Consider the following 72,089-nt stretch of genomic DNA (forward strand, 5'->3'; position numbering starts at 1 on the left):
TCGGTGGAATAACGTAACTGGTGAATATACTGAAAAATCACTGATTGACTTTATGTTAACAACTAACAAGAAACTTTTCAAAGATGTCAAGAGCATACCATCGGTTTCCTTTGACTCGGATCATCGTTTATTTCTTGCGCAACTAAACATTAGGAAGCCAAAGCCAATGAAAAAACTTGTCAGAGAAAGAATTAAATTAGAGAATCTAAAAGAACCAGAAAAGGCAAGATTATATAAGGAAAAGATTTCAGATGTTTATCTGAGCGAGCCGGAAGAAACCAGAGACATTGAAGAAGAATGGATAGGCATGAAGGATAAAATTACAAAAATAGCAAAAGAGGTCCTGGAGACCAAGAAAATAAGTGGTGGGAGAAAAAAGAAAACTATATGGTGGACGGATGAAGTCCGGGATGTTGTTAAAAAGAAGAGTCAGTGTTTTAGAAGATGGATGAGAAGACGGACCCCAGAAAATAGATTGGAATACGAAACAGCAAGAAACGAAGCAGAGACAGTAAAAGCAAGAGCCAAGAGAGATTCTTGGAAGAAATTGGGAAAAGAGCTTGAAGAGGATCTGCTGGGAACTAGGAAGCTCATATATAGTTTGGCAAAGAGTTATAAAAGGGGCGAAGAAACAGTAGTAAATACAATTAAGAATAAAGACGGAGTGTTACTAACAGATGAGAACGAAGTAGATGAAAGGTGGAGAGAATATTTCTCAGAATTATTGAATCCTCAGGAATTGGACGATGAGTGTGAAAACACCAGCCTGAGACTAAACTACTGCCACGAAATATCTATCGAAGAAACTAGAGTTGCCATCAGTAAAATGAAAAATGGAAAAAGTCCTGGATGCGATGGCATACCTGTAGAGCTGCTAAAAGGAAATGAAAACACAGTCACGTGGCTAACGAGAATTTTCAATGTAGCTTGGTGTGAAGGTAGAGTACCAGAGGATTGGGGGAAAGCCATTATATGTAAAGTACCAAAGAAAGGCGACAAGTCAGAATGCAAAAATTGGAGAGGAATATCCTTATTATCACATGTGGAGAAGATATATGAAAGAATACTTGAAAGAAGGTTAAGAGCGACGGTAGAAGAAAAATTAGAGGAGGGACAGTTTGGATTTAGACCTGAGAGAGGTACAACAGATGCAATTTTCCCCTTGAAAATGCTGATGGAGAAGAGATGGGAATGGGATCAACCAGTGTGTATAGCTTAAATGTACCAGCGCTGTAAGAACACAAACTCGCGAGGATAACTGGTTTGATGTAAATTCTGGAGTAAGACAAAGTGGGGTTATATCCCCATTGCTTTTTGTATTTTTTATGGAAAATGTATGAAAAATTTGAGATCTGGAGAGGAAGTTATTACATTGGCATACGCAGATGATGTTGCACTGGTTGCAAACAACCCCATTGAACTTCAAAATGCATTAACTGCTTGGAACAGTGCATTGAAAAGAGTGAAAATGAAAATAAACACAAATAAAACAGAAGTAATGATGGTCGCAAGGCAAAAAGAAGAGATAGAAATATGGTTGGGAGGCGAAAAACTGAAATTAGTTGAGGAATTTAAATACCTAGGAGTAAAGATAGATGAAAGGTGTCAAATGGAAAAAGAAATATTAAATAGAATACAGTGCCATACAAATAATTTAAGAACGCTATATCCATTGATGCGAGAAAAACTTATACCCAAGCAGGTTAAGTTAACAATTTACAAAAACATTTTAAGACCAGTTCTAACATATGGGTCAGAAACATGGACATTGGCAGAAAGACTGAAAAGTAAGATACAAGCAGCAGAGATGAGAGTACTGCGAATAATAAAAGGTGTAACAAGGTGTGACAGAATAAGAAATGAAGAAATAAGAAGAGAGCTGGAAATAGAGCCAATATTAGAATATGTAGAGAAAAGCCAGTTAAGATGGTTTGGCCACGTCATGAGGATGAATGAGCATCAGTACCCATTAAAATACTACCAGTGGCAGCCACAAGGAAAGCGTCCAACAGGAAGACCCAGGAAGAGATGGAGAGACAGTATCAGACAAGCCATAGAGTCAAGAGGAAGAACTATGGAAGAGGTGGAGAGTGTGCAGCTGTATGCTGATAGGAACTTGTGGAGGGACTTCGTGAGGCATCATCGCTGACAGGGCATCGCCCTACCTGGTGTATGGTGAGAAAGGTGAGAAAGAAATACAAAAACTACAAAATACAAAAATACAAAAAAAATATATAAAAAATATAAACATACGAAAGTTACAAAACAAATACAAATACAAATACAAATACAAATACAAATACAAATACAAATACAAATACAAATACAAATACAAATACAAATACAAATACAAATTTATAAGCTATTAATAATAACTTTAATGTGTTCTGAAAATGAAAAGTTTAGAATATACCAATAATAAGAAGTTTAGAATAAGCTAATATTGACAATTTTAAATGTACTTTTAATGATAACTTTAATGTGAACTAGTAATGTGTACTACACAGGTTAAAGGTACTATTGATAGTATCTTTAAAGTGAACTAGTAATTACGGGTAGGTACTATTAATGATAACTTTAATGTTTACCAATAATGAGATGTTTAGAATATACTAAAAATGACAATTTTATACGGAACTATTTATGATAACCTTTAAGTTTAGTAATGATGACAAGTATACTAATAATGAAAGTTTAGAAAGTACTATTAATGATAACTGAAGAGTTTATAATATACAAATAATAAAAAATTTAGAATAGAAAATAATAAGTTTAGAAGAAACTAATATTGACATTTGAATAATTCGCTAGTGGACAGCGACATCAATCATACAATCCATGACCGTCGCGCAGAGGATTCAAACCACCGCCTATAGACTCAAGAGAGTCCACAGCACCCGCCTTTAACCACTCGACCACAGACGATCTGTGGTCGAGTGGTTAAAGGCGGGTGCTGTGGACTCTCTTGAGTCTATAGGCGGTGGTTCGAATCCTCTGCGCGACGGTCATGGATTGTATAATATTGACATGTTTAAAATATAGTAATAGTGATATGTTTAAAAGATCCTATTAAATGGTAACTTTAATGTGTACTAATAATGGCACGTAATAATAAGAAGTTTAGAAGTTACTCTTAATGAAAGTTTATAATATTCTAGTTAAGACAAGTTTAGAATATACAAATAATAACAAGTTGACAAGTTACTATTATTGTTAACTATTATAATGACAAGTTTAGAATTTAGAATATACTAATAATGATAAGATTAGAAGGTACTCTTAATGATAAATTTAATGTGTACTAATAATGGCAAATTTGGAATATACTAATAATAAAGATTAGAATATACTATTAACTTTAATGTTTGGAAAGAATGACAAGTGTGGAATATACTAATAACGATAAGTTTAGAAGATTCTACTAACGATAACTATTCTGTACTAATAATGACAAGTTTAGCATATAAGTTTACAAGGTACTGTTAATAATAACCTTAATTTGTATTAATGAATACAACATTAAGGTGTGCTAATCCAATAATGACTAGTTTAGAATATAATAATAATGAGTTTAGAATATACTAATAATAATAAGTTTAGAATATACTAATAATGAAAGTTTAGAATATCCGAAGAATGACAAGTTTATAATATTAATTATAACTTTAATGTGTACTAATAATCACAAGTTAACAGTATTTTAATAATGACATGTTATATTAATGATGACGTTAATATGTAGTAATAATGACAAGTTTGAAATTTATCAATAATGCAAAGTTTAGAAAATACTAGTATTAGCAAATTAGAAGTTGCTATTAATGACAAGTATGATATAATTTTTCAATATACTAACAATCACATGTTTAAAAGACACTACAAATGATATCTTTAATGTGTACTAATACTCATAAGTTTAGAATATAATAATAATGATAAGTATAGAAGTTCCTAGTAATGATCATTTTAATGTATATTAATAAAGTTTAGAATAACAAGAAAGATATGTTTAGTATTTACTAATAATGATATGTTTCGAATTTACGAGCAGTGACAACTTTAGAAAGTATTGTTAATGGTAACTAATGTGTACCAATAATGACAAATCTAGAATATGCTCATAATGTCATGATTAGAATACACTAATAATAACAAATTTAGAAGGTATTATTAATGGTAATTTTAGTATGTACTAATAATAACGAGCTTAGAATATACTAAGAATGACAAGATTAGAATAATGACATGTTTAGAGTATACTAATGATATGCTTATATGATATTTATAACTTTAATGTTTAGAATATATTAATAATGACAAATTTATAAATTACTAAAATGACAACTTTAGAAAGTTCTATATATGATAACTATAATTTGTACTAATAATGACAAGTTTAGAACATACTAATAGGACAAATTTAGAATGTACTTTAAATAAAAACTTTAATGTCTTCATATAATTAATGTTTGGAATATACTAATAATGACAAGTTTAAATGCACTATTAATGATAACTTTAATATGTACTAATAATCACAAGTTTACAATATTGTAATGAAGAAGTACTCTATGAAGCCCTCCAGAATGTTAAGAACTACTTACCATACGCCGAAAATGTAGTTATCATGGGTTATCTGAATGGACACATTGAAAAAGATCGCAAAGGATTTGGTATGGGTAGAAAAGCATACAGCAAAAATACACCGACAAGCCCATAAATCACATAAGATTTTTCAGAGATGTAAAAAAACATAATATTGATGTCATGCAGTTCAGACCACAGGCTGTTTGTGGGCAAACTGGAACATGCCAAATCAAAACCTCTGAAGAGTATAGGCATAAAACGATTTTTGAACAAATATATTCCAATGCAGATTGAAAGAAAATAGAACCGAAGATGCTGGAAGAGAAGGTTTGGTTGGTCGCCTTCCATTCGGCGATTACAAGACTTGCCAAAGAAGTTATGCAATACTTATACAGTTGAAAGAAAAAATGAACACTCTAGTGCAGCGTTTCTCAACCTTTTTACCCTTGCGTAACCTTTAGAATAAATTACAACAAAAAAACAACAACTATCTTTCTCATTATAATATCATCGTAATAATAGGTTAGATAGAATGATGTATACATTACATTATTACAATAACCAAGAATATATCGTGCGTGTTTAATTATATTACGCATATGAAATTGAATAAAAAATCAAAAGTGCATTAGCTTATCTAACGTGTCATTATTAGTACACCTTAAAGTTATCATTAATAGGCACTTTTAAACTTATCATTATTGCTATATTTTAAACATGTCAATATTAGTTTCTTCTAAACTTGTCATTATTTTTTATTCTAAACCTGTCATTATTAGTACACATTAAAGTTATCATTAATAGGACCTTTTAAGCACATCACTATTGCTAAATATATATGTCAATGTTAGTTTCTTCTAAACTTGTCATTATTTATTTATTTTAATTTTTTTATTATTTGTATATCATAAACTTCTCAGTATTAGTACATTGTAAATTTATCATTAATAGCACTTTCTAAACTTGTCATTATTAGTATATTCTAAACTTGTCATTATAACTAAGCTATCATTAGTTATCATTGATAGTTCCTTCTAATATTGTCATTTTTAGTATATTCTAAACATCTCATTCTTGGTACACATAAAAGTTATCATTAATAGTACCTTCCCGACCTTTATTTGTAAATCCTGAACTTATTATTAGTAATTATTAGTCCATTTTAAAGATACTATTATTAGTACCTTTTACCTGACATTACTAATACACATTAAAGTTATCATTAGAAGTACATTCTAAAATTGTCATTATTAGCTTATTCTAAACTTCTTATTATTAGTATATTCTAAACTTTTCATTTTGAGAACACATTAAAGTTACTATCATTAATAATATTTTCCAAACTTTTCAATATTAGTACATTCTAAACTTGTCAATAATAGTACCTTCTAAATTTCTCATTACTATATTCTAAACATGTCACTATTAGTACACATTAAAGATATTAATAGTACCTTCTAAACTTATCATTACCATATTCTAAACTTTTTATTATTAGTACATATTAAATTTATCAGTAAGAGTGCATTCTAAACTTGTCTTTATTAATATATTACAAACTTGCTTATTATTAGTACAAATTAAAGTTATCTTGAACAGTACATTTTAAATGTTTAATTATTGGTATATTCTAATCTTTCCATTACTAGTACACATACATGTACCTTCTAATTCTCTCATTATTAGTATATTGTAAAATTATGTACACATTAAAGTTATTATTAATAATACTTTCTATACTTGTCAAAGTTTCATGCATTATTAATTTACCTTTTAAAATTTTCATTATTAGTATATTACAAACTTACCATTATTAGTATATTTTACATTTTTCATTATTAGTACACATTAAAGTCATTGTTAGTACACATGAAAGTTATCAATTACTGTACCTTTCAAAGTTTATGTTAATATATTTTTTTAAACTTGACATTATTCTTAACTTGCCATTATTAGCATATTCTAAATTTGTCATTATTAGTGCAAATTAAATCGATAATGAATTCCTTCTAATCTTCTCATTTTTTGTGTTAGTACACATTAAATATTTTAGTAATAGTACCTGCTAAACGTTATACGTTTTTTCTAAACTTCCCATTTGTATTATAAATCAAAATTTTCATTAATATGTAAACTTCGTCATATTCTAAACTTTTCATTATTATTTCACATAGAATTTATCTTTAATAGTGTCTTCCAAACTTGTCATTATTAGTATATTCTAAACTTCTCATTGACAGTATATATTAAACTTATCACTATTAATAGACATTAAAGTTACCATTAATAGTACCTTCTAAACTTGTCATTATTAGCTTGTCGTTATTAAGCTAAGCTTGTCATTATTAGTACAAATTAACGTTATCAATTATAGTACCCTCTAAACTTACCCTTATATATATATACTTTGTGTATATTAGTACACATTAAAGTCATCGTTAACGGTACCTTATAAAAGTTGTCATTAAGGTACCTTCTGAACTTATCTTTATCTGTACATTACAAAAATGCTATTATTATCATTTTAGTTTATATTAAACTAGTCATTAGTAGTATATTGGAAACTCGTGGGTATTTCTATATTCTCAACTTCTCATTATTAGTATACCTAAACGTTTCATTATTAGTAGATATTAAAATTAGCATTAATGATACCTTCTAAATTTGTCATTATTACTATATTTTGAACTTGTCATTATTAGTATATTCTAAACTTGTCATTCTTAATATATTCTAAAATTCTAATTAACAGACAAGTCTAGAATATACAAATAATGACAAGTTTAGGATGTATTATTGATAACTTTAATGAGTACTTATAATAACAAGTCTAGGATATACATACAATGACAACTTTAATATATACAAATAATGAAAAGTTCATAAGTAACCATTAATGATAAATGTGTATCAATAAACAAGTTCTTAATGTCATAAATGTAACAAATTTAGAACCTAATAATTAGAACATGTATATTAGGTACTATCAATGACAATTTTAATGTGTACTAATAACGAAAATTTAGAAATATACTATTATTGACAAGTTTAGAAGGTAGTATTAATAATGATATTAATGTTTAATAATAATGAGAAGTTTAGATATACTAATAATGATCATTTTAGAACATCCTAATAACAAGTTTAAAATATACAAAAAATAACAAAATTACAATAAGTTAATAATTACAAATTCAGAATATACTAAACAATGATATGTACTAGTACAAATAATGACAAGTTTAGAATATACTAATAATGTCAAGCTTAGAAACTATTAATGATATTTTTGACGAAATAGTTAAAAAACTCTATTAAATAACTATTAACTTTTAATTTGTATACTAATATTGACAAGTTTAGAATATTTCTTTGTCGCGGCTCGTGCCGCTTAAATTCTTCTTATCGGCTTAAGAAACCTGCACAGCGAAGCTATAGCGATAATCCCATACCACACTCCTGGTCATATGGCCATTTCCCGAAGGTTGAGTGTGGTTTGAATTTTCCGCCAAAATCATCGGAAATTTAAAATTCCCGGCTCTGTGCAGGCATGCGCATTGTCGACCCCACCTCCCCCTCCCTATTCCCTCCCTTCTTACCCGGCTAGCTCGAGCCGGACGTCGCGTCACTTCAATGAGAAATGAAGGCTTCGCCTGTGGGAGGAGGGAGGGACCCTAAATCTGTGCAGGTTTCTTAAGCCGATAAGAAGAATTTAAGCGGCACGAGCCGCGACAAAGAAATATTATCGGCTGAAAGAAACCTGCACAGCGAAGCTATGCATGAGACGAGGACAGGTGGGAGGAGAGGTGAAGCCTGAATCAAACCGTTATTACGTGTGTCTTTCCTATGGGAGACTTATTCATTTTATCACTCAGTAGAGGGGAGACAGAAACGTCAAGTACCCACGCCGAAGAATGTGACATGCACAACATTGCACTGTTCACACAATGCGTAAATTATACGAAATTTGTATCCTGTTCAACGGTTCCTGGCCCCTCCCCACTCCTCGGTCGCCCTTTGCCCCCTCCACTTTTTTGAGATGAGAGGGGTGGAGCCGTTTCCATGGCGACACATGGGACAGGGGCGACTGAGTGGTAGAGACACCGTGTCCCCAAGGGAGTCGTCGATGTCCAGTCCCTAGGTCCCGCACCCGCTCCACAGAGTGGGTGCGGAGAAACTCCAGCGACCGGCGTAGGGCCCCCGACCGAAGCCAGGGACGCAACAACCTGTGGAGTGCTGAGGGTATCGGCCCGGGCAGGTCACGCGGGAGAAGCAGTATGCTCCTGTCGACCTCCCGTACCAGCCGTCGGCGCCCCAAGCGGCTCAGTGGAAGGGCCGGGGTCGCGAAGTTGAGGCCCCCCCCCCCCCGCCACCGAAGGAGGGAGGACGTGTGAGAGAAGCACGCTCTTTTGGCGCAGGGGAGCACCCGAAGGACGCTGACTGTGTCCCACTCAATCCCGAGCCAATAAAGTCTGTGTGGGAGCAAGGGCAGACCCGTCCCAGTCCACCCCGAACTCCACGTCCGCCAACACACTCAGAGCCATTGAGATGTCGGCCGATGCACCCTCCCCGGTGGGCAAATGCATCCACTAGCCGTCTAGGAACATGAGTGTGGAGACGCTTGCTTCCGTCCAACGTACGCCTACCACTCTCACTAGTTTCGTGAAGATCCTCGGGGTAAGCGAGAAACCGAAAGGGAGTATGCGAGGCCAAGTTCGTTTCCGAGCGACCTCGTCCGTGGGCGTTAGTCAAGAGGCTTCGTCCTGGGTGAAGACGTTCCCTGAGCGTCTCCCACGAAGACGGGCCTGGACCCTCGGTATGTATCCAACTCACCCCAAGTCTTCCCGCGGGAAGTTCTCGAAGCCCGTGGCGAGCGTCTTCATCCAATAGTGTGCTATGGCAATTTGTGACGTCTCGTCACCCACAAGCGGACTTCTATATGTTTAATACCTAGTGACATCATGTGATTGTACTGTGACGTCACCGGATTGATCATGGCGCCATAGGATCGTCTCGTGACGTCACAGGGACACAAATTGACGTCATAGGACTACATGGTGACGTCAATTTATCACAATGACGTCATCATACCGTGACATCACTGAGTCACAGTGAGCGTTGAAATAAATTTTGACATGGTAAAATTCTGGACCATCATGACTGTAGATTAAATTAAGTTGAATAGGAAAAGTCATGTTCATTTCGACCTAAGTCACAGTGAGCGTCGAAATTAATTTTAACATGGTAAAATTCTCGACCATCATGACTGTAGATTAAATTAAGTTGAATAGGAAAAGTCATGTTCATGTTGACCTGAGTCACAGTGGGCGTTGAATTAGTTTAACATGGTAAAATTCTTGACCATCATGACTACAGATTAGCTTAAGTTGAATAGGAAAAGTCATGGTCATTTCGACCTAAGTCACAGTGAGCGTCGAAATTAATTTTAACATGGTAAAATTCTCGACCATCATGACTGTAGATTAAATTAAGTTGAATAGGAAAAGTCATGTTCATGTTGACCTGAGTCACAGTGGGCGTTGAATTAGTTTAACATGGTAAAATTCTTGACCATCATGACTACAGATTAGCTTAAGTTGAATAGGAAAAGTCATGGTCATTTCGACCTAAGTCACAGTGAGCGTCGAAATTAATTTTAACATGGTAAAATTCTCGACCATCATGACTGTAGATTAAATTAAGTTGAATAGAAAAAGTCATGTTCATGTCGACCTGAGTCACAGTGGGCGTTGAATTAGTTTAACATGGTAAAATTCTTGACCATCATGACTACAGATTAGCTTAAGTTGAATAGGAAAAGTCATGGTCATTTCGACCTAAGTCACAGTGAGCGTCGAAATTAATTTTAACATGGTAAAATTCTCGACCATCATGACTGTAGATTAAATTAAGTTGAATAGGAAAAGTCATGTTCATGTCGACCTGAGTCACAGTGGGCGTTGAATTAGTTTAACATGGTAAAATTCTTGACCATCATGACTACAGATTAGCTTAAGTTGAATAGGAAAAGTCATGGTCATTTCGACCTAAGTCACAGTGAGCGTCGAAATCAATTTTAACATGGTAAAATTCTCGACCATCATGACTGTAGATTAGCTCAAGTTGAATAGGAAAAGTCATGTCCATTTCCACCTGAGTCACGGTGAGCGTCGAAATTAATTTCAACATGGTAAAATTCTCGACCATCATGACTGTAGATTAGCTCAAGTTGAATAGGAAAAGTCATGGTCATTTCGACCTGAGTCACAGTGAGCGTTGAAATTAATTTCAACATGGTAAAGTTCTTGACCATCATGACTATAGATTAGTTTAAGTTGAATAGGAGAAGTCATTTCCATTTCGACCTTTTTTTTTTTTTTTTTTTACTTATATCGATATCAATATCAATATATATATATATTCATATATTCATTTATTTTTTATAAGTAATATTGTACAATTCACATAGTGCATAAATTCTATGTAGAATATTGTATCTTGCTCAGCGGTTCCTGGGCCTTCCCCTACCCCTCGGTCGCCCTTTGCCCCCCCTTCTTTTGCGAAGAGGGGTGGAGCCGTTCCCATGGCGACACATGGGACAGGGGTGATCGAGTGGTAGAGATACCGTGTCCTGAAGGAAGTTGCTGATGCCCAGCCCCCGAGGTCCTGCACCCGTTCCACAGAGTGGGTGCGGAGAAACGCCAGCGATGCCGCGAGGCCTCTGATGTTGTGGGCGTGGGGGGCATGGCCCGGGTCGGCCTTCCGGTGCCCTGTTGGTGGTGTCAGCTAGCCAAGACAGGAAGTCCAGAACTGTGCTAGCGGAGATGGTCACTATCGCGTGTCTCCGAAGGAAGTCCTGGAATCTCCGGTTGGGAGGGTTGTTGGATCTGGATGACGGTCGGGACCGTAGCGAAGACGCGGTCTGTCGCTTCCTGGTCGAACAGACCACGGGAAAGGGGAGCTGCTCTCACCACGCCCCGGCGAGCTATCTCCGTGGCCGACCGCGCTGCAGACTGACGAGCTGCCAGACGAGCCGCGGTGAAGGCCCTCGCTGCTGGGGGTAGGGCTGATGACGCCATGTTGGCTGTACCCTCTGCCACGGTAGAGAGTGCCGCCAGGGTGTCTCTGCATACAGAAAACACGCGAATCAAATTAGTAGGGCGAGAAGGATCCCGATCCCCGGAGGGTGTAATAAAGTCACATCGCTCAATTGTAGAACGTATAACATATGCGAAGCCGAGGTCGTTTCCGAACGACCTCGTCCTCGGGCGCTAGTCAAGAGGCTCCGTCCTGGGTGAAGACGCTACCCGAGCGTCTCTCGCCAGGACAGGTCTGGACCCTCTATAGATTGAAATATCCCACTCACCTCAATTCTTCCCGCGGGAAGTCCTCAAAGCTCGTGGCGAGCGTCGTCAGCCAGTTCCTCATCATCGCCATTGCCGTGACGGTCGAGATGGTAGAGGCAAGGTCTTGTCTGGTCGAGGCCTCCGTCGTCAGCAACTTAGCCTCCGGTTCACTAAGTTGCTGGGGGAGGGCGGGGTCCCTGCCCGAGTGCCACAAGCAATCGCGCAGGCCCTCCGGCGCGAAGGGTGGTGGCAGGACGACGGGGAATGATGAAGGGATATGCCGTCGAGGAGGAACCGTCTTGGGTTGGTCTTGGGCCCGCTCGAGAGCAGGGATGTCTAAGGCTTTCTCCCCTTTCTCCTGCGGGAACCAGGCGTTTGGGGAGAGTGCTACCGCCGGTGAGTCCCCCGACCTGTCGACAAACATATGCCCATCAGGGTTTAAACGAGGGTTCTCCAGGAGAGCACCTAATGCGTCCAGAGTGTTAGAGGTGGAAATCCTGGAGGGCGTGGAGGCCGGGGCGGAGAGGGGTCGAATCTTATATAGAACCTTAGCCCCCTCCGCGTCGTTGGCCCACTTTAGGATAACGTCATCTCTCCTCCTCCAGCCCTCCAGTAGCGAGTAGTCGGGAGACCAGGCCACTAGCTTGTGATCTTCTCCAAACGAGTACTCCCAGGACCGGGGAAGGTCACACCATGAGAAGGGGTGAACTCAAGAGTCCGTCATGGTAGGAGGATAAGGAAAAGAAGAACTGTAGTGGTCCTCCACCCCGTCCAACCCGACGGACGTCTGATTGGGGGGTTCCTCCTGAGAGGGGCCTTCTAGTCCTATACCTGTCGCCGGCACGGAGGGGCGGAGGGAAGGACCAGGAGGGAGAGTGGGAGGGGGGGCTAGAGCCGTAGGTTCAATAGGAGGTTGCTCTGGAGAGGGGTGCGTTATGATTTGCGCGGTCTGAAAGGCCGGATAATGTGATAGGGCCGATTCAAGGACGGGGCCTATCAGGGACGGAAGGAGGGCAGCCACTTGGGCAGCCAGAGTTCCCTCTCCCCTCGTTTCGTCCCCCGGCTCCCTGCCCTTGTGGGATTTACGGCGAGGAAAAGGAGAGCGAGGAAGGGAGGGTGAGTTGGGGGGAGAGGCTGTGGAGGGTGGGGACAAGCTGAGCGTCCTGGACCTCGGTGAGGCAGACCTCTTTTTCGAGCGAGATTTCCTGCCGGGTTCACGTGAGTGAACTAGGGAGGAAGACGAGTTCGTGGGGGTGCTTGACAAAGCAAGCCGTAAGGGTTTTAAGGACCCTTGATGGTCGGATGTATGGGGCTGCCGAGAGGCCTGAGGACGCTCGGGGACACCATACTCCGTAACATCAGACTCGTCCCCTTGTACTCCGAGAGGCCCAGGTTGTCCACCAACGGAAGTCTCGGAGACATAGGGAGACGGATGGCGAGGGCGAACGAGGCCCAATTCCACGCCTAACGCCGGATCCGCCCACACCAGGGGGGGGGGGTCGTCAGCGGATTTCAATTTCCGAGCTCTGCGCCATGCCTCCCGAAGAAGTTCGAGGGCGGCTAGCTTGGAACGGGTTTTGGGAGGAGCAGCACGAATCTCCTCAACCCGCGCTTTGCACACAACGCAGGCTAGGGGGTTAAAGCCAGCTTGTGAGAAACAAGGGGCATGGCGGGAGCAGAGGTCGTGGTGGCCGTCTGACGAGATCCTGGCTGTGCAGCCGGATTCCACACACAAGCGTTTGGTCTGAAAATAGAATAATGATAATCATAGAAGGGGTGTCCCAAAGGTGTCTGGACACAACACCGAAGGGGAAAAACTGCAGGAGAACAGGTAGGGCTCCCTACGAGAACACACGAGCACGAGCAGGAACCAGACTTACCGGCATGAAAAGAAGGTGGGTTGTGGAGTGACCGACTCGTCTGGTTCCGCGATGCTAAGTGACGCGACGTCCGGCTCGAGCTAGCCGGGTAAGAAGGGAGGGAATAGGGAGGGGGAGGTGGGGTCGACAATGCGCATGCCTGCACAGAGCCGGGAATTTTAAATTTCCGATGATTTTGGCGGAAAATTCAAACCACACTCAACCTTCGGGAAATGGCCATATGACCAGGAGTGTGGTATGGGATTATCGCTATAGCTTCGCTGTGCAGGTTTCTTTCAGCCGATAAGGTTCTATTAGATAAATTGTGTACTAGTAATGACAAATTTAGAATAATGACACTTTCAGAATATGCAAATAACGATAATTTTGGAAGGTATTAGACACTATAACTTTAATGTATACTAAAAATGACAAGCTAAGAATACACTAATAATGACACTAATAATGACAACATGAAAATGCTCTAATAATAAAACTTTACAAGGTAATGTTATTGATATACTGAGAATGAAAAGTCTAAATTATCCTAATAATGAAAAATTTAGTAACTTTAATGTGTACTTATAATGACAAGTTTATATTAATGACATACATAGACATTTAGACATATACAAGTTTAGATTAGTGACATATATAGAAGGTACTATTAAGATAACTTTAATGTGGCTGATAATGACAAGTTTAAAATATACTACAGTAATAATAACTTTAATGTGTGCTTATAATGATATGTTTAGAATATAATAATGATGACAAGTTTAGTAGGAAATATTTATGATAACTTTAATAATAAAATGAATATACGAACGAATATAGTAATAACGGCAGCTTTATAATATAGTAATAATGACAAGTTTAGAAGGTACTATTAATGATAAATCTAATGTGTTCTAAAAATGACAAGCTTAGATACTAATACATAGGTTCAGAAGGCACTGTTAATGAGTGCTAATAATGAGAATTTTAGAATATACCAATAATGATAAGTTTAGAAGGTACTAATAACAAAAACTTTAATTTGTATTATTAATTAAAAGTTTATCATATAATATAATTATATGATAAACTTTTTATTAATAATACATATTAAAGTTTTTAACTTTTTAATAATGAAAGTTTCCTGTCTACTAATTATAATAAGTTTAGAATATACAAATAGTAACAAGTATAGAAGGAACTATTACTGATAGCCATAAGGTGTTCTAAAAATGTCAAGTTTATAATATACTAATAATGACATGTTTAGAATATACTAACATAGAGAAGTTTAGAAGGTACTATTAATGAAAACTTTAATGTGAAATAATAATGAAAAGTTTAGGAATGGCAAGTGCTATCAGATATAACTAATTTGAACTAATAAGGACAAGTTTAGAACATACTAATAATGACCGTTCTATGAATAAATAATACTAATAATGCCATTTTTAGAAGTTACTATTAACGATGACTTTAATGTACACTAATAACATGTTTAGAATATACTAATAATGAAAAGTTTAGAAGGTACGATCAAATACAATTTTAAGGAGAAGTTTAGAATATACTAAGAATGACAGGCTTAGGCGGATCGATTAATGAAATATTTAATTTGTTCTAATAATCACAAATTCAAAAAATACAATTGGTGACAAAGTTAGAATATTTTAAGAACGATAATTTTAATGTGTTCTAATAAGGAGATGTTCATAATAGCCAAATAATGAAAAGTTAGGAAGATACCTTAAATGAAAGTTTAGTATATACTATCAATGAGAAGTTTAGAATATACTAATAATGACAAATTTGGAAGGCACTATTAAAGATAAATTCTATGCGAAATGATAATGAAAAGTTTAGAATATGACAACTTTACATATTAATGAAAATTTTAATTTATAATATAATTGGGAAGTTTAGAAAAAAAACGTATAACGTTTAGCAGGTACTATTAGTAAAATCTTTAATGTGTACTAATAATTACTTTAATGAGTACTAATAATGAACAATTTACAAAATATTAGTAATGACACATTTAAAATATACTTTTAATGATAGCTAATAAATTGAATGTGTACTATCCAATAATGACAAATTTAGAAAACACCAATAATGAAAAGTTTAAATTATACTAAAAATGAGATGTTTAGAAGGTACTATTAATGATAACTTATATGGCAAATGGCAAATGATAAGCTTAGAATATACTAATAAAAAGTTAAGAAATTACTATTAATGATAACTTCAATGTGTACTAATAATATCAAGATTATGATATGCTAATAATCACAATAAAATAAATTAATGTGTACTAATGTTGAAAAGTTTAGAATAAATAAAAATGGCATGTTTAGAAGAAAACTTTAGAAGATAAGTTTAGAATGTACTGATAATGACAAATTTAATATAACAATAATAATAAAGATTTTAGAAGGTTAAAATTGTCATTATTAAAACACATTAAAGTTGTTATAGATATCATTTTCCAAAGTTTGATTATTAGTACACATTGTATATATAATTAATAGTACTATCGACAATATTCATTATTAATATTTTCTAAACTTCTGATATAGTCAATAGTTCCGACTGAACATGTTATTCTTAGTATATTCTAAACTTGTTACTATTAGTGCATATGAATATTAAAGTTATTATTAAATGTATATTCTAAACATGTCATTACTAGTATTTTGTAAAATTTTCACTATTAGTAGTCATTAAAGTAATTATTAATACACATTAAAGATTTTACTAGTAATACCTGCTAAACGCTATGCGTGTTTTGTAAATTTTCCATTTCATTGTAAATTAAATTTTTCATTAACATGTAAACTTGTCATATTCTAAACTTTTCATTATCATTTCGCATAGATTTTATTTTTAATAGTGCTTTCCAAACTTGTCATTATTAGTATATTCTAAACTTCTCATTAATAATATATAAACTTATCACTATTAGTATATAAATCTACACTTATATCAATTTAAATCTTATCACTTATCACTATTAGTATATAAACTTATCACTAATAATAGACATTAAAGATATCTTTAATAGTATCTTCTAAAGTTGTCATTATTAGTATATTCCAAGCTTGTCGTCATTAGTACAAGTTAACGTTATCAGTTATAGTACCTTCTAAACTTACCCGTATTAGTATATAGTACCTTGTTTATATTAGAACACATTAAAGTTATCATTCATAGTACCTTCTAAAAGTTGTCATTAAGGTACCCCTAAACTTATCTTTACTTGTATATTACAAAAATGCTACTTTAGCATATTCTAAACTTGTCATTATCACCTCATTAGCACATATTAGAACCTTCTAAAATCGTCATTATTATTATTATATTAAACTTGTCATTATCAGTATATTCTAAACTTATCTTCTAAAGTTTTCTTCTAAACATGCCATTTTTATATATTCTCAACTTTTCAACATTAGTACACATTAGTTTATTTTATTGTGATTTAGCATATCATAATCTTGACAGTATTAGTACACATTGAAGTTATCATTAATAGTAGTTTCTTAACTTTTTATTAGTATATTCTACACTTGTCATTTTATTAGTATATTCTACACTTGTCATTATTAGTTTTCTAAATATGTCATTATTGGATTACATTAAAGTTTACAGTAAAAGTACTTTCTGAACTTGTCATTATTACTGTATATTAGCACCTTCTAAAATCTTCATTATTATCATGATATTAAACTTGTCAATATCAGTACTTATATGTCAGGTTTAGAATATACTTGTAATGGCAAGTTTAGATTACACTAATATTTACAAAGTTAGAAGGTATTATTAATGATGTGTACTAATAATAGCGATTTTAGAATATACTAGGAATGACAAATTTAGAATAATGACATGTTTAGAATATACTAATGATAAACTGAGACGATAATTATTATGATAACTTCACTGTGTACAAGTTTAGTATATATTAATCATAAGTTTAGAAATGACTAATAATGACAACTTTAGTAGGTACTATATATTATGAATATTATAATATAATACAATATTTGTACTAAAAATGACGTTTAATATGATAAAGTAAAATATGATATAAATGAAAACTTCCATGTCTTCTAATGATTAATGTTTGGGATATACTAATAATGATAAGGTACTGTTAATGATCATTTTAATGTGTACTAATAACAAGCTTGGAATATATGAATATTGACATCACTAGAAAATATTGATGATATCTTTAATGTGCACTAATAATGACATTTATAATATACTATTAATGATAACTTTAACGTGTACTAATAAAGAGAAACTTTTAATGGTAACTTAAATATGTATTGATAATAACAAGTCTATAATATACAAAAAATGACAAGTGTAGAGGGTACTATTGATAATAAATTGAATGTGTACTAAAATGACAAATTTAGAAAGGTACTATTAATGATAACTTTAATGTCTAGTTACAAAGACAAGTTTATAAGGTACTATCAATGATAATTTTAATGTGTAGTAATAATGAGAAGTAATACAGTAATAATAACAAGTTCAGAAAGTACTATTACTGTAAACTTTAATGTAATCCAATAATGACAAATTTAGAAAACACCAATAATGAGAAGTTTAAATTATACTAAAAATGAGATGTTTAGAAGATACCATTAATGATAACTTATATGGCAAATGGCAAATGATGACAAGCTTAGAATATACTAATAAAAAGTTAAGAAACTACTATTAACTACTATTAAACTACTATTCAAAGTGTACTAATAGTGTCAAGATTATGATATGCTAATAATCACAATAAAATAGATTAATGTGTACTAATGTTGAAAAGTTTAGAATATATCAAAATGGCATGTTAGAAGATAAGTTTAGAATATACTGATAATGACAAGTTTAATATAATAATAATAATGACGATTTTAGAAGGTGCTAATATGTGCTAATGTGGTAATACAATAAGTTCAGAAGGTACCTTAATGACAACTTTTAGAAGGTACTATTAATGATAACTTTAATGTGTACTAATATAAACAAGGTAGTATATACTAATAAGGGTAAGTTTAGAAGGTACTATAACTGATAACTTTAACTTGTACTAATAACGACAAGCTTGGAATATACTAATAATGACAAGTTTAGAAGATACTATTAAAGATATCTTTAATGTCTATTATTAGTGATAAGTTTATATACTAATAGTGATAAGTGATAAGATTTAAATTGATATAAGTGTAGATTTATATACTAATAGTGATAAGTTTATATATTATTAATGAGAAGTTTAGAATATACTAATAATAACAAGTTTGGAAAGCACTATTAAAAATAAAATCTATGCGAAATGATAATGAAAAGTTTAGAATATGACAAGTTAATGAAAAATTTATAATGAAAAATTTAATTTACAATGAAATGGAAAATTTACCAAACACGTATAGCGTTCAGCAGGTACTATTAGTAAAATCTTTAATGTGTATTAATAATTACTTTAATGACTACTATTAACTACTATTAAACTACTATTCAAAGTGTACTAATACTGTCAAGATTATGATATGCTAATAATCACAATGAAATAGATTAATGTGTACTAATGTTGAAAAGTTTAGAATATATAAAAATGGCATGTTAGAACATAAGTTTAAAATATACTGATAATGACAAGTTTAATATAATAATAATAATGACGATTTTAGAAGGTGCTAATATGTGCTAATGTGGTAATACACTAAAATAGCATTTTTGCAATATACAAGTAAAGATAAGTTCAGAAGGTACCTTGATGACAACTTTTAGAAGGTACTATTAATGATAACTTTAATGTGTACTAATATAAACAAGGTAGTATATACTAATAAGGGTAAGTTTAGAAGGTACTATAACTGATAACTTTAACTTGTACTGATAACGACAAGCTTGGAATATACTAATAATGACAAGTTTAGAAGATACTACTAAAGATATCTTTAGTGTCTATTAATAGTGATAAGTTTAGTATATACTATTAATGAGAAGTTTAGAATATACTAATAATGACAAGTTTGGAAAGCACTATTAATGATAAAATCTATGCGAAATGATTATGAAAAGCTTAGAATATGACAAGTGTACATGTTAATGAAAATTTTTATTTACAATAAAATAGGAAATTTAGGAAAAACGTATAACGTTTAGCAGGCACTATTAGTAATATCTTTAATGTGTATCAATAATTACTATAATGTGTACTAATAGTGAAAATTTTACAAAATACTAGTAATGACATGTTTAGAATATACATTTAATACTTTAATACTTTAATTTACACATTTAATACTTAAATTTATACATTTAATACTTTAATACTTTAATACTCGTATCCACTAACAGTAACAAGTTTAAAATATACTAAGAATATTATGTTCAGTCGGAACTATTGATGATAACTTTAATATCAGAAGTTTAGAAAATATAAATAATGAATATTCTCGATAGTACTATTAATGATATATACTATGTGTACTAATATTCAAACTTTAGAAAATTATATTTATGATAACTTTAATATGTTTTAATAATGACAATTTTAGAAGGTTCTATTAAATAACTTTGATATGTACTAATATTGAATGATTTGATTTGTACTAATAATGAACATTTTATAATATACCAACAATGACAACTATAGAATATTATTTATAATAACTTTAATATGTTTTAATAATGACAATTTTAGAAGGTTCTATTAAATAACTTTGATATGTGATTTGATGTGTACTAATAACACATTAAAGTTTACAATATACATATAATGCAAGATACAGTTAATGATAATTTTTATGGAAAGACGAATATACCAACAATGACTTTAATATGTACTAATAGTGAAATTTTTAAGATATGCTATTAACGGTAAGTTTGTAATATACTAATAAGGACTAAGTTTAAAACATATATTAATAATGCATTTAATTTTGACAAGTTTAATGTGTACTAATTATCAGAAGTTTGCAATATACTAATAAAAAGAGGTTTAGAAGGCACAGGTATGTGTACTAATAATGGAAAGATTAGAATATACCAATAATTACAAGTACTGTTCAGGATGACTTTAATTTGTACTAATGATAAGCAAGTTTGTAATATACTAATAAAGACAAGTTTAGAATGCACTCTAACTAATAAATTTAATGTGTACTAATAATAAAAAAGTTTAGAATATGGTAATGATAAGTTTAGAATGTACTATATAGATCTTTAATGACAATTTTAGAATATAGTAATAATGAGAAGCTTAGACATTGAAAAGATTAGAATGTACTTATAATGTACTTATAATGTACTTATAATGAAAAATTTGAAAATATTTTCAACGTTAATGTTATACTAATAAATACAAACAAATACAAAAACTACAAAATACAAAAATACAAAAAAATATAAAAAATACAAACATACGAAAATTACAAAACAAATACAAATACAAATACAAATACAAATACAAATACAAATACAAATACAAATACAAATACAAATACAAATACAAATACAAATACAAATACAAATACAAATACAAATACAAATTTATAAGCTATTAATGATAACTTTAATGTGTTCTGAAAATGAAAAGTTTAGAATATACCAATAAGAAGAAGTTTAGAATAAGCTAATATTGACAATTTTAGAATGTACTTTTAATGATAACTTTAATGTGAACTAGTAATGTGTACTACACAGGTTAAAGGTACAATTGATAGTATCTTTAAAGTGAACTAGTAATTACGGGTAGGTGCTATTAATGATAACTTTAATGTTTACCAATAATGAGATGTTTAGAATATACTAAAAATGACAATTTTATACGGAACTATTTATGATAACCTTTAAGTTTAGTAATAATGATAAGTATACTAAAAATGAAAGTTTAGAAAGTACTATTAATGATAACTGAAGTTTATAATATACAAATAATAGAAAATTTAGAATAGAAAATAATGACAAGTTTAGAAGAAACTAATATTGACATGTTTAAAATATAGTAATAGTGGTATGTTTAATGGCACGTAATAATAATGGCACGTAATAATAAGAAGTTTAGAAGTTACTGTTAATGAAAGTTTATAATATCCTAGTTAAGACAAGTTTAGAATATACAAATAATAACAAGTTGACAAGTTACTATAATTGTTAACTATTATAATGACAAGTTTAGAATTTAGAATATACTAATAATGATAAGATTAGAAGGTACTCTTAATGATAAATTTAATGTGTACTAATAATGGCAAATTTGGAATATACTAATAATAAAGATTAGAATATACTATTAATGATAAGTTGACTAATAATGACGAGTTTTGAATATACTAATAATGATGTATATACTAGCTTGAATTATAATAATAATGACAAGGTATAACTTTAATGTGTACTAATATACAAAGATAAAAAAAAGTTTAGAAAGTTTAGAAGATATTGTTAAAGGTAACTTTAATGTTTGGAAAGAATGGCAAGTGTGGAATATACTAATACGATAAGTTTAGAAGATTCTACTAACGATAACTATTTTGTACTAATAATGACAAGTTTAGCATATAAGTTTACAAGGTACTGTTAATAATAACTTTAATTTGCATTAATGTATGCAACATTAAGGTGTACTAATTCAATAATGACAAGTTTAGAATATAATAATAATGAGTTTAGAATATACTAATAATAATAAGTTTAGAATATACTAATAATGAAAGTTTAGAATATCCGAAGAATGACAAGTTTATAATATTAATCATAACGTTAATGTGTACTAATCACAAGTTTACAGTATTTCAATAATGACATGTTATATTAATGATGACGTTAATATGTAGTAATAATGACAAGTTTGAAATTTATCAATAATGCAAAGTTTAGAAAATACTAGTATTAGCAAATTAGAAGTTGCTATTAATGACAAGTATGATATAAGTTTTCAATATAATAACAATGACATGTTTAGAAGACACTACAAATGATAACTTTAATGTGTACTATACTCATAAGTTTAGTTTAGAATAATGGTAAACTCGGTATATAATATTATTACCAAGTTTAGAATATACTAATAATGATAAGTATAGAAGGTCCTAGTAATGATTATTTTAATGTATATTGATAAAATTTAGAATAACAAGAAAGATATATTTAGTATTTACTAATAATGATATGTTTCGACTTTACGAGCAGTGACAACTTTAGAAAGTATTGTTAATTATAACTGTGTACGAATAATGACAAATCTAGAATATGCTCATAATGTCATGATTAGAATACACTAATAATAACAAATTTAGAAGGTATTATTAATGATAAATTTAGTATGTACTAATAATAAAGAGCTTAGAATATACTAAGAATGACAAGATTAGAATAATGACATGTTTAGAGTATACTAATGATATGCTTAGATGATATTCACAACTTTAATGTTTAGAATATATTAATAATGACAAGTTTAAAAATTACTAAAATGACAACTTTAGAAAGTTCTATATATGATAACTATAATTTGTACTAATAATGACAAGTTTAGAACGTTCTAATAAAGACAAATTTAGAATGTACTTTAAATAAAAACTTTAATGTCTTCATATAATTAAGGTTTGGAATATACTAATAATGACAAGTTTAAATGCACTATTAATGATAACTTTAATATGTACTAATAATCACAAGTTTACAATATTGTAATGAAGAAGTACTCTATGAAGCCCTCCAGAATGTTAAGAACTACTGTACTTACCATACGCCGAAAATGTAGTTATCATGGGTTATCTGAATGGACACATTGAAAAAGATCGCAAAGGATTTGATATGGGTAGAAAAGCATAATGCAAAAATACACCGACAAGCCCATAATTCATCTTAAATCACATAAGATTTTCAGAGATGTAAAAAAACATAATATTGATGTCATGCAGTTCAGACCACAGGCTGTTTGTGGGCAAACTGGAACATGCAAATCAATGCAGATTGAGAGAAAATAGAACCGAAGATGCTGGAAGAGAAGGTTTGGTTGGTCGCCTTCCATTCGGCGATTACAAGACTTGCCAAAGAAGTTATGCAATACTTATACAGTTGGAAGAAAAAATGAACAATCTAGTGCAGCGTTTCTCAACCTTTTTACCCTTGCGTAACCTTTAGAATAAATTATAACAAAAAACAACAACTATCTTTCTCATTTTAATATCATCGTAATAATAGGTTAGATAGAATGATGTATACATTACATTTTACAATAACCAAGAATATATCGTGCGTGTTTAATTATATTACGCATATGAAATTGAATAAAAAATCAAAAGTGCATTAGCTTATCTAACGTGTCATTATTAGTACACCTTAAAGTTATCATTAATAGGCACTTCTAAACTTATCATTATTGCTACATGTCAATATTAGTTTCTTCTAAACTTGTCATTATTTTTTATTCTAAACTTCTTATTATTACCTGTCATTATTAGTACACATTAAAGTTATCATTAATAGGATCTTTTAAGCATATCACTATTGCTATATATACATGTCAATGTTAGTTTCTTCTAAACTTGTCATTATTTTTTATTTTAATTTTTTATCATTTGTATATCATAAACTTCTCAGTATTAGTACATTGTAAATTTATCATTAATAGCACTTTCTAAAGTTATTATTAGTATATTCTAAACTTAACATTATTACTAAGCTATCATTAGTTATCATTGATAGTTCCTTCTAATATTGTCATTTTTAGTATATTCTAAACATCTCATTCTTGGTACACATTAAAGTTATCATTAATAGTACCTTCCCGACCTTTATTTGTAAATCCTAAACTTATTATTAGTAATTATTAGTTCATTTTAAAGATACTATTATTAGTACCTTTTACCTGACATTACTAGTATACATTAAAGTTATCATTAGAAGTACATTCTAAAATTGTCATTATTAGCTTATTCTAAACTTCATATTATTAGTATATTCTAAACTTTTCATTTTGAGAACACATTAAAGTTACTATCATTAATAATATTTTCCAAACTTTTCAATATTAGTACATTCTAAACTTGTCAATAATAGTACCTTCTAAATTTCTCATTACTATATTCTAAACATGTCACTATTAGTACACATTAAAGATATTAATAGTACCTTCTAAACTTATCATTACCATATTCTAAACTTTTTATTATTAGTACATATTAAATTTATCAGTTAGAGTGCATTCTAAACATGTCTTTATTAATGTATTACAAACTTGCTTATTATTAGTACAAATTAAAGTTATGTTGAACAGTACATTTTAAATTTTTAATTATTGGTATATTCTAATCTTTGCATTACTAGTACACATACCTGTACCTTCTAAATCTCTTATTATTAGTATATTGTAAACTTCTGATTATTAGTACACATTAAAGTTATTATTAGTATATTGTAAACTTCTGTACACATTAAAGTTCTTACTAATAATACCTTCTATACTTGTCAAAGTTACAAGCATTATTAATTTTCCTTTTAAACTTTTCATTATTAGTATATTACAAACTTACCATTATTAGTATATTTTACATTTTTCATTATTAGTACACATTAAAGTCATTGTTAGTACACACAAAAGTTATCATTTACTGTACCTTGCATTATAAGTATATTGTAAACTTCTCATTATTAGTACACATTAATGATAGTTACAATAACTTCTGAAAGTTGATGTTTATATATTTTTTAAACTTGACATTATTCTTAACTTGCCTTTATTAGCATATTCTAAATTTGTCATTAAAGTTTGCACATTAAAGTTATCATACAATAGGGCCTTCTGAACTTGTCATTATTAGTATATTCTAAACTTATTACTAGTACACATTAAAGTTATTATTAATCTAAACTTGTCATATTTAGACTTGTAAATCTAAACTTGTCATATTTAGAATATTATAAATTTGTCCTTATTGATACACATTATTAGGATATTCTTGAGTTGTCATTATTAGTATTTTCTGAACTTGCCATTATTAGTACAAATTAAATCGATAATAAATTCCTTCTAAACTTCTCATTTTTTGTGTTAGTACACATTAAATATTTTAGTAATAGTACCCTGCTAAACGTTATACGTTTTTTCTAAACTTCCCATTTGTATTATCAATCAAAATTTTCATTAATATGTAAACTTGTCATGTTCTAAACTTTTCATTATTATTTCACATAGTATCTTTAATAGTCTTCCAAACTTGTCATTATTAGTATATTCTAAACTTCTCATTGACAGTATATATTAAACTTATCACTAATAATAGACATTAAATTTACCATTAATAGTACCTTCTAAACTTGTCATTATTAGCTTGTCGTTATTAAGCTAAGCTTGTAATTATTAGTACAAATTAACGTTATCAATTATAGTACCCTCTAAACTTACCCTTATTAATATATTGTACTTTGTGTATATTAGTACACATTAAAGTCATCGTTAACGGTACCTTATAAAAGTTGTCATTAAGGTACCTTCTGAACTTATCTTTATCTGTACATTACAAAAATGCTATTATTATCATTTTAGTTTATATTAAACTAGTCATTAGTAGTATATTGGAAACTCGTGGGTATTTCTATATTCTCAACTTCTCATTATTAGTATACCTAAACGTTTCATTATTAGTAGATATTAAAATTAGCATTAATGATACCCTCTAAATTTGTCATTATTAGTATATTTTGAACTTGTCATTATTAGTATATTCTAAACTTGTCATTCTTAATATATTCTAAAATTCTAATTAACAGACAAGTCTAGAATATACAAATAATGACAAGTTTAGGATGTATTATTGATAACTTTAATGAGTACTTATAATAACAAGTTTAGAATATACATACAATGACAACTTTAATATATACTAATGGAAAGTTCATAAGTAACCATTAATGATAAATGTGTATTAATAAACAAGTTCATAATGTGATAAATATAACAAATTTAGAACCTAATAATTAGAACATGTATATTAGGTACTATTAATGACAATTTTAATGTGTACTAATAATGAAAAATTAGGAATATACTATTATTGACAAGTTTAGAAGGTAGTATTAATAATGATATTAATGTTTAATAATAATGAGAAGTTAAGATATACTAATAATGATCATTTTAGAACATACTAATAACAAGTTTAAAATATACAAAAAATAACAAAATTACAATAAGTTAATAATTACAAATTCAGAATATACTAAACAATGCTAATAAAGACAAGTTTAGAATATACTTATAATAAGTTTAGAACATACTAAAAAGGACAAATTTAGAAGGTGCTATTAATGATAACTTTGATATGTAGTAGTACAAATAATGACAAGTTTAGAATATACTAATAATGTCAAGCTTAGAAACTATTAATGATATTTTTGACGAAATAGTTAAAAAACTCTATTAAATAACTATTAACTTTTAATTGTTGTATACTAATATTGACAAGTTTAGAAGGTTCTATTAGATAAAATTGTGTACTAATAATGACAAATTTAGAATAATGAGACTTTCAGAATATACAAATAATGATAATTTTGGAAGGTATTAGACACTATAAATTTAATGTATACTAAAAATGACAAGCTAAGAATACACTAATAATGACAAGTTTGGAATATACGAATAATGACAACATGAAAATGCTCTAATAATAAAACTTTACAAGGTAATGTTATTGATATACTGAGAATGAAAAGTCGAAATTATCCTAATAATGAAAAATTTAGTAACTTTAATGTGTACTTATAATGACAAGTTTAGAATTTACTAATAATGACAAGTTTGGAAGGCACTATTAAAGATAAATTCTATGCGAAATGATAATGAAAAGTTTAGAATATGAAAACTTTACATATTAATGAAAATTTTAATTTATAATATAATTGGGAAGTTTAGAAAAAAAAAACGTATAACGTTTAGCAGGTACTATTAGTAAAATCTTTAATGTGTACTAATAATTACTTTAATGAGTACTAATAATGAACGATTTACAAAATATTAGTAATGACACGTTTAAAATATACTTTTAATGATAGCTAATAAATTGAATGTGTACTAAAATGACAAATTTAGAAAGGTACTATTAATGATAACTTTAATGTCTAGTTACAAAGACAAGTTTATGAGGTACTATTAATAATAACTTTAATGTGTACTAATAATTACAAGTTTAAAATACAGTAATAATGACAAGTTCAGAAAGTACTATTACTGTAAAATTTAATGTAATCCAATAATGACAAATTTAGAAAACACCAATAATGAAAAGTTTAAATTATACTAAAAATGAGATGTTTAGAAGGTACTATTAATGATAACTTATATGGCAAATGGCAAATGATGACAAGCTTAGAATATACTAATAAAAAGTTAAGAAACTACTATAAATGTGTACCAATACTGTCAAGATTATTATATGCTAATAATCACAATAAAATAAATTAATGTGTACTAATGTTGAAAAGTTTAGAATATATAAAAATGGCATGTTTAGAAGAAAACTTTAGAAGATAGGTTTAGAATGTACTGATAATGACAAATTTAATATAATAATAATAATAAAGATAATAATAAAGAAGATGCTAATATACAGTAATAATGACAAGTTCAGAAAGTACTTTTACTGTAAACTTTAATGTAATCCAATAATGACATATTTAGAAAACACCAATAATGAGAAGTTTAAATTATACTAAAAATGTATAGCTTTAATGTGTACTAATAATGACGTGTAGAATATACTAATAAAAAGTATATATATGTGCTAATGAGGTGATAATGACAAGTTTAGAATATACTAAAGTAGCATTTTTGTAATGTACAAGTAAAGATAAGTTCAGGGGGTACCTTAATGACAACTTTTAGAAGGTGCTATGAATGATAACTTTAATGTGTACTAATATAAACAAGGTAATATATACTAATAATAACGTGTAGAATATACTAAAAAAAAGTTAAGAAACTCCTATAATGATAACTTCAATGTCAAGATTATGATATGCTAATAATCACAATAAAATAAATTAATGTGTACTAATATTGAAAAGTTTAGAATATATAAAAATGGCATGTTTAGAAGAACAATTTAGTAGATAAGTTTAGAATATACTGATAATGACAAGTTTAATATAATAATAATAATGACGATTTTAGAAGGTTCTAATATGTGCTAAGGAGGTGATAATGACAAGTTTAGAATATACTAAAGTAGCATTTTTGTAATATACAAGGAAAGATAAGATCAGGGGGTACCTTAATGACAACTTTTAGAAGGTACTATTAATGATAAGTTTAATGTGTACTAATATAAACAAGGTACTATATACTTATATGGGTAATTTTCGAAGGTACTATAACTGATAACGTTAACTTGTACTAATAACGACAAGCTATAATGGCAACTTTAGAAGATACTATTAAAGATATCTTTAATGTCCATTAATAGTCATAAGTTTATATACTAATAGTGATAAGTGATAAGATTTAAATATATCACTTTATATACTATTAATGAGACAATATCATGGCAAAATGATAATGAAAAGTTTAGAATATGACAAATTTACATGTTAATGAAAAATTTAATTTACAATGAAATGGAAAATTTAGAAAAAACGTATAGCGTTTAGCAGGTATTACTAGTAAAATCTTTAACGTGTATTAATACTTACTTTAATGAGTACTAATAGTGAAAATTTTACAAAATACTAGTAATGACATGTTTAGAATATACATATAATAATAACTTTAATACTTATATGCACTAATAGTAACAAGTTTTGAATATACTAAGAATAACATGTTCAGTCGGAACTATTGATAACTTTAATATCAGAAGTTTAGAAAATATTAATAATGAATATTGTCGATAGCACTATTAATGATATATACAATGTGTACTAATAATCAAACTTTAGAAAATTGTATTTATAAGAACTTTAATATGTTTTAATAATGACAATTTTAGAAGGTTCTATTAAATAACTTTGATATGTACTAATATTGAATGATTTGATTTGTACTAATAATGAAAAGTTTAAAATATACTAACAATGACAACTATAGAATATTATCATAATATGTATTAATAAGGACAAATTTAGAGCATTCTAATTATGACAAGTCTAGAAGGTATTATTAATGATAAATTTAATGTGTACTAGTAATACCAAGTTTAGAATATAGTAACAATGACAAGTTTAGAAGGTACTATTGCATGATAACTTTAATGTACATTAATCATGGCAAATTTAGAATATGCTAGTAATGGCAATTTTGTAATATACAAATAATGTCAAGTTTAGAAGGTATTATTAATAATAACTCTAATGTGACAAGTTAACAATATACTTATAATGCAAGATACAGTTAATGATAATTTTTATTATATACCAACAATGACTTTAATATGTACTAATAATGATTTTTTTAAATATACTAATAACTAAGTTTGTAATATACTAATAATGACTAGTTTAAAAGATATGTTAATAATACATTTAACTTTGACAAGTTTAATGTGTACTAATAATCAGAAGTCACAGGTATGTGTACTAATAATGGAAAGATTAGAATATAACTTAAATTTGTACTAATAATAAGCAAGTTTGTGATATACTAATAAAGACAAGTTTAGAATGCACTCTAACTAATAAATTTAATGTGTACTAAGAATAAAAAGTTTAGAATATGGTAATGATAAGTTTAGAATGTACTATTAAGATCTTTAATGATAAGTTTAGAATATGGTAATAATGAGAAGCTTAGAAGGTACTATCATTGACAAGTTTATAATGAAAAGTTTGGAAAATATTTCCAACGTTAATGTTATACTTATAAATACAAACAAATACAAAAACTACAAAATACAAAAATTCAATTTTTTTTAAAAATACATACATACAAAAACTACAAGACAAATACAAATACAAATACAAATACAAATACAAATACAAGTACAAATACAAATACAAATACAAATACAAATACAAATACAAATACAAATATGATAACCTTAAAGTTTAGTGATAATGACAAGTTTAGAATATACTAATAATAAAAGTTTAGAAAGTACTATTAATGATAACTGAAGAGTTTATAATATACAAATAACAAAAAGTTTAGAATAGAAAATAATGACAAGTTACTAATATTGACATGTTTAAAATATAGCATTAGTTATATGTTTAAAAGATCCTATTAAAGGATAACTTTAATGAAGTTTAGAAGTTAATGTTAATGAAAGTTTATAATATACTAGTTAAGACAAGTTTAGAATATACTAATAAAAACAAGTTGAGAAGTTACTATAATTGTTAACTATTCTATGTACTAATAATGACAAGTTTAGAATTTAGAATATACTAATAATGATAAGATTAGAAGGTACTCTTAATGATCAATTTAATGTGTACTAATAATGACGAGTTTTGAATATACTAATAATGATGTGTTTAGAATATACTAGTTTAAATTATAATAATAATGACAAGGTATGATAACTTTAATATGTACTATTAATCACAGGTTTAGAATATACCTACAATGGCATTTAGAATATACTAGGATTGACAAGTTTAGAAGATATTGTTAAAGGTAACTTTAATGTTTAGAAATAATGACAAGTGTGGAATATATTAATAACGATAAGTTCAGAACGTTCTACCAATGACAACTTTATTTTGTACTAATAATGACAAGTTTAGCATATAAGTTTACAAGGTACTATTAACAATAACTTTAATTTGTATTAATGAATACAACTTTAAGGTGTACTAATCATATAATGACAAGTTTAGAATATAATAATAATAAGTTTAGAATATACTAATAATAATAAGTTTAGAATATACTAATAATGAAAGTTTAGAATATCCGAAGAATGACAAGTTTATAATATTAATTATAACTTTAATGTGTACTAATAATCACAAGTTTACAGTATTTCAATAATGACATGTTATATCAATGATGACGTTAATATGTAGTAATAATGACAAGTTTAGAAAATATTAATAATAGCAAATTAGAAGTTGCTATTAATGACAAGTATGATACGTACTAATAATAAGTTTTCAATATACTAACAATGACATGTTTAGAAGACACTACAAATGATAAGTTTAATATGAACTAATACTCATAAGTTTAGAATAGACTAATAATGACAAGTTTAGAATAATGGTAAACTCGGTATATAATATTATTACCAAGTTTAAAATATACTAATAATGATAAGTATAGAAGGTCCTAGTAATGATCGTTTTAATGTATACTAATAAAGTTTAGAATAACAAGAAAGATGTGTTTAGTATTTACTAATAATATGTTTCGAATTTACGAACAGTGACAACTTTAGAAAGTATTGTTAATTATAACTAATGTGTACTAATAATGACAAATGTAGAATATCCCAATAATGACAAATCTAGAATATGCTCATAATGTCATGATTAGAATACACTAATAATAACAAATTTAGAAGGTATTATTAATGATAAATTTAGTATGTACGAGTATAACGAGCTTAGAATATACTAAGAAGGACAAGATTAGATGATATCTATGGTAACTTTAATATTTAGAATACATTAATAATGACAAGTTTAGAAATTACTAAAAAATTACAACTTTAGAAAGTTCTATATATGATAACTATAATTTGTACTAATAATGACAAGTTTAGAACGTATTAATAATTTAGAATGTACTTTAAATAAAAAGTTTAATGTCTTCATATAATTAATGTTTGGAATATACTAATAATGACAAGTTTAAATGCACTATTAATGATAACTTTAATATGTACTAATAATCACAAGTTTACGATATTGTAATGAAGAAGCACTCTATAAATCCCTCCAGAACGTTAACAACGACTTAAACATTGAAAAAGATCACAAAGGATTTGGTACGGGTAGAAAAGCAATCAGTAAATATACACCGACAAGCCCATAATTCACCTTAAATCACGTAAGATTTTTCAGAGATGTTTCTAAACTTGTCATTACTTCTATATTCTAAACTTGTACACATTAAAGTTATCATTAATAGTATCTTTAATCTGATCATTATTAGTATGTTCTATAATTATCATTATTAGTACACATTAAAGTTATCATTAATAGCACTTTCTATTCGTATAATCTAACCATTAGAATATTCTAAACATATCTTCATTGACATGTTCTAAACTTTTCATTATTAGTGCTTATTAAATATATTCTAAACATGGCAATATTAGTGTATTCTAAATTTGCCATTATTCTAAACTTTTTAGTATTAATACACATTATTAGTAGCATCCTCCAATGTTGTCATTATTTGTATATTCTAATCTTTGTCATTATTAGTACACATTACAGTTATCATTGATACCTGTATATGTAATTATCAGTATCTTCTACAATTGCCATTATTAGTGCATATTAAAGTTATCATTAATAGTACCTTCTAACCTTGTCCTTATTCATATTCTAAACTTGTCACTATTGGTACACTCAAAAGTTATCATTAATAGAATATTCTAAAATTTCATTATTAGTATATTCTAAACTTGTCATTACTAGTACACATTAAAGTTATCATTAATAGTATATTTAATCTGATCATTATAAGTATGTTCTATAATTATCATTATTAGCATTTCTTATCATTGACAGTATCTTGTAAACTTGTCATTATTAGTATGTTCTAAACTTGTCATTATAAGTATATTCTTAACGTATCATTATTACTATACATTAAACTTACCATTAATAGTATTTTCTAAACTTGTCATTATTAGTATATTAAACTTACCTATAATAGTATATTCTCAACTTTCATAATATTTTCTAATATTTGTTATTGTCAGTATCCTCTACAATTGGATATTAAAGTTATCATTAATATTACCTTCTAAACTTGTCCTTATTAGTATATTCTAAACATGTGATTATGAGTACATATTAATAGTGCTTTCTAAACATGTAATTATCGTTCATATTCTAAGCTTGTCACTAATGGTATACTTTAAAGTTATCATTAATAGAATATTCTACAATTTCATTATTAGTATATTCTAAACTACACATTAATGTTATCATTAATAGTATCTTTAATCTGATCATTATTAGTATGTTCTATAATTATTATTAGTAGTAGTTATCATTAACAGCATCTTGTAAACTTTTCATTATTAGTATGTTCTATACTTGTCATTATAAGTATATTCTTAACGTATCATTATTACTATACATTAAACTTACCATTAATAGTACTTTCTAAAATTGTCATTATTGAACTTGTCATTATTGGTATATTATGAACTTGTCATTATTAGTGTATTATAAACTTACATTATTAGTATAATATTACATTATTAGTATATTATAAACATATCCATTAGTATATTATAAACTTACCCCATTCATAATTTCATTAAAAGTTATCATTAACTGTACATTGCATAATAAGTATATTGTAAACTTGTCACATTAAAGCTATTATTTATAATACCTTCTAAAGTTGACATTATTTGTATATTACAAAATTGCCATTACTAGCATATTCTAAATTTGTCATTATTAGTATATTTTAACTTCTTATTACTAGTACACATTAAAGCTAAACACATTACTAGTACACATTAAAGTTAAAGTACACATTAAAGTTAAACTTGTCATAATCAGAATATTATAAATTTGTCTTTATTGATACACATTATGATATTCTACAGTTGTCATTGTTAGTATATTATAAACTTTTCATTATTAGTACAAATCAAATTATTCAATATTAGTACATATCAAATATATTTAATAGAACCTTCTAAAATTGTCATTATCAAAACGTATTAAAGTTATTATAAATATCATTTTCTAAAATATTGATTATTGGTACACATTGTATATATTAATAGTACTATCGACCATATTTATTATTAATATATTCTAAACTTCTCATATTAAAGTTATCATCACTAGTTCCGACTGAACATGTTATTCTTAGTATATTCTAAACTTGTTACTATACGTTTTTTTTCTAAATTTCCAATTTTATTATAAATTAAATTTGTCATTAACATGTAAACTTGTCATATTCTAAACTTTTCATTATCATTTCATCATTTCATCATTTTATCTTTAATAGAGCTTATCATTATTTTTATATTCTAAACTTCTCATTTATAGTATATACTAAACTTATCACTATTAATAAACATTAAAGTTATCTTTAATAGTACCTTCTAAACTTGGCATTATTAGTATATTCTAAACTTGTTGTTATTAGTACAAGTTAACGTTATCAATTATAATACCTTCTAAACTTACCCATATTAGTATATAGTACTTTGTTTATATTATTACACTTTAAAGTTATCATTAATAGTACCTTCTAAAAGTTGTCATTAAGGTACTTTCTGAACTTATCTTTATTTGTATATTACAAAAATGCTATTTTTAGTGTATTAACTAACTTTAATGAGTCCTAATAATAACAAAATTAGAATATACTAATAATGGCATGTATGGAAGATATAACGAATGATAACTTTATATGCACTAATAATCACAGATTCAAAATAACTAAGGTCTACTAATAATCACAGGTTTACAATATTTCAATAATGACATGTACATTAATGATAACGTTAATGTGTAGTAATAATAACACGTTTGAAATATATTAGTAATGGAAGGTTTAGAAAATACTAATAATAGCATAGTAGAAGTAGCTATTAAAGATAACTATAATACGTACTAATAATTAGATATAAGTAATTAGTTTTGAATAGGACAATGACATGTTTAGAATATACTAATAATGACAAGTTTAGGATAATCATAAAATCGGAATATATTATATTACCAAGTTTAGAATATACTAATAATGGTAAGGATACAAGGTCCTAGTGATAACTTCAATGTATACTAATAAAATTTACAATACCGAAGAAGATATTCGAATTTACGAACAATGACAACTTAAGAAAGGATTGTCAGTGATAACTAATGTGTACTAGTAATGAGGGTTTAGAATAAGCTTTAATGGGTACTAATAATGACAAGTGTTGAATATACCAATAATGACACATTTAGAATATGCTAATAATGTCAGGTTTACAATATACTTGTAATGACAAGTTTAGAATACACCAATAATAACAAATTTAGAAGGTATTATTAATGAAAAATTTAGTATGTACCAATAATAACTAGCTCAGAATATACTAAGAATCACAAGTTTAGAATGACATAATTAGATTATACTAATGATAAAAACTTTAATGTCTTCTAGTAGTTAATGTTTGGTATATACTAATAATGACAAGTTTAAAGGCACTATTAATAATAACTTTAATATGTACTAATTATCACATGATAAATTTACCGATAAATGTACCAATAATAACGAGTTCAGAATATACTAAGAATCACAAGTTTAGAATAATGACATAATTAGAGTATACTAATGATAAAAACTTTAATGTCTTCTAATATAATTAATGTGATAACTTTTATATGTACTAATTATCACATGTTTACAATATTGTAGTAATTTAAAGTTTAAAAGGTTATATTAATGATAATGTTAATGTGTAGCAATAATGACACGTTTGAATTATATTAATAATGCAAAGTTTAGTAAATACTAATAATAACATGATTAGAAGTTGCTATTAATGATAACTATAATACGTACTAATAATGATTAGTTTTGAAAAAAAGCTAACAATGTCATGTTAAGGAGCCAGTAATAATGATAACTAACAGGTACTAATACTCACAATTTTAGAATATACAAATAATGACAAGTTGTAAGGGACCGTCAGGTTGCTTTATAAGGGAGCATGTCCTATAACTTTTTGAATCTCTTTGATGAACTTAGGTATAATTACCATTTACATTTGTCTATGATTCCCCTGGGTATTGTATTCCTCACATGTATATATAAAGTGTAGTGAAGATATAATGAAGTTATAATGAAGTTTAATGAAGCTGTAATTAATCATATGGAAATCCTTCCACATAATTAAGCTTGGTATATATTGCAAGCTTAGATTCTGGGGAATATTTGTTATATTGTACATTTGACCAAACTTATACCTCTGATTTTTTGTGAATTTTCTTTTCTGAACATTTCAAAGATGCTGCAAAATTCAGGTTTCATAAATAGAAAAAATAAAATAAAATAAAATTTCTTTTATTTTTTAATATAGGAAATAAAGAGCATAATTTTATCTTTCAAATGAAACAAAAATGACAAAAATCCATCAAGAACAACCGAAGAAATAACAACAAAAAGAACAAAAACATTAAATGTACATGAGAAGGCATTTAAATTTTGCGCGACATTTTTAAAAGGCCCCAGCCCCATAGTCCCCGCTTTTGGTCACTTTACCACTTTTACTTTTCACTTTTTTTCTCCTCTCGTTTCTTGTCTCTTCTTTCGAGGGCAGACTTATGAATATGGGTGTAGGGTTCTTCAAGAAGAGGAACAACAAATCCTTCTTTATAACCAACATTGTTGGATGCTGTCCTCTTCGTTTGTTTGTTTTTTTCCTTCTCGTTTCTTCATCTGGCACGCAAGGGCCTTCACTGCATTCTTCCTCCTTGCTCGCTGGCTTTTCGTCAATCTTGCCATGATTACCGCAAGAAATTACAGTGAGGAATAAAAAATATGAAGCACGGTGAGAGCTTCAAAAGAACGTGACCTCACTTTGACGTTTGGATGGGTACTGATGCCCTGATGTATTGTGTGCTATTTCTGGATCTACGCTTGTGGGAGGAGTTGCTAAATACCTCCATAAACACAATTCCGTAGCAAAAAACAAAATAGCTATAGAAAAAATTAACGCTATTCCAATATACAGAATATTTGATACGCAATGGGGTTGCCAGAGGTTGCCAATAATTTATCTATTTTATTCTGTATAAAAAGATAGAAACGAAATACAGCTCTATAACTTTGTAGGAGTGTTGCCAACATCATAGAGATTCTTTTTAAATGTTTTCCTAAAATTCGTTCATGTACCAGATTTTTTCGAATAATTGCCCCTGACGGACCCTTAAATAATTGTAAACTTTGGAATATATTAGTATTGCCAAGTTTAGAATATACTAATAATGATAAGCTTACAATGTCCTAATAATGATAACTTTAATGTGTAGTAATAAGGACAAGTTTAGAATAATAAAAATATATGTTAGTATCTACTAATACTGATATGTTTCGAATATACGAACAATGACAATCTTAAAAAGTATTGTTAATGATAACTTTAATGTGTACTAACAATGATGGTTTAGAACATACATACTAATGACAAGTGTAAAATAAACTAATAATGACAAATTTAGAATATGCTAATAATGTTAGGTTTAGAATATAAGTATAGAATGATGATAAACTTTGGAATATATTAGTATTACCAAGCTTAAAAATACTAATAACGACAAGTTTAGAATACCAAAGAAAATATGTTTAGTATTTACATGTTTCGAATATAAGAACAATGGCAACTTTAGAAAATATTGTTAATGATAACTTTAATGTGTACTAATAATTAGGGTTTAGAACATACAAATATTGACAAGCTTTAATGTGTACTAATAATGACACGTGTAGAATATACTAATAATGACAAATTTAGAATATGCTAATAATGTCAGGTTTAGAATATAAGTATAGAATAATGATGGTTTAGAACATACATACTAATGACAAGTGTAAAATATACTAATAATGACAAATTTAGAATATGCTAATAATGTTAGGTTCTAAACCTAACATTATCAGCATATTCTAAATTTGTCATTATTAGTAATGATAAACTTTGGAATATATTAGTATTACCAAGCTTAAAAATACTAATAACGACAAGTTTAGAATACCAAAGAAAATATGTTTAGTATTTACTAATACTGATATGCTTCGAATATAAGAACAATGGCAACTTTAGAAAATATTGATAATGATAACTAATGTGTACTAATAATTAGGGTTTAGAACATACAAATATTGACAAGCTTTAATGTGTACTAATAATGACACGTGTAGAATATACTAATAATGACAAATTTAGAATATGCTAATAATGTCAGGTTTAGAATATACTTGTAATGGCAAGTTTCGATTACACTAATATTTACAAAGTTAGAAGGTATTATTAATGATGTGTACTAATAATAGCGAGTTTAGAATATACTAAGAATGACAAATTTAGAATAATGACATGTTTAGAATATACTAATGATAAGCTGAGACGATAATTATTATGATAACTTCACTGTGTACAAGTTTAGTATATATTAATCATAAGTTTAGAAATGACTAATAATGACAACTTTAGTAGGTACTATATATTATGAATATTATAATATATAATATATGTACTAATAATGACAAGTTTAATAATGATAAAGTAAAATATGATATAAATGAAAACTTTCATGTCTTCTAATGATTAATGTTTGGGATATACTAATAATGACAAGGTACTGTTAATGATAATTTTAATGTGTACTAATAACAAGCTTGGAATATATGAATATTGACATCACTAGAAAATATTGATGATATCTTTAATGTGCACTAATAAGGACATTTATAATATACTATTAATGATAACTTTAACGTGTACTAATAAAGAGAAACTTTTAATGATAACTTAAATATGTATTGATAATAACAAGTCCATAATATACGAAAAATGACAAGTGTAGAGGGCACTATTAATAATAAATTGAATGTGTACTAAAATGACAAATTTAGAAAGGTACTATTAATGATAACTTTAATGTCTAGTTACATAGACAAGTTTATAAAGGTACTATCAATGATAACTTTAATGTGTACTAATAATGACAAGTTTAAAATACAGTAATAATGACAAGTTCAGAAAGTACTATTACTGTAAACTTTAATGTAATCCAATAATGACAAATTTAGAAAACACCAATAATGAGAAGTTTAAATTATACTAAAAATGAGATGTTTAGAAGATACCATTAATGATAACTTATATGACAAATGGCAAATGATAAGCTTAGAATATACTAATAAAAAGTTAAGAAACTACTATTAATGATAACTTCAAAGTGTACTAATACTGTCAAGATTATGATATGCTAATAATCACAATAAAATAGATCAATGTGTACTAATGTTGAAAAGTTTAGAATATATAAAAATGGCATGTTAAAAGATAAGTTTAGAATATACTGATAATGACAAGTTTTATATAATAATAATAATGACGATTTTAGGTGCTAATATGTGCTAATGTGGTAATACACTAAAATAGCATTTTTGCAATATACATTATTAGCTTGTCGTTATTAAGCTAAGCTTGTCATTATTAGTACAAATTAACGTTATCAATTATAGTACCCTCTAAACTTACCCTTATATATATACTTTGTGTATATTAGTACACATTAAAGTCATCGTTAACGGTACCTTATAAAAGTTGTCATTAAGTACCTTCTGAACTTATCTTTATCTGTACATTACAAAAATGCTATTATTATCATTTTAGTTTATATTAAACTAGTCATTAGTAGTATATTGGAAACTCGTGGGTATTTCTATATTCTCAACTTCTCATTATTAGTATACCTAAACGTTTCATTATTAGTAGATATTAAAATTAGCATTAATGATACCTTCTAAATTTGTCATTATTAGTATATTTTGAACTTGTCATTATTAGTATATTCTAAACTTGTCATTCTTAATATATTCTAAAATTCTAATTAACAGACACGTCTAGGATATACAAATAATGACAAGTTTAGGATGTATTATTGATAACTTTAATGAGTACTTATAATAACAAGTTTAGGATATACATACAATGACAACTTTAATATATACAAATAATGAAAAGTTCATAAGTAACCATTGATGATAAATGTGTCTCAATAAACAAGTTCTTAATGTCATAAATATAACAAATTTAGAACCTAATAATTAGAACATGTATATTAGGTACTATCAATGACAATTTTAATGAGTACTAATAATGAAAAATTAGGAATATACTATTATTGACAAGTTTAGAAGGTAGTATTAATAATGATATTAATGTTTAATAATAATGAGAAGTTTAGATATACTAATAACACTGTATAACAATAAAAAAAACGGAAATGAGACTATTCTTTTCTAGAGTTATTTTTTGCGTAGATCACGAATATAACATCCGTTTCTTTCTGTGACCCTCCAGTTCTTCGTAAATAGCAGTGCCCGCAATGTCTATCTGAACGGTATTTTTTGTTGCTTTTACCATTTATATAATTTTTCACATAGCTATGTGTTTTTTTTTCTTAACAGGATACAGAGTTAAGATGCCTAGAGAATGCAAGAATTTGCCAGACAAGTTTTGTTATATATGTGGATCAGTTACATTAAGGCAATACAAGAGACAGTTGACTCAACGTGTAAAGAAACTTTATGAGCTGTACTTTGGATGTAAAGTGGGTGGCCAGGACAAAAGCTGGGCACCTCACATATGTTGTGTCAGGTGTACAAGTTCCCTTTCTGCCTGGGTGAAAGGCAAAGGGACTGGCCTCATGTTTGGCGTACCAATGGTCTGGAGGGAGCCAAAGGACCACTCAACAGATTGCTACTTCTGCTTAACGGATATTAAAGGTGGGTGTTTAGTGTTTATTTTTTACTGTTTCTATATATATATATATTTTCAAGAGATGTATAAATAAAAAAGATCGAAATACATAATAAGTTGCACTTCCACTATTTTTGCACGTGATCACAACCAATAGTATCCATTTTTAGTCTGATTTTATTTTATTTTCCTGCAGGTCGCAACAGAAAAGGCAAGAAATCTATCGTGTATCCAGATCTTCAGTCTGCTATTCGCCCAGTTCTACATTCAAGTGATATTCCTGTACCACAGCCGCCCTCTGAACTACCAAGCGATGACACGAGCAACTCAGACGATTCAGAATCTCAAGATGCAACGTATACGACACAACTTGAATCTGATAAGAAACCACACCTCATCACCCAACCAGAACTCAATGATCTAGTTCGTGATCTAACACTTACTAAGCAACAGAGTGAACTCCTGGCCTCACGTTTGCAACAATGGCACCTGCTGGATGAAGAAGCTCGAATTACAGTATTTAGGAAGCGTTCTGCAAATCTACAGGATTTCTTCACTTTGGAAAACAACTTGACTTATTGTAATGATATCAGAGGCCTATTCAGTGCCCTTGAGCTGTCCTATGAACCAAATGAGTGGAGGCTATTCATAGCATAAAAGCAGTTCTGTTGCACATTGGGAACACCATGCCTTCAGTTCCAGTTGCTTACTCAGTCATTTTAAGAGAGACATATGAGAACCTTGCTTTTATTCTAGACCTCATAAGTTACAAAGAGCATGAGTGGTTAATTTGTGCAGACTTGAAAGTAGTAGCCATACTTAATGGGCTACAAACTGGATACACCAACTTTATGTGCTTTCTTTGCAAGTGGGACAGTAGGGCCAGATCAGAACATTATATACACTCAGAATGGCCATCTCGGGAATCTATGACGCTTGGATGCCATAATGTAATTCATGAGCCACTAGTTAAGAAGGAGAAAATCATTTTGCCACCACTGCATATAAAACTAGGCCTAATGAAGCAATTTACCAAAGCACTGCAACATAACAAGCCATGTTTCCAGTATCTCAAAGGGATCTTCCCTAAAATTAGTGATGCCAAGATTAAAGAGGGTATATTTGTAGGCCCTCAGATTCGCAAGCTTATAAATGATGAGGACTTTGAGGCGACAATGGATGAACCTGAGCTAGCGGCCTGGCATGCATTCAAAGATGTATGCAAAGGGCTTCTGGGAAAGCACCAAGAGTCCCAGCGAGAGCGTAAAGTGGAGAGGCTAATCAAATGCTACCACTGTCCTTCTTCCCAGAGAATGCAGCAGATGTGAGTGATGAACATGGAGAGAGGTCAATGGAAAACAGGTACAAGGGAAAATGGAGCCCTGCTATGCTGGCTGACTTCTGTTGGAACCTGAAGCGTGACACGCCTGAGACGTCTTACAGTATAAAAGAAGAAGTAAATAATAGATTGTAGGTTAATACATCATATAAAGCTAACAAACATGCCGATTCATTATATATTAATTAAATAAATACAATGAAGACATTTAATCTGACTTTGGAAGCAAAATACATTTATATAACCTTGGAAATCTCTATTAATTGCATAATTATTAAAACAGCGATTTACAAAAAATTGTGACGTGGCATGAAATTGTTGTTATCAAATTTGAATTCAGCACACTGAACTTCATAATAAAACGCACATGAGAACTATGTTTTCTTCTTAATCCTGAAATTTGTTGTACAGTGTAATGATCATTTTTGAACATACTTAAAATATACAAAAAATAACAAAATTACAATCAGTTAATAATTACAAATTCAGAATATACTAAGCAATGCTAATAAAGACAAGTTTAGAATATACTTATAATAACAAGTTTAGAACATACTAAAAAGGACAAATTTAGAAGGTGCTATTAATGATAACTTTGATATGTACTAGTACAAATAATGACAAGTTTAGAATATACTAATAATGTCAAGCTTAGAAACTATTAATGATATTTTTGACGAAATAGTTAAAAAACTCTATTAAATAACTATTAACTTTTAATTTGTATACTAATATTGACAAGTTTAGAAGGTTCTATTAGATAAAATTGTGTACTAGTAATGACAAATTTAGAATAATGACACTTTCAGAATATGCAAATAATGATAATTTTGGAAGGTATTAGACACTATAACTTTAATGTATACTAAAAATGACAAGCTAAGAATACACTAATAATGACAAGTTTGGAATATACAAATAATGACAACATGAAAATGCTCTAATAATAAATCTTTACAAGGTAATGTTATTGATATACTGAGAATGAAAAGTCTAAATTATCCTAATAATGAAAAATTTAGTAACTTTAATGTGTACTTATAATGACAAGTTTATATTAATGACATATACAGATATTTAGACATATACAAGTTTAGATTAATGACATATATAGAAGGTACTATTAAGATAACTTTAATGTGGCTAATAATGACAAGTTTAAAATATACTACAGTAATAATAACAACTTTAATGTGTGCTTATAATGATATGTTTAGAATATACTAATGATGACAAGTTTAGTAGGAAATATTTATGATAACTTTAATAATAAAATGAATATACGAACGAATATAGTAATAATGGCAGCTTTATAATATACTAATAATGACAAGTTTAGAAGGTACTATTAATGATAAATCTAATGTGTTCTAAAAATGACAAGCTTAGAATATACTAATACATAGGTTCAGAAGCCACTGTTAATGAGTGCTAATAATGAGAATTTTAGAATATACCAATAATGATAAGTTTAGAAGGTACTAATAACAAAAACTTTAATTTGTATTATTAATTAAAAGTTTATCATATAATATAATTATATGATAAACTTTTCATTAATAATACATATTAAAGTTTTTAACTTTTTAATAATGAAAGTTTCCTGTCTACTAATTATGATAAGTTTAGAATATACAAATAGTAACAAGTATAGAAGGAACTATTACTGATAGCCATAAGGTGTTCTAAAAATGTCAAGTTTATAATATACTAATAATGACATGTTTAGAATATACTAACATAGAGAAGTTTAGAAGGTACTATTAATGAAAACTTTAATGTGAAATAATAATGAAAAGTTTAGGATATACTAAGAATGGCAAGTGCTATCAGATATAACTAATTTGAACTAAGAAGGACAAGTTTAGAACATACTAATAATGACCGTTCTATGAATAAATAATACTAATAATGCCATTTTTAGAAGTTACTATTAACGATGACTTTAATGTACACTAATAACATGTTTAGAATATACTAATAATGAAAAGTTTAGAAGGTACGATCAAATACAATTTTAAGGAGAAGTTTAGAATATACTAAGAATGGCAGGCTTAGGCGGATCGATTAATGAAATATTTAATTTGTTCTAATAATCACAAATTCAAAAAATACAATTGGTGACAAAGTTAGAATATTTTAAGAACGATAATTTTAAGATGTTCATAATAGCCAAATAATGAAAAGTTAGGAAGATACCTTCAATGAAAGTTTAGTATATACTATCATTGAGAAGTTTAGAATATACTAATAATGACAAATTTGGAAGGCACTATTAAAGATAAATTCTATGCGAAATGATAATGAAAAGTTTAGAATATGACAACTTTACATATTAATGAAAATTTTAATTTATAATATAATTGGGAAGTTTAGAAAAAAAAACGTATAACGTTTAGCAGGTACTATTAGTAAAATATTTAATGTGTACTAATAATTACTTTAATGAGTACTAATAATGAACAATTTACAAAATATTAGTAATGACACATTTAGAAAACACCAATAATGAAAAGTGTAAATTATACTAAAAATGAGATGTTTAGAAGGTACTATTAATGATAACTTATATGGCAAATGGCAAATGATAAGCTTAGAATATACTAATAAAAAGTTAAGAAACTACTATTAATGATAACTTCAATGTGTACTAATACTGTCAAGATTATGATATGCTAATAATCACAATAAAATAAATTAATGTGTACTAATGTTGAAAAGTTTAGAATAAATAAAAATGGCATGTTTAGAAGAAAACTTTAGAAGATAAGTTTAGAATGTACTGATAATGACAAATTTAATATAATAATAATAATAAAGATTTTAGAAGGCTAAAATTGTCATTATTAAAACATATTAAAGTTATTATAGATATCATTTTCTAAAGTTTGATTATTAGTACACATTGTACATATCATTAATAGTACTATCGACAATATTCATTATTAATATTTTCTAAACTTCTGATATTAAAGTTATCAATAGTTCCGACTGAACATGTTATTCTTAGTATATTCTAAACTTGTTACTATTAGTGCATATGAATATTAAAGTTATTATTAAATGTATATTCTAAACATGTCATTACTAGTATTTTTTTTTTAATTTTCACTATTAGTAGTCATTAAAGTAATTATTGATACACATTAAAGATTTTACTAATAGTACCTGCTGAACGCTATACGTGTTTTGTAAATTTTCCATTTCATTGTAAATTAAATTTTTCATTAACATGTAAACTTGTCATATTCTAAACTTTTCATTATCATTTCGCATAGATTTTATTTTTAATAGTGCTTTCCAAACTTGTCATTATTAGTATATTTTAAACTTCTCATTAATAATATATAAACTTATCACTATTAGTATATAAATCTACACTTATATCAATTTAAATCTTATCACTTATCACTATTAGTATATAAACTTATCACTAATAATAGACATTAAAGATATCTTTAATAGTATCTTCTAAAGTTGTCATTATTAGTATATTCCAAGCTTGTCGTTATTAGTACAAGTTAACGTTATCAGTTATAGTACCTTCTAAACTTACCCGTATTAGTATATAGTACCTTGTTTATATTAGTACACATTAAAGTTATCATTCATAGTACCTTCTAAAAGTTGTTATTAAGGTACCCCCTAAACTTATCTTTACTTGTATATTACAAAAATGCTATATTCTAAACTTGTCATTATCACCTCATTATCACGTCATTATTATTATTATATTAAACTTGTCATTATCAGTATATTCTAAACTTATCTTCTAAAGTTTTCTTCTAAACATGCCATTTTTATATATTCTCAACTTTTCAACATTAGTAGTTTCTTAACTTTTTATTAGTATATTCTACACTTGCCATTATTAGTACACATTAAAGCTATACATTTTTAGTATAATTTTAAACTTCTCATTATTGGTGTTTTCTAAATTTGTCATTATTGGATTACATTAAAGTTTACAGTAAAAGTACTTTCTGAACTTGTCATTATTATCATGATATTAAACTTGTCAATATCAGTACATTCTAAACTTATATGTCAGGTTTAGAATATACTTGTAATGGCAAGTTTAGTTTACACTAATATTTACAAAGTTAGAAGGTATTATTAATGATGTGTACTAATAATAGCGATTTTAGAATATACTAGGAATGACAAATTTAGAATAATGACATGTTTAGAATATACTAATGATAAACTGAGACGATAATTATGATGATAACTTCACTGTGTACAAGTTTAGTATATATTAATCATAAGTTTAGAAATGACTAATAATGACAACTTTAGTAGGTACTATATATTATGAATATTATAATATAATACAATATTTGTACTAAAAATGACAAGTTTAATATGATAAAGTAAAATATGATATAAATGAAAACTTCCATGTCTTCTAATGATTAATGTTTGGGATATACTAATAATGATAAGGTACTGTTAATGAAGCTTGGAATATATGAATATTGACATCACTAGAAAATATTGATGATATCGTTAATGTGCACTAATAATGACATTTATAATATACTATTAATGATAACTTTAACGTGTACTAATAAAAAGAAACTTTTAATGGTAACTTGAATATGTATTGATAATAACAAGTCTATAATATACAAAAAATGACAAGTGTAGAGGGTACTATTGATAATAAATTGAATGTGTACTAAAATGACAAATTTAGAAAGGTACTATTAATAATAACTTTAATGTCTAGTTACAAACACAAGTTGATAAGGTACTATCAATGATAATTTTAATGTGTACTAATAATGAGAAGTTTAAAATACAGTAATAATGACAAGTTCAGAAAGTACTATTACTGTAAACTTTAATGTAATCCAATAATGACAAATTTAGAAAACACCAATAATGAGAAGTTTAAATTATACTAAAAATGAGATGTTTAGAAGATACCATTAATGATAACTTATATGGCAAATGGCAAATGATGACAAGCTTAGAATATACTAATAAAAAGTTAAGAAACTACTATTAACTACTATTAAACTACTATGCAAAGTGACTAATACTGGCAAGATTATGATATGCTAATAATCACAATAAAATAGATTAATGTGTACTAATGTTGAAACGTTTAGAATATATAAAAATGGCATGTTAGAAGATAAGTTTAAAATATACTGATAATGACAAGTTTTATATAATAATAATAATGACGATTTTAGAAGGTGCTAATATGTGCTAATGTGGTAATACACTAAAATAGCATTTTTGCAATATACAAGTAAAGATAAGTTCAGAAGGTACCTTAATAACAACTTTTAGAAGGTACTATTAATGATAACTTTAATGTGTACTAATATAAACAAGGTACTATATTCTAATAAGGGTAAGTTTAGAAGGTACTATAACTGATAACTTTAACTTGTACTAATAACGACAAGCGTGGAATATACTAATAATGACAAGTTTAGAAGATACTACTAAAGATATCTTTAGTGTCTATTAATAGTGATAAGTTTAGTATATACTATTAATGAGAAGTTAAGAATATACTAATAATGACAAGTTTGGAAAGCACTATTAAAGATAAAATCTATGCAAAATGATTATGAAAAGCTTAGAATATGACAAGTGTACATGTGAATGAAATTTTTTATTTACAATAAAATGGGAAATTTAGGAAAAACGTATAACGTTTAGCAGGTACTATTAGTAAAATCTTTAATGTGTATCAATAATTACTATAATGTGTACTAATAGTGAAATTTTTACAAAATACTAGTAATGACATGATTAGAATATATATATAATACTTTAATACTTTAATTTACACATTTAATACTTTAATTTATACATTTAATACTTTAATACTTTAATACTCGTATCCACTAACAGTAACCAGTTTAGAATATACTAAGAATAACATGTTCAGTCGGAACTATTGATGATAACTTTAATATCAGAAGTTTAGAAAATATAAATAATGAATATTCTCGATAGTACTATTAATGATATATACTATGTGTACTAATAATCAAACTTTAGAAAATTATATTTATGATAACTTTAATATGTTTTAATAATGACAATTTTAGAAGGTTCTATTAAATAACTTTGATATGTACTAATATTGAATGATTTGATTTGTACTAATAATGAAAAATTTTATAATATACTAACAATGACAACTATAGAATATTATTTATAATAACTTTAATATGTTTTAATAATGACGATTTTAGAAGGTTCTATTAAATAACTTTGATATGTGATTTGATTTGTACTAATAACACATTAAAGTTTACAATATACATATAATGCAAGATACAGTTAATGATAATTTTTATGGAAAGACTAGAATATACCAACAATGACTTTAATATGTACTAATAGTGAAATTTTTAGGATATGCTATTAACGGTAAGTTTGTAATATACTAATAATGACTAAGTTTAAAAGATATATTAATAATGCATTTAATTTTGACAAGTTTAATGTGTACTAATAATCAGAAGTTTGCAATATACTAATAAAAAGAGGTTTAGAAGGCACAGGTATGTGTACTAATAATGGAAAGATTAGAATATACCAATAATTACAAGTACTGTTCAGGATGACTTTAATTTGTACTAATGATAAGCAAGTTTGTAATATACTAATAAAGACAAGTTTAGAATGCACTCTAACTAATAAATTTAATGTGTACTAATAATAAAAAAGTTTAGAATATGGTAATAATAACAAGTTTAGAATGTACTATATAGATCTTTAATGACAATTTTAGAATATAGTAATAATGAGAAGCTTAGAAGGTACTATCATTGACAAGTTTAGAATGTACTTATAATGAAAAGTTTGGAAAATATTTTCAACGTTAATGTTATACTAATAAATACAAACAAATACAAAAACTACAAAATACAAAAATACAAAAAAAATACAAACATACGAAAATTACAAAACAAATACAAATACAAATACAAATACAAATACAAATACAAATACAAATACAAATACAAATACAAATACAAATACAAATACAAATACAAATACAAATTTATAAGCTATTAATAATAACTTTAATGTGTTCTGAAAATGAAAAGTTTAGAATATACCAATAATAAGAAGTTTAGAATAAGCTAATATTGACAATTTTAGAATGTACTTTTAATGATAACTTTAATGTGAACTAGTAATGTGTACTACACAGGTTAAAGGTACTATTGATAGTATCTTTAAAGTGAACTAGTAATTACGGGTAGGTACTATTAATGATAACTTTAATGTTTACCAATAATGAGATGTTTAGAATATACTAAAAATGACAATTTTATACGGAACTATTTATGATAACCTTTAAGTTTAGTAATAATGATAAGTATACTAATAATGAAAGTTTAGAAAGTACTATTAATGATAACTGAAGAGTTTATAATATACAAATAATAGAAAATTTAGAATAGAAAATAATGACAAGTTTAGAAGAAACTAATATTGACATGTTTAAAATATAGTAATAGTGATATGTTTAATGGCACGTAATAATAATGGCACGTAATAATAAGAAGTTTAGAAGTTACTGTTAATGAAAGTTTATAATATCCTAGTTAAGACAAGTTTAGAATATACAAATAATAACAAGTTGACAAGTTACTATAATTGTTAACTATTATAATGACAAGTTTAGAATTTAGAATATACTAATAATGATAAGATTAGAAGGTACTCTTAATGATAAATTTAATGTGTACTGATAATGGCAAATTTGGAATATACTAATAATAAAGATTAGAATATACTATTAATGATAAGTTGACTAATAATGAGTTTTGAATATACTAATAATGATGTCTTTAGAATATACAAGCTTAAATTATAATAATAATGACAAGGTATAACTTTAATATGTACTAATATACAAAGATAAAAAAGTTTAGAAAGTTTAAAAGATACTGTTAAAGGTAACTTTAATGTTTGGAAAGAATGGCAAGTGTGGAATATACTAATAACGAAAAGTTTAGAAGATTCTACTAACGATAACTATTTTGTACTAATAATGACAAGTTTAGCATATAAGTTTACAAGGTATTGTTAATAATAACTTTAATTTGCATTAATGAATACAACATTAAGGTGTACTAATCCAATAATGACAAGTTTAGAATATAATAATAATGAGTTAGAATATACTAATAATAATAAGTTTAGAATATACTAGTAATGAAAGTTTAGAATATCCGAAGAATGATAAGTTTATAATATTAATCATAACTTTAATGTGTACTAATCACAAGTTTACAGTATTTTAATAATGACATGTTATATTAATGATGACGTTAATATGTAGTAATAATGACAAGTTTGAAATTGATCAATAATGCAAAGTTTAGAAAATACTAGTATTAGCAAATTAGAAGTTGCTATTAATGACAAGTATGATATAAGTTTTCAATATACTAACAATGACATGTTTAGAAGACACTACAAATGATAACTTTAATGTGTACTATACTCATAAGTTTAGAATAGACTAATAATGACAAGTTTAGAATAATGATAAACTCGGTATATAATATTATTGCCAAGTTTAGAATATACTAATAATGATAAGTATAGAAGGTCCTAGTAATGATTATTTTAATGTATATTGATAAAGTTTAGAATAACAAGAAATATATGTTTAGTATATACTAATAATGATATGTTTCGAATTTACGAGCAGTGACAACTTTAGAAAGTATTGTTAATTATGACTAATGTGCACCAATAATGACAAATCTAGAATATGCTCATAATGTCATGATTAGAATACACTAATGATAACAAATTTAGAAGGTATTATTAATGATAATTGTATGTACTAATAATAACGAGCTTAGAATATACTAAGAATGACAAGATTAGAATAATGACATGTTTAGAGTATACTAATGATATGCTTAGATGATATTTATAACTTTAATGTTTAGAATATATTAATAATGACAAGTTTATAAATTACTAAAATGACAACTTTAGAAAGTTCTATATATGATAACTATAATTTGTATTAATAATGACAAGTTTAGAACATACTAATAAAGACAAATTTAGAATGTACTTTAAATAAAAACTTTAATGTCTTCATATAATTAATGTTTGGAATATACTAATAATGACAAGTTTAAATGCACTATTAATGATAACTTTAATATGTACTAATAATCACAAGTTTACAATATTGTAATGAAGAAGTACTCTATGAATCCCTCCAGAATGTTAAGAACTACTTACCATACGCCGAAAATGTAGTTATCATGGGTTATCTGAATGGACACATTGAAAAAGATCGCAAAGGATTTGGTATGGGTAGAGAAGCATACAGCAAAAATACACCGACAAGCCCATAATTCACCTTAAATCACATAAGAGTTTTCAGAGATGTAAAAAAACATAATATTGATGTCATGCAGTTCAGACCACAGGCTGTTTGTGGGCAAACTGGAACATGCCAAATCAAAACCTCTGAAGAGTATAGGCATAAAACGATTTTTGAACAAATATATTCCAATGCAGATTGAGAGAAAATAGAACCGAAGATGCTGGAAGAGAAGGTTTGGTTGGTCGCCGATTACAAGACTTGCCAAAGAAGTTATGCAATACTTATACAGTTGGAAGAAAAAATGAACACTCTAGTGCAGCGTTTCTCAACCTTTTTACCCTTGCGTAACCTTTAGAATAAATTACAACAAAAAACAACAACTATCTTTCTTATTTTAATATCATCGTAATAATAGGTTAGATAGAATGATGTATACATTACATTATTACAATAACCAAGAATATATCGTGCGTGTTTAATTATATTACGCATATGAAATTGAATAAAAAATCAAAAGTGCATTAGCTTATCTAACGTGTCATTATTAGTACATCTTAAAGTTATCATTAATAGGCACTTTTCAACTTATCATTATTGCTATATCTTAAACATGTCAATATTAGTTTCTTCTAAACTTGTCATTATTTTTTATTCTAAACTTCTTATTATTACCTGTCATTATTAGTACACATTAAAGTTATCATTAATAGGATCTTTTAAGTATATCACTATTGCTATATATACATGTCAATGTTATTTTCTTCTAAACTTGTCATTATTTTTTATTTTAATTTTTTATCATTTGTATATCATAAACTTCTCAGTATTAGTACATTGTAAATTTATCATTAATAGCACTTTCTAAAGTTATTATTAGTATATTCTAAACTTAACATTATTACTAAGCTATCATTAGTTATCATTGATAGTTCCTTCTAATATTGTCATTTTTAGTATATTCTAAACATCTCATTCTTGGTACACATTAAAGTTATCATTAATAGTACCTTCCCGACCTTTATTTGTAAATCCTAAACTTATTATTAGTAATTATTAGTTCATTTTAAAGATACTATTATTAGTACCTTTTACCTGACATTACTAGTACACATTAAAGTTATCATTAGAAGTACATTCTAAAATTGTCATTATTAGCTTATTCTAAACTTCATATTATTAGTATATTCTAAACTTTTCATTTTGAGAACACATTAAAGTTACTATCATTAATAATATTTTCCAAACTTTTCAATATTAGTACATTCTAAACTTGTCAATAATAGTACCTTCTAAATTTCTCATTACTATATTCTAAACATGTCACTATTAGTACACATTAAAGATATTAATAGTACCTTCTAAACTTATCATTACCATATTCTAAACTTTTTATTATTAGTACATATCAAATTTATCAGTTAGAGTGCATTCTAAACTTGTCTATATTAATATATTACAAACATATTAAAGTTATCTTGAACAGTACATTTTAAATTTTTAATTATTGGTATATTCTAATCTTTTCATTACTAGTACACATACCTGTACCTACTAAATCTCTGATTATTAGTACACATTAAAGTTATTATTAATAATACCTTCTATACTTGTCAAAGTTACATGCATTATTAATTTACCTTTTAAATTTTTCATTATTAGTATATTACAAACTTACCATTATTAGTATATTTTACATTTTTCATTATTAGTACACATTAAAGTCATTGTTAGTACACATAAAAGTTATCATTTACTGTACCTTGCATTATAAGTATATTGTAAACTTCTCATTATTAGTACACATTAATGATAGTTACAATAACTTCTCAAAGTTGATGTTTATATATTTTTTTAAACTTGACATTATTCTTAACTTGCCATTATTAGCATATTCTAAATTTGTCATTAAAGTTTGCACATTAAAGTTATCATTAATCTAAACTTGTCATATATAGACTTGTAAATCTAAACTTGTCATATTTAGAATATTATAAATTTGTCCTTATTGATACACATTATTAGGATATTCTTGAGTTGTCATTATTAGTATTTTCTAAACTTGCCATTATTAGTACAAATTAAATCGATAATAAATTCCTTCTAAACTTCTCATTTTTTGTGTTATTACACATTAAATATTTTAGTAATAGTACCTGCTAAACGTTATACGTTTTTTCTAAACTTCCCATTTTTATTATCAATCACAATTTTCATTAATATGTAAACTTGTCATGTTCTAAACTTTTCATTATTATTTCACATAGTATCTTTAATAGTGTCTTCCAAACTTGTCATTATTAGTATATTCTAAACTTCTCATTGACAGTATATATTAAACTTATCACTAATAATAGACATTAAATTTACCATTAATAGTACCTTCTAAACTTGTCATTATTAGCTTGTCGTTATTAAGCTAAGCTTGTAATTATTAGTACAAATTAACGTTATCAATTATAGTACCCTCTAAACTTACCCTTATTAATATATTGTACTTTGTGTATTAAAGTCATCGTTAACGGTACCTTATAAAAGTTGTCATTAAGGTACCTTCTGAACTTATCTTTATCTGTACATTACAAAAATGCTATTATCATTTTAGTTTATATTAAACTAGTCATTAGTAGTATATTGGAAAGTCGTGGGTATTTCTATATTCTCAACTTCTCATTATTAGTATACCTAAACGTTTCATTATTAGTACACATTAAAATTAGCATTAATGATACCTTCTAAATTTGTCATTATTAGTATATTTTGAACTTGTCATTATTAGTATATTCTAAACTTGTCATTCTTAATATATTCTAAAATTCTAATTAACAGACAAGTCTAGAATATAATGACAAGTTTAGGATGTATTATTGATAACTTTAATGAGTACTTATAATAACAAGTTTAGAATATACATACAATGACAACTTTGATATATACAAATAATGAAAAGTTCATAAGTAACCATTAATGATAAATGTGTATTAATAAACAAGTTCATAATGTGATAAATATAACAAATATTATTGACAAGTTTAGAAGGTAGTATTAATAATGATATTAATGTTTAATAATAATGAGAAGTTAAGATATTCTAATAATGATCATTTTAGAACATACTAATAACAAGTTTAAAATATACAAAAAATAACAAAATTACAATAAGTTAATAATTACAAATTCAGAATATATTAAACAATGCTAATAAAGACAAGTTTATAACAAGTTTAGAACATACTAAAAAGGACAAATTTAGAAGGTGCTATTAATGATAACTTTGATATGTACTAGTACAAATAATGACAAGTTTATAATATACTAATAATGTCAAGCTTAGAAACTATTAATGATATTTTTGACGAAATAGTTAAAAAACTCTATTAAATAACTATTAACTTTTAATTGTTGTATACTAATATTGACAAGTTTAGAAGGTTCTATTAGATAAAATTGTGTACTAGTAATGACAAATTTAGAATAATGAGACTTTCAGAATATACAAATAATGATAATTTTGGAAGGTATTAGACACTATAAATTTAATGTATACTAAAAATGACAAGCTAAGAATACACTAATAATGACAAGTTTGGAATATACGAATAATGACAACATGAAAATGCTCTAATAATAAAACTTTACAAGGTAATGTTATTGATATACTGAGAATGAAAAGTCGAAATTATCCTAATAATGAAAAATTTAGTAACTTTAATGTGTACTTATAATGACAAGTTTATATTAATGACATATACAGACATTTAGACATATACAAGTTTAGATTAATGACATATATAGAAGGTACTATTAAGATAACTTTAATGTGGCTAATAATGACAAGTTTAAAATATACTACAGTAATAATAACAACTTTAATGTGTGCTTATAATGATATGTTTAGAATATACTAATGATGACAAGTTTAGTAGGAAATATTTATGATAACTTTAATAATAAAATGAATATACGAACGAATATAGTAATAATGGCAGCTTTATAATATACTAATAATGACAAGTTTAGAAGGTACTATTAATGATAAATCTAATGACAAGCTTAGAATATACTAATACATAGGTTCAGAAGCCATGGTTAATGAGTGCTAATAATGAGAATTTTAGAGTATACCAATAATGATAAGTTTAGAAGGTACTAATAACAAAACTTTAATTTGTTTTATTATATAATATAATTATATGATAAACTTTTCATTAATGATACGTATTAAAGTTTTTAACTTTTTAATAATGAAAGTTTCCTGTCTACTAATTATGATAAGTTTAGAATATACAAATAGTAACAAGTATAGAAGGAACTATTACTGATAGCCATAAGGTGTTCTAAAAATGTCAAATTTATAATATACTAATAATGACATGTTTAGAATATACTAACATAGAGAAGTTTAAAAGGTACTATTAATGAAAACTTTAATGTGAAATAATAATGAAAAGTTTAGAATATACTAACAATGGCAAGTGCTATCAGATATAACCAATTTGAACTAATAAGGACAAGTTTAGAACATACTAATAATGACCGTTCTATGAATAAATAATACTAATAATGCCATTTTTAGAAGTTACTATTAACGATGAAAAGTTTAGAAGGTACGATCAAATATAACTTTAAGGAGAAGTTTAGAATATACTAAGAATGACAGGCTTAGGCGGATCTATTAATGAAATATTTCATTTGTTCTAATAATCGCAAATTATATACAATTGGTGACAAGGTTAGAATATTCTAAGAACGATAATTGTAATGTGTTCTAATAAGATGTTCATAATAGCCAAATAATGAAAAGTTAGGAAGATACCTTAAATGAAAGTTTAGTATATACTATCAATGAGAAGTTTAGAATATACTAATAATGACAAGTTTGGAAGGCACTATTAAAGATATGCGAAATGATAATGAAAAGTTTAGAATATGACAACTTTACATATTAATGAAAAATTAATTTATAATATAATTGGGAAGTTTAGAAAAAACGTATAACGTTTAGCAGGTACTATTAGTAAAATCTTTAATGTGTACTAATAATTACTTTAATGAGTACTAATAATGAACAATTTACAAAATATTAGTAATGACACGTTTAAAATATACTTTTAATGATAGCTAATAAATTGAATGTGTACTAAAATGACAAATTTAGAAAGGTACTATTAATGATAACTTTAATGTTTAGTTACAAAGACAAGTTTATGAGGTACTATTAATGATAACTTTAATGTGTACTAATAATTACAAGTTTAAAATACAGTAATAATGACAAGTTCAGAAAGTACTATTACTGTAAAATTTAATGTAATCCAATAATGACAAATTTAGAAAACACCAATAATGAAAAGTTTAAATTATACTAAAAATGAGATGTTTAGAAGGTACTATTAATGATAACTTATATGGCAAATGGCAAATGATGACAAGCTTAGAATATACTAATAAAAAGTTAAGAAACTACTATTACTGATATGTGTACCATTACTGTCAAGATTATTATATGCTTATAATAACAATAAAATAAATTAATGTGTACTAATGTTGAAAACTTAGAATATATAAAAATTGCATGTTTAGAAGAAAACTTTAGAAGATAGGTTTAGAATGTACTGATAATGACAAATTTAATATAATAATAATAATAAAGATAATAATAAAGAAGATGCTAATATACAGTAATAATGACAAGTTCAGAAAGTACTTTTACTGTAAACTTTAATGTAATCCAATAATGACATATTTAGAAAACACCAATAATGAGAAGTTTAAATTATACTAAAAATGTATAGCTTTAATGTGTACTAATAATGACGTGTAGAATATACTAATAAAAAGTTAAGAAACTCCTATAATGATAACTTCAATGTGTACTAATACTGTCAAGATTATGATATACTAATAATCACAATAAAATAAATTAATGTGTACTAATGTTGAAAAGTTTAGAATATATAAAAATGGCATGTTTAGAAGAAAACTTTAGAAGATAAGTTTAGAATATACTGATAATGACAAGTTTAATATAATAATAATAATGACGATTTTAGAAGGTTATAATATGTGCTAATGTGGTGATAATGACAAGTTTAGAATATACTAAAGTTCAGGGGGTACCTTAATGACAACTTTTAGAAGGTACTATTAATGATAACTTTAATGTGTACTAATATAAACAAGGTAATATATACTAATAATAACGTGTAGAATATACTAATAAAAAGTTAAGAAACTCCTATAATGATAACTTCAATGTGTACTAATACTGTCAAGATTATGATATGCTAATAATCACAATAAAATAAATTAATGTGTACTAATATTGAAAGTTTAGAATATATAAAAATGGCATGTTTAGAAGAAAAATTTAGGAGATAAGTTTAGAATATACTGATAATGACAAGTTTAATATAATAATAATAATGACGATTTTAGAAGGTTCTAATATGTGCTAATGAGGTGATAATGTGTAATAAAATAAACAAGGTACTGTATACTAATAAGGGTACGTTTCGAAGGTACTATAACTGATAACGTTAACTTGTACTAATAACGACAAGCTTGGAATATACTAATAATGGCAACTTTAGAAGATACTATTAAAGATATCTTTAATGTCCATTAATAGTGATAAGTTTATATACTAATAGTGATAAGTGATAAGATTTAAATAGATATAAGTGATAAGATTTATATACTAATAGTGATAAGTTTATATACTATTAATGAGAAGTTTAGAATAAACTAATAATGACAAGTTTGGAAAGCACTATTAAAGATAAAATCTATGCGAAATGATAATGAAAAGTTTAGAATATGACAAATTTACATGTTAATGAAAAATTTAATTTACAATGAAATGGAAAATTTAGAAAAAACGTATAGCGTTTAGCAGGTATTACTAGTGAAATCTTTAATGTGTATTAATAATTACTTTAATGAGTACTAATAGTGAAAATTTTACAAAATACTAGTAATGACATGTTTAGAATATACATATAATAATAACTTTAGTACTTATATGCACTAATAGTAACAAGTTTTGAATATACTAAGAATAACATGTTCAGTCGGAACTATTGATAACTTTAATATTAGAAGTTTAGAAAATATTAATAATGAATATTGTCGAAAGCACTATTAATGATATATACAATGTGTACTAATTATCAAACTTTAGAAAATTATATTTATAAGAACTTTAATATGTTTTAATAATGACAATTTTAGAAGATTCTATTAAATAACTTTGATATGTACTAATATTGAATGATTTGATTTGTACTAATAATGAAAAGTTTATAATATACTAACAATCACAACTAGAATATTATCATAATATGTATTAATAAGGACAAATTTAGAGCATTCTAATTATGACAAGTCTAGAAGGTATTATTAATGATAAATTTAATGTGTACTAGTAATACCAAGTTTAGAATATAGTAACAATGACAAGTTTAGAAGGTACTATTGCATGATGACTTTAATGTACATTAATCATGGCAAATTTAGAATATGCTAGTAATGGCAATTTTGTAATATACAAATAATGTCAAGTTTAGAAGGTATTAATAATAGCTCTAATGTGACAAGTTAACAATATACTTATAATGCAAGATACAGTTAATGATAATTTTTATTATATACCAACAATGACTAATATATACTAATATTGTTTTTTTTTAATATACTAATAACAGTAAGTTTGTAATATACTAATAATGACTAGTTTAAAAGATATATTAATAATGCATTTAACTTTGACAAGTTTAATGTGTACTAATAATCAGAAGTCACAGGTATGTGTACTAATAATGGAAAGATTAGAATATAACTTAAATTTGTACTAATAATAAGCAAGTTTGTGATATACTAATAAAGACAAGTTTAGAATGCACTCTAACTAACAAATTTAATGTGTACTAGAAATAAAAAGTTTAGAATATGGTAATGGTAAGTTTAGAATGTACTATTAAGATCTTTAATGATAAGTTTAGAATATGGTAATAATGAGAAGCTTAGAAGGTACTATCATTGACAAGTTTATAATGAAAAGTTTGCAAAATATTTTCAACGTTAATGTTATACTAATAAATACAAACAAATACAAAAACTACAAAATGCAAAAATAAAAAAAATACAAACATACAAAAACTACAAGACAAATACAAATACAAATACAAATACAAATACAAATACAAATACAAATACAAATACAAATACAAATACAAATACAAATACAAATACAAATACAAATACAAATACAAATATAAATAAAAAATACGAATACAAATACAAATACAAATACAAATATGATAACCTTAAAGTTTAGTAATAATGACAAGTTTAGAATATACTAATAATAAAATTTTAGAAAGTACTATTAATGATAACTGAAGAGTTTATAATATACAAATAACAAAAAACAAGTTTAGAAGAAACTAATATTGACATGTTTAAAATATAGCATTAGTTATATGTTTAAAAGATCCTATTAAAGGATAACTTTAATGTGTACTAATAATGGCACATAATGATATGAAGTTTAGAAGTTAATGTTAATGAAAGTTTATAATATACTAGTTAAGACAAGTTTAGAATATACTAATAAAAACAAGTTGAGAAGTTACTATAATTGTTAACTATTCTATGTACTAATAATGCCAAGTTTAGAATTTATAATATACTAATAATGATAAGATTAGAAGGTACTCATAATGATCAATTTAATGTGTACTAATAATGACGAGTTTTGAATATACTAATAATGATGTGTTTAGAATATACTAGTATAAATTATAATAATAATGACAAGGTATGATAACTTTAATATGTACTATTAATCACAGGTTTAGAATATACCTACAATGGCATTTAGAATATACTAGGATTGACAAGTTTAGAAGATATTGTTAAAGGTAACTTTAATGTTTAGAAATAATGACAAGTGTGGAATATATTAATAACGATAAGTTTAGAACGTTCTACCAATGACAACTTTATTTTGTACTAATAATGACAAGTTTAGCATATAAGTTTACAAGGTACTATTAACAATAACTTTAATTTGTATTAATGAATACAACTTTAAGGTGTACTAATCATATAATGACAAGTTTAGAATATAATAATAATAAGTTTAGAATATACTAATAATAATAAGTTTAGAATATACTAATAATGAAAGTTTAGAATATCCGAAGAATGACAAGTTTATAATATTAATTATAACTTTAATGTGTACTAATAATCACAAGTTTACAGTATTTCAATAATGACATGTTATATCAATGATGACGTTAATATGTAGTAATAATGCAAAGTTTAGAAAATACTAATAATAGCAAATTAGAAGTTGCTATTAATGACAAGTATGATACGTACTAATAATAAGTTTTCAATATACTAACAATGACATGTTTAGAAGACACTACAAATGATAAGTTTAATATGAACTAATACTCATAAGTTTAGAATAGACTAATAATGACAAGTTTAGAATAATGGTAAACTCGGTATATAATATTATTACCAAGTTTAAAATATACTAATAATGATAAGTATAGAAGGTCCTAGTAATGATCATTTTAATGTATACTAATAAAGTTTAGAATAACAAGAAAGATGTGTTTAGTATTTACTAATAATATGTTTCGAATTTACGAACAGTGACAACTTTAGAAAGTATTGTTAATTATAACTAATGTGTACTAATAATGACAAATGTAGAATATTCCAATAATGACAAATCTAGAATATGCTCATAATGTCATGATTAGAATACACTAATAATAACAAATTTAGAAGGTATTATTAATGATAAATTTAGTATGTACTAATAATAACGAGCTTAGAATATACTAAGAAGGACAAGATTAGATGATATCTATGGTAACTTTAATATTTAGAATACATTAATAATGACAAGTTTAGAAATTACTAAAATTACAACTTTAGAAAGTTCTATATATGATAACTATAATTTGTACTAATAATGACAAGTTTAGAACGTATTAATAATTTAGAATGTACTTTAAATAAAAAGTTTAATGTCTTCATATAATTAATGTTTGGAATATACTAATAATGACAAGTTTAAATGCACTATTAATGATAACTTTAATATGTACAATTAATCACAAGTTTACGATATTGTAATGAAGAAGCACTCTATAAATCCCTCCAGAATGCAACGACTTACCATACGCCGAAAATGTAGTTATCATGGATGATCTGAATGGACACATTGAAAAAGATCACAAAGGATTTGGTACGGGTAGAAAAGCATAACGCAAATATACACCGACAAGCCCATAATTCACCTTAAATCACATAAGATTTTTCAGAGATGTTTCTAAACTTGTCATTACTTCTATATTCTAAACTTGTACACATTAAAGTTATCATTAATAGTATCTTTAATCTGATCATTATTAGTATGTTCTATAATTATCATTATTAGTACACATTAAAGTTATCATTAATAACACTTTCTATTCGTATAATCTAACCATTAGAATATTCTAAACATATCTTCATTGACATGTTCTAAACTTTTCATTATTAGTGCTTATTAAATATATTCTAAACATGGCAATATTAGTGTATTCTAAATTTGCCATTATTCTAAACTTTTAGTATTAATACACATTATTAGTAGCACCCTCCAAATTTGTCATTATTCGTATATTCTAATGTTTGTCATTATTAGTACACATTACAGTTAATATATGTAATTATCAGTATCTTCTACAATTGTCATTATTAGTGCATATTAAAGTTATCATATTCTAAGCTTGTCACTATTGGTACACTTAAAAGTTATCATTAATAGAATATTCTAAAATTTCATTATTAGTATATTCTAAACTTGCCATTAGTAGTACACATTAAAGTTATCATTAATAGTATCTTTAATCTGATCATTATAAGTATGTTCTATAATTATCATTATTAGTATTTGTTATCATTAACAGTATCTTGTAAACTTGTCATTATTACCTGTCATTATAAGTATATTCTTAACGTATGATTATTACTATACATTAAACTTACCACTAATAGTATTTTCTAAATTTGTCATTATTAGTATATTAAACTTACCCATAATAGTATATTCTCAACTTTCATAATATTTTCTAATATTTGTTATTATCAGTATCCTCTACAATTGGATATTAAAGTTATCATTAATATTACCTTCTAAACTTGTCCTTATTATTATATTCTAAACATGTGATCATGAGTACATATTAGAGTTATCATTAATAGTACTTTCTAAACATGTAATTATCGTTCATATTCTAAGCTTGTCACTATTGGTACACTTTAAAATTATTAATAGAATATTCTAAAATTTCATTATTAGTATATTCTAAACTTCACATTAATGTTATCATTAATTGTATCTTTAATCTGATCATTATTAGTATGTTCTATAATTATTATTATTAGTAGTTATCATTAACAGTATCTTGTAAACTTTTCATTATTAGTATGTTCTATACTTGTCATTATAAGTATATTCTTAACGTATCATTATTACTATACATTAAACTTACCATTAATAGTACTTTCTAAAATTGTCATTATTGGTATATTATGAACTTGTCATTATTAGTGTATTATAAACTTACATTATTAGTATATTATTACATTATTAGTATATTATAAACATACCCATTAGTATATTATAAACTTACCCCATTCATAATTAGTACACATTAAAAGTTATCATTAACTGTACATTGCATAATAAGTATATTGTAAACTTGTCACATTAAAGCTATTATTAATAATACCTTCTAAAGTTGACATTATTTGTATATTACAAAATTGCCATTACTAGCATATTCTAAATTTGTCATTATTAGTATATTTTAACTTCTTATTACTAGTACACATTAAAGTTAAACACATTACTAGTACACATTAAAGTTAAAGTACACATTAAAGTTAAACTTGTCATAATCAGAATATTATAAATTTGTCTTTATTGATACACATTATGATATTCTACAGTTGTCATTGTTAGTATATTATAAACTTTTCATTATTAGTACAAATCAAATTATTCAATATTAGTACATATCAAAGATATTTAATAGAACCTTCTAAAATTGTCATTATCAAATTATAAATTATAAATATCATTTTCTAAAATATTGATTATTGGTACACATTGTATATATCATTAATAGTACTATCGACAATATTAACTATTAATATATTCTAAACTTCTCATATTAAAGTTATCATCACTAGTTCCGACTGAACATGTTATTCTTAGTATATTCTAAACTTGTTACTATAAGTACATATTAAATTTGTCATCAACATGTAAACTTGTCATATTCTAAAATTTTCATTATCATTTCACATAGATTTTATTTTTAATAGTGCTTATCATTATTTTTATATTCTAAACTTCTCATTAATAGTATATACTAAACTTATCACTATTAATAAACATTAAAGTTATCTTTAATAGTACCTTCTAAACTTGGTATTATTAGTATATTCTAAGCTTGTTGTTATTAGTACAAGTTAACGTTATCAATTATAATACCTTCTAAACTTACCCATATTAGTATATAGTAGTTTGTTTATATTATTACACTTTAAAGTTATCATTAATAGTACCTTCTAAAAGTTGTCATTAAGGTACTTTCTGAACTTATCTATTTTTAGTGTATTAACTCTAACTTTAATGTCCTAATAATAACAAAATTAGAATATACTAATAATGGCATGTATAACTTTAATATGCACTAATAATCACAGATTCAAAATAACTAATGTCTACTAATAATCACAGGTTTACAATATTTCAATAATGACATGTTTAGAAGGTTACATTAATGATAACGTTAATGTGTAGTAATAATAACACGTTTGAAATATATTAGTAATGGAAGGTTTAGAAAATACTAATAATAGCATAGTAGAAGTAGCTATTAAAGATAACTATAATACGTACTAATAATTAGTTATAAGTAATTAATTTTGAATAGGACAATGACATGTTTAGAATATACTAATAATGACAAGTTTAGGATAATTATAAACTCGGAATATATTATATTACCAAGTTTAGAATATACTAATAATGGTAAGGATACAAGGTCCTAGTGATAACTTCAATGTATACTAATAAAATTTACAATACCGAAGAAGATATTCGAATTTACGAACAATGACAACTTAAGAAAGCTTTAATGGGTACTAATAATGACAAGTGTTGAATATACCAATAATGACACATTTAGAATATGCTAATAATGTCAGGTTTACAATATACTTGTAATGACAAGTTTAGAATACACCAATAATAACAAATTTAGAAGGTATTATTAATGAAAAATTTAGTATGTACCAATAATAACTAGCTCAGAATATACTAAGAATCACAAGTTTAGAATGACATAATTAGAGTTTACTAATGATAAAAACTTTAATGTCTTCTAGTAATTAATGTTTGGTATATACTAATAATGACAAGTTTAAAGGCACTATTAATGATAACTTTAATATGTACTAATTATCACATGATAAATTTAATATGTACCAATAATAACGAGCTCAGAATATACTAAGAATCACAAGTTTAGAATAATGACATAATTAGAGTATACTAATGATAAAAACTTTAATGTCTTCTAATATAATTAATGTTTGGTATATACTAATAATGACAAGTTTAAAGGCACTATTAGTGATAACTTTTATATGTACTAATTATCACATGTTTACAATATTGTAGTAATTTAAAGTTTAAAAGGTTATTTTAATGATAATGTTAATGTGTAGCAATAATGACACGTTTGAATTATATTAATAATGCAAAGTTTAGTAAATACTAATAATAGCATGTTTAGAAGTTGCTATTAATGATAACTATAATACGTACTAATAATGATTAGTTTTGAAAAATGCTAACAATGTCATGTTAAGGAGCCAGTAATAATGATAACTAACAGGTACTAATACTCATAATTTTAGAATATACAAATAATGACAAGTTTTAAATAATTGTAAACTTTGGATTATATTAGTATTGCCAAGTTTAGAATATACTAATAATGATACGCTTACAATGTCCTAATAATAACTTTAATGTGTAGTAATAGGGACAAGTTTAGAATAATAATAAGACGTTAGTATCTACTAATACTGATATGTTTCGAATATACGAACAATGACAATCTTAAAAAGTATTGTTAATGATAACTTTAATGTGTACTAAAAATGATGGTTTAGAACATACATACTAATGACACGTGTAAAATATACTAATAATGACAAATTTAGAATATGCTAATAATGTTAGGTTTAGAATATAAGTATAGAATAATGATAAACTTTGGAATATATTAGTATTACCAAGTTTAGAAAATACTAATAACGACAAGTTTAGAATACCAAATAAAATATGTTTAGTATTTACTAATACTGATATGTTTCGAATATAAGAACAATGGCAACTTTAGAAAATATTGTTAATGATAACTTTAATGTGTACTAATAATTAGGGTTTAGAACATACAAATATTGACAAGCTTTAATGTGTACTAATAATGACAAGTGTAGAATATACTAATAATGACAAATTTAGAATATGCTAATAATGTCAGGTTTAGAATATAAGTATAGAATAATGATGGTTTAGAACATACATACTAATGACAAGTGTAAAATATACTAATAATGACAAATTTAGAATATGCTAATAATATTAGGTTCTAAACCTAACATTATTAGCATATTCTAAATTTGTCATTATTAGTAATGATAAACTTTGGCATATATTAGTATTACCAAGCTTAAAAATACTAATTACGACAAGTTTAGAATACCAAAGAAAATATGTTTAGTATTTACTAATACTGATATGTTTCGAATATAAGAACAATGACAACTTTAGAAAAAATTGTTAATGATAACTAATGTGTACTAATAATTAGGGTTTAGAACATACAATATTGACAAGCTTTAATGTGTACTAATAATGACACGTGTAGAATATACTAATAATGACAAATTTAGAATATGCTAACAATGTCAGGTTTAGAATATACTTGTAATGGCAAGTTTCGATTACACTAATATTTACAAAGTTAGAAGGTATTATTAATGATGTGTACTAATAATAGCGAGTTTAGAATATACTAAGAATGACAAATTTAGAATAATGACATGTTTAGAATATACTAATGATAAGCTGAGACGATAATTATTATGATAACTTCACTGTGTACAAGTTTAGTATATATTAATCATAAGTTTTGAAATGACTAATAATGACAACTTTAGTAGGTACTATATATTATGAATATTATAATATATAATAAATGTACTAATAATGACAAGTTTAATAATGATAAAATAAAATATGATATCAATGAAAACTTTCATGTCTTCTAATGATTAATGTTTGGGATATACTAATAATGACAAGGTACTGTTAATGATCATTTTAATGTGTACTAATAACAAGCTTGGAATATATGAATATTGACATCACTAGAAAATATTGATGATATCGTTAATGTGCACTAATAATGACATTTATAAGATACTATTAATGATAACTTTAACGTGTACTAATAAAGAGAAACTTTTAATGATAACTTAAATATGTATTGATAATAACAAGTCCATAATATACAAAAAATGACAAGTGTAGAAGGCACTATTCATAATAAATTGAATGTGTACTAATATGACAAATTTAGAAAGGTACTATTAATGATAACTTTAATGTCTAGTTACTATTAATGATAACTTTAATGTGTACTAATAATGACAAGTTTAAAATACTATAAACTTTAATGTAATCCAATAATGACAAACTTAGAAAACACCAATAATGAGAAGTTTAAATTATACTAAAAATGAGATGTTTAAAAGGTACTATTAATGATAACTTATATGGCAAACGGCAAATGATAAGCTTAGAATATACTAATAAAAAGTTAAGAAACTACTATTAATGATAACTTCAAATACACTAAAATAGCATTATTGCAATATACAAGTAAAGATAACTTTAATGTGTACTAATAACGACAAGCTTGGAATATACTAATAATGACAAGTTTAGAAGATACTACTAAAGATATCTTTAATGTCTTTTAATAGTGATAAGTTTAGTATATACTATTAATGAGAAGTTTAGAATATACTAATAATGACAAGTTTGGAAAGCACTATTAAAGATAAAATCTATGCGAAATGATAATGAAAAGTTTAGAATATGACAAGTGTACATGTTAATGAAAAATTAAATTTACAATAAAATGGGAAATTTAGAAAAAACGTATATCGTCTAGCAGGTACTATTAGTAAAATCTTTAATGTGTATCAATAATTACCATAATGTGTACTAATAGTGAAAATTTTACAAAATGTTTAGAATATACATTTAATAATAACTTTAATACTCGTATCCACTAACAGTAACAAGTTTAGAATATACTAAGAATAAGATGTTCAGGCGGAACTATTGATGATAACTTTAATATCAGAAGTTTAGAAAATATTAATAATGAATATTGTCGATAGTACTATTAATGATATATACTATGTGTACTAATAATAAAACTTTAGAAAATTATATATATAATAACTTTAATATGTTTTAAAATTACAATTTTAAAATGTTATATTAAATAACTTTGATATGTACTAATATTAAAGATACTACTAGAGATATCTTTAATGTCTATTAATAGTGTATATACTATTAATGAGAAGTTTAGAATATACTAATAATGACAAGTTTAGAATATACTAAGAATAACATGTTCAGTCGGAACTATTGATGATAACTTTAATATCAGAAGTTTAGAAAATATTAATAATGAATATTCTCGATAGTACTATTAATGATATATACTATGTGTACTAATAATCAAACTTTAGAAAATTATATATATAATAACTTTAATATGTTTTAATAATTACAATTTTAGAAGGTTCTATTAAATAACATTGATATGTACTAATATTGAATGATTTGATTTGTACTAATAATGAAAAATTTATAATATACTAACAATGACAATTATAGAATATTATATATAATAACTTTAATATGTTTTAATAATGGCAATTTTAGAAGGTTCTATTAAATAACTTAGATATGTGATTTGATTTGTACTAATAACACATTAAAGTTTACAATATACTTATAATGCAAGATACACTTAATGATAATTTTTATGGAAAGACAGGAATATACCAACAATGACTTTAATATGTACTAATAGTGAAATTTTTAAGATATGCTAATAACGGTAAGTTTGTAGTATACTAATAATGACTAGTTTAAAAGATATATTAATAATGCATTTAATTTTGACAAGTCTAATGTGTATTAATAATCAGAAGTTTGCAATATACTAATAAAAAGAGGTTTAGAAGGCACAGGTATGTGTACTAATAATGGAAAGATTAGAATATACCAATAATTAAATACAAACACGAAAATTACAAAACAAATACAAATACAAATACAAATACAAATACAAATACAAATACAAATACAAATACAAATACAAATACAAATACAAATACAAATACAAAAACAAATACAAATACAAATACAAATACAAATACAAATACAAATACAAATACAAATACAAATACAAATACAAATACAAATTTATAAGCTATTAATAATAACTTTAATGTGTTCTGAAAATGAAAAGTTTAGAATATACCAATGATAAGAAGTTTAGAATAAGCTAATATTGACAATTTTAGAATGTACTTTTAATGATAACTTCAATGTGAATTAGTAATGTGTACTACACAGGTTAAAGGTACTATTGATAGTATCTTTAAAGTGAACTAGTAATTACATATTTAGACTATACTAATATTAGGTTTAGGATATTCAAATAAACGCCGGGTAGGTACTATTAATGATAACTTTAATGTTTACCAATAATGAGATGTTTAGAATATACTAAAAATGACAATTTTATACGGAACTATTTATGATAACCTTAAAGTTTAGTAATAATGACAAGTATACTAATAATGAAAGTTTAGAAAGTACTATTAATGATAACTGAAGAGTTATAATATACAAATAATAAAAAGTTTAGAATAGAAAATAATGACAAGTTTAGAAGAAACTAATATTGACATGTTTAAAATATAGTAATAGTGATATGTTTAAAAAATCCTATTAAATGATAACTTTAATGTGTACTAATAGTGGCAAGTAATAATAAGAAGTTTAGAAGTTAATGTTAATGAAAGTTTATAATATCCTAGTTAAGACAAGTTTAGAATATACTAATAATAACAAGTTCACAAGTTACTATAATTGTTAACTATTATAATGACAAGTTTAGAATTTAGAATATACTAATAATGATAAGATTGATAAATTTTATGTGTACTAATAAAGCCAAATTTGGAATATACTAATAATAAAGATTAGAATATACTATTAATGATAAGTTGACTAATAATGACGAGTTTTGAATATACTAATAATGATGTCTTTAGAATATACTAGCTTAAATTATAATAATAATGACAAGGTATGATAACTTTAATATGTACTAATATACTAAGCTTGCAAGTTTAGAAGATACTGTTAAAGGTAACTTTAATGTTTGGAAAGAATGACAAGTGTGGAATATACTAATAACGATAAGTTTAGAAGGTTCTACTAACGATAACTATTCTGTACTAATAATGACAAGTTTAGCATATAAGTTTACAAGTTACTGTTAATAATAACTTTAATTTGTATTAATGAATACAACATTAAGGTGTACTAATCAAATAATGACAAGTTTAGAATATAATAATGAGTTTAGAATATACTAATAATAATAAGTTTAGAATATATTAATAATGAAAGTTTAGAATATCCGAAGAATGACAAGTTTATAATATTAATTATAACTTTAATGTGTACTAATAATCACAAGTTTACAGTATTTTGATAATGACATGTTATATTAATGATGACGTTAATATGTAGTAATAATGACAAGTTTGAAATTTATCAATAATGGAAAGTTTAGAAAATACTAGTATTAGCAAATTAGAAGTTGCTATTAATGACAAGTATGATATAATTTTTCAATATACTAACAATGACATGTTTAGAAGACACTACAAATGATAACTAATAGAATAGACTAATAATGACAAGTTTAGAATAATGGTAAACTCGGTATATAATATTATTACCAAGTTTAGAATATACTAATAATGATAAGTATAGAAGGTCCTAGTAATGATCATTTCGAATTTACGAGCAGTGACAACTTTAGAAAGTATTGTTATTGATAACTAATGTGCACCAATAATGACAAATCTAGAATATGCTCATAATGTCATGATTAGAATACACTAATGATAACAAATTTAGAAGGTATTATTAATGATAATTGTATGTACTAATAATAACGAGCTTAGAATATACTAAGAATGACAAGATTAGAATAATGACATGTTTAGAGTATACTAATGATATGCTTAGATGATATTTATAACTTTAATGTTTAGAATATATTAATAATGACAAGTTTATAAATTACTAAAATGACAACTTTAGAAAGTTCTATATATGATAACTATAATTTGTATTAATAATGACAAGTTTAGAACATACTAATAAAGACAAATTTAGAATGTACTTTAAATAAAAACTTTAATGTCTTCATATAATTAATGTTTGGAATATACTAATAATGACAAGTTTAAATGCACTATTAATGATAACTTTAATATGTACTAATAATCACAAGTTTACAATATTGTAATGAAGAAGTACTCTATGAATCCCTCCAGAATGTTAAGAACTACTTACCATACGCCGAAAATGTAGTTATCATGGGTTATCTGAATGGACACATTGAAAAAGATCGCAAAGGATTTGGTATGGGTAGAGAAGCATACAGCAAAAATACACCGACAAGCCCATAATTC

The 72,089-nt window shown here is 26.6% G+C and overlaps 2 protein-coding genes across 2 annotated transcripts; both read right to left on the reverse strand.

The window, feature by feature from the left end:
- Positions 1 to 11,090: 11,090 nt before the first annotated feature.
- Positions 11,091 to 12,631, reverse strand: LOC143033732 (uncharacterized). The gene is made up of 2 exons (XM_076199216.1): positions 11,954 to 12,631; positions 11,091 to 11,712 (listed from the first exon to the last, which is right to left on the reverse strand). The coding sequence occupies exons 1-2, from the start codon at positions 12,355 to 12,357 to the stop codon at positions 11,403 to 11,405; spliced, it is 714 nt and encodes a 237-aa protein (XP_076055331.1). The 5' UTR covers positions 12,358 to 12,631; the 3' UTR covers positions 11,091 to 11,402.
- On the reverse strand, positions 12,631 to 14,013 carry LOC143033731 (uncharacterized). The gene is made up of 2 exons (XM_076199214.1): positions 13,814 to 14,013; positions 12,631 to 13,677 (listed from the first exon to the last, which is right to left on the reverse strand). The coding sequence occupies exons 1-2, from the start codon at positions 13,817 to 13,819 to the stop codon at positions 12,643 to 12,645; spliced, it is 1,041 nt and encodes a 346-aa protein (XP_076055329.1). The 5' UTR covers positions 13,820 to 14,013; the 3' UTR covers positions 12,631 to 12,642.
- Between the last annotated feature and the right edge of the window lie 58,076 nt (positions 14,014 to 72,089).

The sequence above is a fragment of the Oratosquilla oratoria genome, chromosome 16 (genome assembly GCF_046742065.1).
Source record: "Oratosquilla oratoria isolate Oo_2021 chromosome 16, ASM4674206v1, whole genome shotgun sequence".
Taxonomy (NCBI): domain Eukaryota; kingdom Metazoa; phylum Arthropoda; class Malacostraca; order Stomatopoda; family Squillidae; genus Oratosquilla; species Oratosquilla oratoria.

Bases quoted from the DNA above. Each gene is read 5' to 3' on its own strand.
- LOC143033732 (XM_076199216.1), bottom strand. From the start codon at position 12,357: ATGTTTGTCGACAGGTCGGGGGACTCACCGGCGGTAGCACTCTCCCCA. The intron at 11,713-11,953 runs GTGAGTGGGATA...TTCTGTATGCAG, and splicing joins TTCCCGCGGGAAGAATTGAG to AGACACCCTGGCGGCACTCT.